At 48.7% G+C, this 55381-nt stretch overlaps 2 protein-coding genes and 1 non-coding gene across 3 annotated transcripts in view; all 3 read left to right on the top strand.

Moving 5' to 3' along the window:
- The first annotated feature begins 9122 nt into the window (after positions 1-9122).
- On the top strand, positions 9123-31256 carry CIAO3 (cytosolic iron-sulfur assembly component 3). The gene is given in 12 exon segments (XM_038763659.1): positions 9123-9201; positions 14013-14108; positions 19272-19415; positions 21994-22126; positions 23679-23813; positions 24620-24738; positions 25055-25184; positions 26765-26837; positions 27848-27899; positions 27901-27986; positions 28296-28453; positions 30934-31256. Coding segments are annotated over 12 exon segments (1431 nt in total). The 5' UTR covers positions 9123-9135; the 3' UTR covers positions 31173-31256.
- A 7238-nt stretch (positions 31257-38494) lies between these two features.
- Positions 38495-38658, top strand: LOC119942963. Its single transcript, XR_005455454.1, has one exon. It is a non-coding gene; the product is annotated as a U1 spliceosomal RNA (small nuclear RNA).
- Positions 38659-52528: 13870 nt separating this feature from the next.
- The window catches only part of CCDC78 (coiled-coil domain containing 78), a 16938-nt gene continuing 14085 nt past the window's right edge, over positions 52529-55381 (top strand). The window contains exons 1-3 of the mRNA XM_038763889.1: positions 52529-52738; positions 52819-52905; positions 52993-53109. Coding sequence (XP_038619817.1) covers positions 52580-52738; positions 52819-52905; positions 52993-53109 — 363 coding nt within the window. The 5' untranslated portion in view covers positions 52529-52579. The remainder of the gene's footprint in view (positions 52739-52818; positions 52906-52992; positions 53110-55381) is intronic.

The raw sequence follows: 55381 nt of genomic DNA, 5'->3' as shown, positions 1-55381 counted from the left end.
AGCCCGCTGTTGGGTAGGGACCGTCTCTAGATGTTGCCAACTTGGACTTCCCAAGCGCTTAGTACAGTGCTCTGCACACAGTAAGCGCTCAATAAATACGACTGAATGAATGAATGGTTTTTATTGAGTGCAAACTGTGCGCAGAGTACCATACTAAGCGCTGGGGAGAGTACAGTACCACAGAGTTTATAGGTCCGTCCCTTGCCTATAGGAGCTTACAGTCTAGAAGGGGAGGCCGACATTAATATAAATAAATGGTACAGAGATCATCATCATCAATCATATTTATTGAGCGCTTACTCTGTGCAGAGCACTGTACTAGGCGCTTGGGAAGTCCAAATTGGCAACATATAGAGACAGTCCCTACCCAACAGTGGGCTCACAGTCTAAAAGAGATGTGCATAAGTGCCGCGGCACTGATAATGGGTTGAATGTCCAGTACCCAAAGTGTGCGGAAAATAATAATAATTGTGGCATGCACTATGTGCCAAGCACGGTCCCTGTCACGGCTGCTCACAGTCTCAAACTGTGAGCCCGCTGTTGGGTAGGGACCGTCTCTAGATGTTGCCAACTTGTACTTCCCAAGCGCTTAGTACAGTGCTCTGCACACAGTAAGCGCTCAATAAATACGACTGAATGAATGAATGGTTTTTGTTGAGTGCAAACTGTGCACAGAGTACTTGTACATATCTTTCCTATTTATTTTATTTTGTTAGTATGTTTGGTTTTGTTCTCTGTTTCCCCCTTTAGACTGTGAGCCCACTGATGGGTAGGGACTGTCTCTAGATGTTGCCAATTTGGACTTCCCAAGCGCTTAGTACAGTGCTCTGCACATAGTAAGCGCTCAATAAATACGATTGATGATGATGATACTAAGCGCTGGGGAGAGTACAGTACCACAGAGTTTATAGGCCCGTCCCTTGCCTATAGGAGCTTACAGTCTAGAAGGGGAGGCCGACGTTAATATAAATAAATGTTACGGAGATGTGCATAAGTGCCGCGGCACTGATAATGGGTTGGATGTCAGGTACCCAAAGTGTGCAGAAAATAATAATAATTGTGGCATGCACTATGTGCCAAGCATAGTCCCTGTCACGGCTGCTCACAGTCGTAGACTGTGAGCCCGCTGTTGGGTAGGGACCGTCTCTATATGTTGCCAACTTGGACTTCCCAAGCGCTTAGTCCAGTGCCCTGCACCCAGTAAGCGCTCAATAAATACGATCGATTGATCGATCGATGATGCTCTCCCGCCACTGTCCGCACCCCGGCCCTCCCCGGCCACGAAATGGGCAGCCCCGTTCAACCCCTACCTGGATCGACGGGGTTACAAGTGGTTTGAACGGGAAGAATGACGTAGCGCGGAGGACTAACTACCTCCCGGGACAAAATTACGATCGGATTACAGTCAGGCGGGAATGACATCCACTTTCTGGGAGTGACCCGTCCGGTCATCGAGCCACAGCGTTCCCATGTTCCCTGATTGGGAGATTACAGTCAACAGGCCTCCAGGGCCCGAAACCCTCCAATTTTCTCTCTCAAAGAGCCAAAGTCCTCCCATTTTCCTCAGCGGATTTCCTCCAGAGGGTGAATCGATCGATCATTCATTCGTTTAATCATTTATTTAGTGCTTAATAAATAATAATAATGATGGCATTTATTAAGCGATTACTATGTGGAAAGCACTGCTCTAAGCCCTGGAGGGGATACAAGGTGATGAGGTTGTCATCATCGTCATCATCAATCGTATTTATTGAGCGCTTACCGTGTGCAGAGCACTGTACTAAGCGCTTGGGAAGTCCAAGTTGGCAACACGTAGAGACAGTCCCGACCCAACAGTGGGCTCACAGTCTAAAAGGGTTGTCCCACGTGGGGCTCCCGGTCTTCATCCCCATTTTACAGATGAGGGAACTGAGGCCCGGAGAAGTCGGGAGGGTACAATACGCCAATAAGCAGAGAAGCAGGGTGGCTCAGTGAAAAGAGCCCGGGCTTTGGAGTCAGTGGTCATGGGTTCAAATCCCAATCAATCAATCAGTTAGTTGCACATTCATTCAGTCGTATTTATTGAGGTAACTGAGGCCCGGGGAAGTTAAGTGACACGCCCCAAGTCACCCAGCTGACAACCGGCGGAGCCGCAATTCGAACCCGCGACCTCTGACTCCAAAGCCCGGGCTCTTTCCACTGAGAACTCGGGTCCTTCGGCCTCCCGGGCCTGCGGTCTAACCACTGAGCCGTGCTGCTTTAGATGCCAAAAGAACCAAGAGACCTGGTGGGAGTTGATTTTCCCGGTTCTCCCGGTTCCTTCCGCTGCCCTGATTCCCCCAGCTCCTTTGGATCCCCCCAGTTCTCCCGGAGCCCTCATCTCCCTCAGTTTCCCCAACTCTTCCCCCGACCCCCACCCCCTCACCCAGTTCCCTCAGCTCCCCTGCTCCTCAGTTTCCCCCCCTCTCCCAGCCCCAACCTCCTGATCCTGGGTCTGCTCCCGGCCCACTTGGGAAAACCGCCAGGAGGGAAGTGGGGGGACTTGCTGGGTGGGAAAATCCTGAAATTCCGCCTGTCCGTCAGGGTGACGGGTTGGTGGCCCGGGGCCCAGGAGCCACATTTATTCTATTTATTTTCTTTTGTTAGTATGTTTGGTTTTGTTCTCTGTCTCCCCCTTTTAGACTGGGAGCCCACTGTTGGGTAGGGACTGGCTCTATATGTTGCCAATTTGGACTTCCCAAGCGCTTAGTACAGTGCTCTGCACACAGTAAGCGCTCAATAAATACGATTGATTGATTGATTACTCTATTTATTTTACTTGTACATATCTATTCTATTTATTTGATTTTGTTAGTATGTTTGGTTTTGTTCTCTGTCTCCCCCTTTTAGACTGGGAGCCCACTGTTGGGTAGGGACTGTCTCTATATGTTGCCAACTTGTACTTCCCAAGCGCTTAGTACAGTGCTCTGCACACAGTAAGCGCTCAATAAATACGATTAATGATGATGATGATGATGATGATTGTGCCCGTATTCCCATCACAGCCTGGCCGGGGGGGGGGGGGGTCCGGCACCGGCCTCTCCCTGAGAAGCAGCGTGGCTCAGTGGAAAGAGCCCGGGCTTGGGAGTCAGAGGTCATGGGTTCGAGTCCCGGCTCCGCCACACGTCTGCTGTGTGACCGTGGGCAAGTCACTTAACTTCTCTGAGCCTCAGTTCCCTCATCTGTAAAATGGGGATTGACTGTGAGCCCCCCGTGGGACAACCTGATCATCTTGTATCCCCTCCAGCGCTTAGAACGGTGCTTTGCACAGAGTAAGCGCTTAACAAATGCCATCATTATTATTATTATTATCAACTTGTTTCCCCCCAGCACTTAGAACAGTGCTTTGCACATAGTAAGATTAACAATTAACAATTAATTGTTAGAGACGGTATAGAGTGTGTGCAGAGCACTGGACTAAGCGCTCGGGAAGTACAAGTTGGCAACATATAGAGACAGTCCCTACCCAACAGTGGGCTCACAGTCTTGAAGGGGGAGACAGAGAACGAAACAAAACATATTAACAAAATAAAATAAATAGAATAGATATGTACAAGTAGAATAAATAAATAGAGTAATAAATACGAACAAACATATATACAGGTGATCGACAAGTGATCGAGCTGGGATTAAAACCGAGGGCCTCTGATTTATCCATGAGGTCATATCGCTTTTTACGGCTAGAAAGTATCCAGATTGCATAACATCCGGTATTCCAGAGATTATTCCCAAGGACCATTCATTCATTCATTCATTCATTCAATCGTATTTATTGAGCGCTTACTGTGTGCAAAGCACTGTGCTAAGTGCTTGGGAAGTCCAAGTTGGCAACATATAGAGACGGCCCCTACCCAACAGCGGGCTCACAGTCTAGACAGAGGACCAAACAAAATATAGTAACAAAATAAAATAAATAGAATAAATATGCACAAGTTAGTGTAATAAATCCGCACAAACATATTCATCCATTCAATCGTATTTATTAAGCGCTTACTGTGTGCAGAGCACTGTACTAAGCGCTCGGGAAGTACAAGTTGGCAACACAGAGAGACGGTCCCTGCGACCACATTGTTTCAGCGTGCCCCAGGACTACGGGGTGTAATGGACCCCTAACAATAATAATAATGATAATGTTTAGTATTCACTAAGCGCTTACTATGTGCCGTGCACTGTACTAAGCGCCGGGGTAGTTGCAAAGTCATCAGGTCCATATGGGGCTGAAAGTTTAAGTAGGAGGGAGCACAATTTTGAATAATAATAATAATAATGGCATTTGTTAATCAATCAATCAATCAATCGTATTTATTGAGTGCTCACTGTGTGCAGAGCACTGTACTAAGCGCTTGGGAAGTCCAAGTTGGCAACATACAGAGACGGTCCCTACCCAACAGTGGGCTCACAGTCGAAGCGCTTACTACGTGCAAAGCACTGTTCTAAGCGCTGGGGAGGTGCTCAAGACAAGGGAACCGAGGCCCAGAGAAGTGAAGTGACTTGCCCAAGCTCACACAGCAGGCAAGTGGCCGGGCCGGGATTAAAATTAAAATTGTCTTAGTGGCAAGAACCCACGTTTGGGAGGCAGAGGTCGTGGGTTCTAATCCCGGCCCCGCCACTTGCCAGCTGGGTGACCTCGGGCAAGTCACCTCACTTCTCTGGGCCTCAGTTTCCTCATCTGTAAAACGGGGATGAAGACCGTGAGCCCCCCGTGGGCCAACCTGATCACCTCGTATCAACCCCAGCGCTTTGAACGTTGCTTGGCACATAGTAAGCGCTTAAACAATTACCATTATGACGATGATTAGACTTTGGGTAGGGACCGTCTCTAGATGTTGCCAATTTGGACTTCCCAAGCGCTTAGTCCAGTGCCCTGCACACGGTAAGCGCTCAATAAATACGATCGATGATGATGATGACGATGATTAATCCGGGGTCTCGGACTCCCAGGCAGCGCTAGGCCCCGGCTGCTTCCACTGGAAATCCAATTTTCCCAGAGAAGTCGAGCGCTCCGCGCGCAGTAAGCGCTCAATAAATGCGATCGAATGAGTGAATAAATTCATTATTACCGTGCCCCTGTTATTCCGGGAAACCTCATTGTTCCCCGGAAGACTATCGTGCTATTGACGGAAAGATCCTATCCGCGCAGGCAGTGTGCGAAGTAACTGATGCGTGACTTGACGCTCCCTCCCGGATTGTTTGCCCTTAAAAATGGGTTCAAACAGCCTTTCCCTCCTTCCTCCTTTCGGTCATTTATTTTGAGCGCCCGTCTCCCCTGCCAGCCTGAAAGCTGCTTGTTTTTATTAATGGCATCCGTGCCAATCACCGCCCTGAGAGCCGGGAGAGATAAAAGTTGGGTGGACACGGTTCCCGCCCCGCGGACCGCTGAAAGTCGAAATCAGAGGGAGGAGGACTTAATCCCCATTTTCCAGATGAGGCAACTGAGGAACAGAGGAGTTCAGTGACTTTATTTATTTTTTAATAGTACTTGTCAACCGCTTACTCCGTGCCAGAACCTTCTCTTCGGCTCCCATTCCCTTCTGCGTCATCCCGACGCGTTCCCTTCGCTTTTTTCCCGTCTCCCGGCCCCACGGCACTTGTGTCTATATCTGTAATTTGATTTATTTATATTGCTGCCTATTTGGACGGACGTCCGTCTCCCCTCCTCTAGATCGCGAGCCGGTCGTGGGCCGGGAATGTCTCTTTTTATCGCCGTCTTGGACTTTCCGAGTGCTTAGTACAGTGCTCTGTGCAGAGCCGGCGCTCAATAAGTGCGCTCAATTTAGAACAGTGCTTGGCACGTAGTGTGCACCTAGAAAATACCATAATAATCTTATTATTGTTATTATTATTAGAGAAGCAGCGTGGCTCAGTGGAAAGAGCCCGGGCTTTGGAGTCAGAGGTCATGGGTTCGAATGCCGGCTCCGCCACACGTCCGCTGGGGGACCTTGGGGAAGTCACTTCATCATCATCATCAGTCGTATTTATTGGGCGCTTACTGTGTGCAGAGCACTGGACTAAGCGCTTGGGAAGTACAAGTTGGTAACATATAGGGACAGTTCCTACCCAACAGTGGGCTCACAGTTTAAAAGGGGGAGACAAAACCAAGCATACTAACAAAATAAAATAAATAGAATAGATATATACAGGTAAAATAAATAAATAAATAATCATATTATTATTGTTATATTATTATTATTATGTTATTAGAGAAGCAGCGTGGCTCAGCGGAAAGAGCCCGGGCTTTGGAGTCAGAGGTCATGGGTTCGAATGCCGGCTCCGCCGCATGTCCGCCGGGTGACCTTGGGGAAGTCACTTCACTTCTCCGAGCCTCAGTTCCCTCATCTGGAAAATGGGGATGAAGGCTGTGAGCCCCACGGGGGACACCCTGATCACTTTGTAGCCGCGCCCCAGGGCTTAGAACAGTGCTTCGCACATAGTAAGCGCTTAACAAATGCCAACATTATTATTATTATTATTATCATTATTATTATTATTATCATTATTATTATTATTGTTGTTGTTGTTGTTGTTATTATTATTATTATTAAGAGCGCAACTAAATCCCAGATTTCCAGTTGTCTTGTATTGAACTCTTCCAAGCGTTCACTGAATGAATGAACAAATGAACATCGGCCAAGCTAGCTCTCTTCCTCCCCGGGCTTGAGAGTCAGAGGACTTGGGTTCTAATCCTGCCTCCGCCACTTTGCTGTGTGGCCTTAGGCAGGTCACTTAACCTCTCTTTGCCTCAGTTTCCTCTCCTGTAAAATGTGGTTTAAGATTGTGAGCCCCAGGTGGGACGGGGACTGTGTCCAACCTGATTACCTTGTATTTACCCTAGTGCTTAGAACAGTGCTTGGCACGTAGTATGCACCTAAAAAATACCGTAATAATCCTATTATGATTATTATTAAGAGCGCAACTAAATCCCAGATTTCCAGTTGTCTTGAACTCTTCCAAATCTTCTGGAGAAGCAGCTTGGCTCAGTGGAAAGAGCCCGGGCTTTGATGATGATGATGATGGCATTTGTTAAGCGCTTACTATGTGCAAAGCACTGTTCTAAGCGCTGGGGGGGATGCAAAGGTGATTAAGTTGTCCCCCGTGGGGCTCACAGTCTTCATCCCCATTTTACAGATGAGGGAACTGAGGCTCCGAGAAGTTAAGTGACTTGCCCAAGGTCACACAGCAGACATGTGGTGGAGCCGGAATTCGAACTCATGACCTCGGACTCTTTCAGGTCATGGGCCCTCTCCATCCCCCCCGCCTTACCTCCTTCCCTTCCCCACAGCACCTGTATATATGGATATATGTTTGTACGGATTTATTACTCTATTTATTGATTTATTTTACTTGTACGTATTTATTCTACCTATTTTATTTTGTTAATTTATTTTGTTCTCCGTCTCCCCCTTCTAGACTGTGAGCCCGCTGTTGGGTCCGGTCCGTCTCTGGATGTTGCCAACTTGGACTTCCCAAGCGCTTAGTCCAGTGCTCTGCACACAGTAAGCGCCCAATAAATACGATTGAATGAATGAATGAATGAATCCCAGCTCGGCCCATTGTCAGCTGTGTGACTTTGGGCAAGTCGCTTCACCTCTGTGCCTCAGTTCCCTCGTCTGTAAAATGGGGATTAAGACTGTGAGCCCTTCATGGGACAACCTGATCACCTTGTAACCTCCCCAGCGCTTAGAACAGTGCTTTGCACATAGTAAGCGCTTAACAAATACCCACATTATTATGACGATGATGATTATTCTATTTATTTTATTTTGTTAGTATGTTTGGTTTTGTTCTCTGTCTCCCCCTTTTAGACTGTGAGCCCACTGTTGGGTAGGGACCGTCTCTAGATGTTGCCAACTTGGACTTCCCAAGCGCTTAGTCCAGTGCTCTGCGCACAGTAAGTGCTCAAAAAATGCGATTGATTGATTGATTGATTGACTGTGAGCCCCTCGTGGGCCAACCTGATGACCTTGTATCTCCCCCAGCGCTTAGAACAGTGCTTGGCACATAGTAAGCGCTTAACAAATACCCACATTATTATTATTATTATTAATAAATGCGATTGATTGATTGATTGACTGTGAGCCCCTCGTGGGCCAACCTGATGACCTTGTATCTCCCCCAGCGCTTAGAACAGTGCTTGGCACATAGTGAGCGCTTAACAAATACCCACATTATTATTATTACTATTATTAATAAATGCAATTGATTGATTGACTGTGAGCCCTTCGTGGGCCAACCTGATGACCTTGTATCTCCCCCAGCGCTTAGAACAGTGTTTGGCACATAGTAAGCGCTTAATACCCACATTATTATTATTATTATTATTAATAAATGCAATTGATTGATTGACTGTGAGCCCTTCATGGGCCAACCTGATGACCTTGTATCTCCCCCGGCGCTTAGAACAGTGCTTGGCACATAGTAAGCGCTTAAGAAATACCCACATTATGATGATGATTATTATTATTCTATTTTATTTTATTGTGTGAGTATGCTTGGTTTTGTCCTCTGTCTCCCCCTTTTAGACTGTAAGCCCACTGTTGGGTAGGGACTGTCTCTAGATGTTGCCAACTTGGACTTCCCAAGCGCTTAGTACAGTGCTCTGCACACAGTAAGCGCCCAATAAAGTACAGCGCTCTGCACATAGTAAGCGCCCAATAAAGTACAGTGCTCTGCACATAGTAAGCGCTCAATAAACAGAAATGAATGAATGACTGAATAAATACGACTGAATGATTGCAAGCGAACGAACGATGAATGAATGAATGAGCCAGCCCCCGCGCGTGCGCTCCTTAGGCGGTGGAGGCCCCGCCCACCCGGGCCGCGCATGCGCTCCTAAGGCGGTGGAGGCCCCGCCCACCTGGGCCGCGCATGCGCGCTGGCCGAGGTTGGGGGGCTGGGCAGCGCGCATGCGCGCCGCGCGCCTTGACGGCAGTGTGGCGGACGCGGAGGGCGCCCTTTTACGACGTTTACGACAGCGCGTGCGCCGGCCGAGGCGGGGGGGCTGGGCAGCGCGCACGCGCGCCGCCCGTCTTGACGGCAGTGTGGCGGGCTCGAGGGGCGCCCTTTTACGACTTTTACGACAGCGCGCGCGCGCCCGCGCCGGACGGCAGTGTGGCCGCCATGGCGTCGCCCTTCAGCGGGGTCCTGCAGCTGACGGACTTGGACGACTTCATCGGCCCGTCGCAGGTGGGCCGGGCCTCCTCATCCTCCTTTTGGCCAAAGACGGCACAGAGAAGGCAGGCGACTGGCCCCAGGTCACACAGCAGACGAGTGGCATAGTTGGCATTCATTCATTCATTCAATTCTATTGAGCGCTTACCTGTTTTGCACCCTGCTTGTCCATAACAGCATTCATTCATTCATTCAGTTGTATTTATTGAGCGCTTACTGTGTGCAGAGCACTGTACTAAGCGCTTGACAATACCACTAATAATAACGGCACTTTATTAAGCGCCTACTAGGTGCCAAGCGCTGAGGAGATTTCAAGATCAGCTTGTCCCACGGGGGGCTCACAGTTTTAATCCCCATTTTGCTGCTGATTAAAAACCTCATATGGGGATAATACCTCAGCCCCATTTTGCAGATCAATCAATCAGTCGTATTTATTGAGCGCTTCCTGTGGGCAGAGCACTGGACTAAGCGCTTGGGAAGTACAAGTTGGCAACATCTAGAGACAATCAATCGTGTTTATTGAGCGCTTACTGTGTGCAGAACACTGGACTAAGCGCTTGGGAAGGACAAGTTGGCAACATCTAGAGACAGTCATCAATCAGTCGTAGTTATTGAGCGCTTACTGTGTGCAGAGCACTGGACTAAGCGCTTGGGAAGGACAAGTTGGCAACATAGAGAGACAGTCAATCGATCAATCAATCGTATTTATTGAGCGCTTACTGTGTGCAGAGCACTGGACTAAGCGCTTGGGAAGGACAAGTTGGCAATATATAGAGACAGTCAATCAATCAATTAATCAGTTGTATGTATTGAGCGCTTACTGTGTGCAGAACACTGTACTAAGTGCTTGGGAAGGACAAATTGGCAACATATAGAGACAGTCAATCAATCAATCAATCGTATTTATTGAGCGCTTACTGTGTGCAGAGCACTGGACTAAGCTCTTGGGAAGGACAAGGTGGCAACATATAGAGACAATCAATCAATCAGTTGCATGTATTGAGCGCTTACTGTGTGCAGAACACTGGACTAAGCGCTTGGGAAGGACAAGTTGGCAACATATAGAGACAGTCATCAATCAATCGTAGTTATTGAGCGCTTACTGTGTGCAGAGCACTGGACTAAGCGCTTGGGAAGGACAAGTTGGCAACATATAGAGACGGTCAATCGATCAATCGTATTTATTGAGCGCTTACTGTGTGCAGAGCACTGGACTAAGCGCTTGGGAAGGACAAGTTGGCAATATATAGAGACAGTCAATCAATCAATTGATCAGTTGTATGTATTGAGCGCTTACTGTGTGCAGAACACTGTACTAAGTGCTTGGGAAGGACAAATTGGCAACATATAGAGACAGTCAATCAATCAATCAATCGTATTTATTGAGCGCTTACTGTGGGCAGAGCACTGGACTAAGCGCTTGGGAAGTCCAAGTTGGCAACATATAGACAGAGTCAATCAATCAATCTATCGTATTTATTGAGCGCTTACTGTGTGCAGAGCGCTGGACTAAGCGCTTGGGAAGGACAAGTTGGCAACATATAGAGACAGTCAATCAATCGTATTTATTGAGCACTTACTGTGTGCAGAGCACTGGACTAAGCGCTTGGGAAGTCCAAGTTGGCAACAAAGAGAGATGGTCCCTACCCAACAGTGGGCTCACAGTCTAAAAATGCGGATGAGGTAACTGAGGCCCAGAGAAGTGAAGTGACTTGACCAAAGTCACACAGCTGACAACTAACTGGGATTAGAACCCAGGTCCTCTGATTGCCAGTCCTGGGCTCTTTAATAATTATAATAACGGTATTTGTTAAGCTCTTACTATGTGCGAAGCACTGTTCTAAGCGCCAGGTAGATACAAGGTAATCAAGTTGGCCCACGTGGGGCTCACAGTCTTTATCCCCATTTTACAGATGAGGTCACTGAGGCCCAGTGAATTCACTTGCCCAAAGTCACACAGCTGACAACTAACTGGGATTAGAACCCAGGTCCTCTGATTGCCAGTCCTGGGCTCTTTAATAATAATAATAATAATAATAACAACAGTATTTGTTAAGCTCTTACTATGTGCGAATCACTGTTCTAAGCGCCGGGTAACAAGTTGTTCCCCGTGGGGCTCACAGTCTGAATCCCCATTTTACAGATGAGGTCACTGAGGCCCAGTGAAGTGACTTGCCCGAGGTCACACAGCAGACGAGTGGCAGCATTGGCATTAATAATAATAATAATAATAATAATGATGGCATTTATTAAGCGCTTACTAGGTGCCAAGCACTGTTCTAAGCGCTGAGGAGATTACAATATCAGGTTGTCCCATGGGGGGCTTACAGTTTTAATCCCCATTTTGCAGATGAGGGAACTGAGGCCCAGAGAAGTGAAGTGACTTGCCCAAAGTCACACAGCTGACAACTAGTCTAACTGGGATTAGAACCCAGGTCCTCTGATTGCCAGTCCTGTTCTCTTTAATAATAATAACGGTATTTGTTAAGCTCTTACTATGTGCGAAGCACTGTTCTAAGCGCCGGGTAGATACAAGGTAAGCAAGTTGTCCCACGTGGGGCTCACAGTCTTTATCCCCATTTTACAGAAGAGGTCACTGAGGCCCAGTGAAGTGACTTGCCCGAGGTCACACAGCAGACGAGTGGCAGCATTGGCATTAATAATAATAATAATAATGGCATTCAATAAGCGCTTACTAGGTGCCAAGCACTGTTCTAAGCGCTGAGGAGATTACAAGATCAGGTAATAACAATAATAATAACGGTATTTGTTAAGCTCTTACTATGTGCGAAGCACTGTTCTAAGCGCCGGGTAGATGCAAGGTAAGCAAGTTGTCCTATGTGGGGCTCACAGTCTTTATCCCCATTTTACAGACGAGGTCACTGAGACCCAGTGAAGTGACTTGCCCGAGGTCACACAGCAGACGAGTGGCCGGGCTGGGATTAGAACCCAGGTCCTCTGATTGCCAGTCTTGGGCTCTTTAATAATAATAATAATAATAATAACGTATTTGTTAAGCTCTTACTAAGTGCCGAGCACTGTTCTAAGCGCCAGGTAGATACAAGGTAAGCAAGTTATCCTATGTGGGTCTCACAGTCTTTATCCCCATTTTACAGGTGAGGTCACTGAGGCCCAGTGAAGTGACTTGCCCGAGGTCACACAGCAGACGAGTGGCAGCATTGGCATTAATAATAATAATAATAATAATAATAATGGCATTTATTAAGCGCTTACTAGGTGCCTTAGGACTGCCCAAGGTCGCACAGTGGACGGGTGGCAGAGCTGGGACAGGAACCTTCTGTTCCCGCAACTCCCAAGTCTGGGCCCTTTTTCATTCATTCATTCATTCATTCATTCATTCATTCACTCAATTGCCTTGATTGAGCGCTTACTGTGTGCAAAGCACTGTATTAAACGCTTGGAAAGTACAATTCGGAAACAGAGACAATCCATACCCAACAACGGGCTCACGGTCTAGAAGGGGGAGACAACAAAACAAGTAGCGGCGTGGCTCAGTGGAAAGAGCCCGGGCTTTGGAGTCAGGGGTCAGGGGTGCGAATCCCGGCTCCGCCAACTGTCAGCTGTGTGACTTTGGGCAAGTCACTTCACTTCTCTGGGCCTCAGTGCCCTCATCTGTAAAATGGGGATGACAGTGCTTGGCACATAGTAAGCGCTTACTAAATGCCATCATTATTATTATTATTATTATTATTAAGTAGACAGGCGTCAATAGCATCAAAATAGAGAAATAGAATTATAAATAGGTAAATTCATCAGTTTAAACTCATTTTTATATTTAATATATTTAAACTCATATTTATTTATTTATTTATTTTATTTGTACATATCCATTCTATTTCTTTTATTTTGTTAGTAGGTTTGGTTTGGTTCTCCGTCTCCCCCTTCTAGACTGTGAGCCCACTGTTGGGTCTGGACTGTCTCTATATGTTGCCAATTTGTACTTCCCAAGCGCTTAGTACAGTGCTCCGCACATAGTAAGCGCTCAATAAATACGATTGATGGTGATGATGATGATGATTTTCCACTAGGCCTTTCTCCCGGTGCCACTCCTTCGATAGGTAGGGAAGAGTTGTAGAGATGGGGGCTCACTTCTAAACGTTGACTTCTACCGCAGAGGGGAAATAATAACCATCACGGTAAATAATAACGATAACATTTGTTTATTCGTTCAATCGTATTTATTGAGCGCTAACCGTGTGCAGAGCACTGTACTGAGCGCTTGGGAAGTGCAAGTCGGCAACATACAGAGACGGTCCCTGCCTCCCTGTTTACCCCGAAGCTCCTTGTGGGCAGGGAACCTGTCTCCCAACTCCGTACTCTCCCAAGCACTCAGTACAGTGCTCTGCACGCTGTAGGCGTTCAATAGATACCACCAATCGATTGTAAAATGGGAATTCAGTACCCGTTCTTTGTCCTTCTTGGACCGTAAGCCCCAAGCGGGAGAGGGCCCGTTTCCGCCCTGGTTTTCTACCTCAACGCTTAGTACAGAGTCAGCGCGTGATGGTGCGGTTATTGTCGCTGCTCCCAGTCCTAAAATAATCAATCAATCAATCAATCAATCGTATTTATTGAGCGCTTACTATGTGCAGAGCACTGTACTAAGCGCTTGGGAAGTACAAATTGGCATCACATAGAGACAGTCCCCACCCAACAGTGGGCTCACAGTCTAAAAGGGGGAGACAGAGAACAGAACCAAACATACCAACAAAATAAAATAAATAGGATAGAAATGTACAAGTAAAATAAATAAATGAATAAATAGAGTGATAAGCCATTTTGGGCCGGGGGGGCGTCTTCCGTTTCAGGATTGCATAAAACCCCTGACGGTGGAGAAGAAGCCCGGCAGAGGGGCAGCAAAGATCCGAATCGAGGAAGATGGGAATTACTTCCAAGTTAACCAGGTAATCCCGCCCCGCCCCGGGAATTAAAGTTCCGATCCGCCTCCCACGTGAGAGTAGAAGCTCCCCGCGGGCCAGGAACGGGCCTTGTGCTTGCAGTGTCCTTTCCTGAGCGTTTAGTACAGTGCTCGATAAATGCCCTTGTTAAATCTATTACTACCAATACTACTACCTTAGTCCATTGCGTTCAGTAGGCCTTCAACAATTACCATTTAATGACTGTGCTATTTCTTAAATGCTTATTTTTTTTGGCATTTATTAAGCGCCTACTTAAGTGCTTTTTGTTTGTTTGTTTTGGCATTTATTAAGCGCTTACTATGTGCAAAGCACTGTTCTGAGCGCCGGGGAGGTTACGAGGTGATCAGGTTGTCCCACAAGGGGCTCACAGTCTTAACCCCCGTTTTACAGATGAGACACCTGAGGCCCAGAGAAGTGAAGTGACTCGCCCAGAGTCACCCAGCTGACAAGTGGCAGAGCCGGGATTTGAACCCATGACCTCCGACTCCAAAGTCCGGGCTCTTTCCACTGAGCCACGCTGCTTCTCTATGTCCCAGGTGGAGCTTACGGTGTAAGGGAGAGGGAGAACTGGTATTTTATCATCATTTGACAGAGGAGGAAATTGAGGGTCAGATTAAGTGAAATGACTTGCCCAAGGTCACCCAGCAGGCAAGTGGCAGAGTGAGACTAGATCCCAGCTCTTCTAGCTACCAGGTCTGCGCTCTTTCATTCATTCAATCGTATTTATTGTATTAATCGTATTAATATTACTACTAGTAGCAGTTGTATTAATAACAATCAATCGTATTTATTGAGTGCTTACCGTGTGCAGAGCACTGGACTAAGCGCTTGGGAAGTCCAAGTTGGCAACATCTAGAGACAGTCCCTACCCAACAGCGGGCTCACAGTCTAGAAGGGGGAGACAGAGAACAAAACCAAACATAGTAACAGAATAAAATAAATAGAATAAATATGTACAAGTCAAATAACCAACATTACTGTAGTACAATGTGTTGCTCTCAGAAGGCGCTTAATGAACGTCATCGCTGTTATGACTTAATACTACATTAGATCGGGGCTCTACACTCAGAGCCATTGCTGTTATATATGTATATATGTTTGTACATATTTATTACTCTATTTTACTTGTACATATCTATTCTATTTATTTTATTTTGTTGATATGTTGGTTTTGTTCTCTGTCTCCCCTTTCTAGACTGTGAGCCCACTGTTGGGTAGGGCCCATCCCTATATGTTGCCAACTTGTACTTCCCAAGCGCTTAGTCCAGTGCTCTGCACACACTAAGCGCTCAATAAATACGATTGAGTGATTGATTGATTGTTATTAATACTACTGCTACTAGTAGTAATATTAATACTGCTGCTCAGTCAGTCATTGTCGTATTTATTTTATTTTGTTAGTATATTTGGTTTTCTTCTCTGTCTCCCCCTTTTAGACTGTGAGCCCACTGCTGGGTAGGGACTGTCTATATGTTACCAACTTGTACTTCCCAAGCGCTTAGTCCAGTGCTCTGCACACGGTAAGCGCTCAGTAAGTACGATTGATTTATTGAGCGCTTACGAAGCGCTTGGAAAGTAGAGTACAGCTATAAAGAGAGACATTCCCTGCTCACAAAAGGCTCACAGTCAAGAGTGGAGGAGACAGACATAAATGCAAGTTAACAGGCATCAATATGGGGGAAGAGCAAAGGGAGAAAATCATGATGACGCGGAAGGGAGTGGGAGCCGAGGAAAAGTAGGGCTTAGTCTGGGAAGGCCTCTTGGAGGAAGTGTGCCTCAAGTAGGGCTTTGAAAGGGGAAGAGTGGATTGTCCGGCGGATTTGAGGAGGGAAGGCATTCCAGGCCAAGGTTTGGCAGCGAGAGACAGGCGAGATCAAGGCACAGTGAGAAGGTTAGCACCAGAGGAGCAGGGTGTATGGACTGGGACGTAGGAGAGAAGGGAGGTGAGAGAGGAGGGGGCAAGGAGATGGAAAGCTTTGAAGCCAATAGTGCGGAGTTTTTGTTTATTATTATTATTATTATTATGATGTAGCCCTGCCTAGTCCCTCCCGTTGAAGTTTCCAGTAGCCACTTTACTGATTAGCCGGTCCATTCCTCACCACTCCCTCCTGCATCGGGTTGCCGGTGTGGCTTGCTCCCCATCTGCCCTCTGGATGGGCTGCCAGAGTCAGGGACCGGCTATCTTCTCTCCCAGGCACTGTACTACGAGCTAATATAGATACAAAGTAGATATAGATACAAGGTAGCAAGGCTGGTCACAGTTCATGTATTTATTCTGATGGTATTGACGCCTGTGTGCTTGTTTTGTTGTCTGTCTAGGCTGTAAGCCCGTTGTTGGGAAGGGATTGTCTCTATCTGTGGCCTAATTGTACTTTCCAAGCGCTTAGTACAGAGCCCTGTACACAGTAAGCGCTCAATAAATACGATTGAGTGAATGAATGAATGATACGGAGGTGGATAGGCAACCACTGGAGATTTTTTTGAGGGGGTGACGTGCCCTGAACGTTTCCGTAGAAAGATAATCCGGGCAGCGGAGTGAAATATGGACTGGAGTGGGGAGAGGCAGGAGGCTGAGGGGTCAGAAATGAGGCCGGTGCGGTAATCTAGGCGGGGTAGGATTCATTCATTCATTCTGTGTGCAGAGCACTGTACTAAGCGCTAACGTGGTAGCAGTTCTGATGGAGAGGGAAGGGCGGATTTTAGCAGTGCTTTGAAGGTGAGACCGAAAGGATTTGTTGATTGAATGAGAGAGAGGAGTCAAGGATAACGCCAAGATTACGGGCTTGAGAGACGGGAAGGATGGTGGTGCCGTCTACAGTGACGGGAAAGTCTAGGAGAGGATGGGGTTTGGGCGGGAAGATGAGGAGCTCTGTTTTGGACATGTTAAGTTTGAAGAGACGGGGGGACATCCAAGTAGATATGCCTCGATGGCAGGAGGAGATGCGAGCGTGGTGACATGGAGAGAGATCCGGGGAGGAGATGTAGATTTGGTTTTCATCTGCGTAGAGGTGGTAGTTGAAGCCGTGGGAGTGAGTGAGTTCTCCAAGGGAATGAGTGTAGATGGAGAATAGAAGGGGACCGAGAACTGAACTTTGAGGGACGCCCTACGGTGAGGGGATGGAAGGGGGAAGAGGAGCCTGCGAAGGAGACTGGGAATGAATGGCCAGAGAGATGAGGAGAACCAGGAGAATACGGAAGCGGTGAAGCCAAGGTTAGATAATGTATCGAGGAGAAGGGTATGGTCCGCAGTGTCGAAGGCAGCCGAAAGGTCGAGGAGGATCAGGATGGATTAGGAGCCGTTGGATTTGGCAAGAAGGAGATCATCGGGGACCTTTGAGAGGGCAGTTTCAGTGTAGTGAGGGGGTCCAGGAGAGGAATTCGAGGCAGCGAGTTTAGACGACTCACTCTTTCCCTCTAGACTGTAAGCCTGATGTGGGCGGCGAATGTCTGTTTATTTTTGTATCATACTCTCCCACGCGCTAAGTACGGCACTCTGCCCACAGAAAGCGCTCAGTCCGTTCTACCTAATGTAGGCTGCTTCTCCAGAAGCACCTAGTAAGCGCTTAGCAAATACGATCAATACAGTTGGGTAACCTTGGGCGTGGCTCAGCGGAAAGAGCCCGGGCTTTGGAGTCCGAGGCCGTGGGTTCAAATCCCGGCTCCGCCAATTGTCGGCTGGGTGACTTTGGGCAAGTCACTTCACTTCTGTGTGCCTCAGTTATCTCATCTGTAAAATGGGGGTGAAGACTGCGAGCCCCCCGTGGGACAACCTGATCACCTGGAAACCTCCCCAGCCCTTAGAACTGTGCTTTGCACAGAGTAAGCGCTTAACAAATGCCGTTATTATTATTTGAGAGAAGCAGCGTGGCTCAGCGGAAAGAGCCCGGGCCTTGGAATCAGAGGTCACGGGTTCAAACCCCGGCTCTGCCAATTGTCAGCTGGGTGACTTTGGGCAAGTCACTTCACTTCTCTGGGCCTCAGTTACCTCATCTGTGAAATGGGGGTGAAGACTGCGAGCCCCCCGTGGGACAACCTGATCACCTGGAAACCTCCCCAGCGCTTAGAACAGTGCTTTGCACAGAGTAAGCGCTTAACAAATACCTGGAATAAGCCCAGTCCTGCGAGTCGGAGGACCTGGGGTCTAATCTTGTCTCCGCCACTTTCATTCATTCAGTCAGTCATTTATTGAGCGCTTACTGTGTGCAGAGCACTGTACTAAGCGCTTGGGAAGTACAAGTTAACATACAGAGACGGTCCCTACCCAACAGCAGGCTGTCATTTTACTTGTCTGCTGGATGACCTCGGGCAACTCACTTCACTCCTCCGGGTCTCCGTTGTTTCCTCATTTGTCGAAGCGGATCAAATCCTCCTCCCTCCTACTTAGACCGCGCGCCCCAAATGTATCCAACCTGATAAATTAATTTGTATCTAACCCAGCACTTAATACAGTGCCCGGCACAGAGTAAGTGCTTAATAAGCACCGTAAAAAATGAGGCTGTAACAAGAAGGGGTGGAGATAGATCAGGATGAAATGGCAGGCAAGCAACAGAGTGTTGAAATGCAGATCTAGGTAAAAGTCTGCGTGAGTTTGGAGGCACAGGGGCAACAGGGATTTTAATCCATCCATCGGTGGTTTTTATTTAGCACCTGCCGAGTTCAGAGGAGTGTACTAAGCGCTTGGGAGAGCAACGGAGGAAGCAGAGGTCATGGATTCAAATCCCGGCTCTGCCAGTTGTCGGCTGTGTGACTTTGGGCAAGCCACTTCACTTCTCTGGGCCTCAGTGACCTCATCTGTAAAAGGGGGATGAAGACGGTGAGCCCCCCCGTGGGACAACCTGGTCACCTTGTAACCTCCGCAGTGCTTATAAATGCTTCATAAATGCCATCCTAAATAAATGAAATAGATGTGATCACTGCCCACGAGGAGCTGACGGATTAGAGGGGGAGATGGAGATGAGGGTGAGGGGAAATAGTAGAATTTAAAGCCAGGAAGCCACCATTTGAGGCCCCTTCAGCCCGGATGGGGGGACTCCTGGGTTCCCTCAGGTGAGTCGAGGGGCGTCAGGCCCCGAGTGAGTCAAGCCCCATCTTGGGTGCCCGGCCCCGGTCCCTGGCAACTCGTGCCCTCCGTGCTCCCCTTCCCCGCAGGACGGACAGGCCCAGAAGCTGGAGAAGGCGAAAATCACGCTGAACGACTGCCTGGCCTGCAGCGGCTGTGTGACGTCGGCGGAGAGCGTGCTGATCGCCGAGCAGAGCCACGAGGAGCTGACTAGAGCCCTGGCTGCCAACAAAGTACGCCTCGAGGGCCCCCTCCCCACCCCGGGGGTCCCCTCCCCACCCTGAGGGTCCTTCCACCCCGTCAAGGGGGCTGGTGGCCAAGCAGAGCCACCAGGAGCCGGTCAGGGCCCTGGCCACCGAAAAAGTACTCCCTCCCAAGGATCCTGCCCCAGTGATCGTGGAGTGATGGCATGTGTTAATCAGTGGGAATTATTGGCGCTCACGGTGTGCCGAGCACTGTACCGAGCTCTTGGGAGAAGACAATGCAGTCAGAATTGGTCGATGTGTTCCCTGCCCACAAGGAGCTTACAGTCTAGAGGGGGAGGCAGACATCGACAGAAATTATAGATGTGGATCAAAGTGTGGTGATGTGAGGCTGGGGTGACTATCAAGTGCTTAAAGGTCACAGGAGGGAGAGGGGGTCAGGGAAAGAGGGCTTCATTGGGGAAGCCTCTTGGAGGAGGTGGCTTTGAAAGCAATCAATCGTATTTATCGAGCGCTTGCTGTGTGCAGAGCACTGTCCTAAGCGCCTGGGAAGTACAAGTTGGCAACATATAGAGACGGTCCCAGGGGGTGACAGTCTAGAAGATCGTGAAAGTGGGGAGAGAGGTGGTCTGGCGTATAAGGAAGGGGAAACTTGGGAAAGGCGTTGGTGGCGAAGTAGATGAGAATGAGGTACAGCGAGCAAGCTGGCAGTGGAGCAGAGTGTGCCAACTGGGCTGTAATAGATCAGCGAGGGGCGGGAGGAGGGGGAAAACCGATCGAATCCTTTAAAGTCAGCGGTAAAGAGTTTCTGTTCGACGCGGAGGTGGATCGGCGTTCGCGGGAGGTTCTGAAGTAGGGAGATGTGGACTGAATGTTTTTTTTTAGGAAATCGGTCCTGGAAGCAGAGTGAAGTATGGCTGGGGTGAAGAGAGACAGGAGGCAGGGAGGTCATTCATTCATTCAGTCGTATTTGAGTGCTTACTGTGTGCAGAGCACTGTACTAAGTGCTTAGGTCAGCGAGGGGCCTGATGGAGTAATCAAAGTGAGATTAGATAAGTGCTTGGATCAGCGCTGTAGCAGTTCGGATCGAGAGGAAAGGGTGGATTTTAGTGTTATTGCGTGGGTTGAACTGCCAGGATTTGGTGACAAGTTGAATATGTGAGGTCAGTTAGAGAGAGAAGTCGAAGATAATGCCAAGATTACGGGCTTCTGAAACACGGAGGATCTAGCCTTGGGAAAGGCAAGGGTAAGACAGGCTTTGGGGGTGAAAATGAGAAGGTTTGTTTTGGACATGTTTAGTTTGACGTGTTGGTGGACCATTTGAGCTGAGATGTCCCGAAGGCAGGAGGAAATGCGGAACTGCGGAGAAGGAGAGAGGTCCGGGCTGGAGATGAAGATTTGAGAATCATCCGCATAGAGGTGGTAGTTGAAGCCAGGGGAGTGAGTGAGTTGTCCAAGGGAGTGGGTTTAGGTGAAGACTAGAAGAGGATCCAGAGCTGAGCCTTGAGGGACTCCCACGGTTACGGGGTGGGCGGCAGAGGAAAATCCCACAAAAGGTACTGGGAACCTCTGCATACGGTAAGCGCTTAATAAATATTATTGAATGAATGAGAATGAGCAGCTGGAGATATAGGAGAACCTGGAGAGGACAGTGTCAGTGAAGCCAAGGTTGGATAATGTTTTTGGGAGAAGGGGATGGTCGACGGCGTTGAAGGCAGCTGAGAGGTCCGGGAGGATGAGGATGGATCTGGCAAGGAGATCGTTGATGACCTTTTTGAGAGGGGGCGGAAGCCAGATTGAAGGGAGTCGAGGAGAGGAAGCGGAGGCAGCGGGTGTAGACGACTCGCTCAAGTTGAGAGAGAAATGATAGGAGAGTGATGAGGGGAGCCATGGGGGTCACGGCTGGGCTTTTTAGGGTAGGGGAGGTGTGGCCGTGTTTGAAAGCAGTGGGGAAGAAGCCGTTGGAGAGTGAACATTAGAAGATAGCAATCAGGGTGGGAAGAAGGGAGGAGGCGAGTGCTTTGATAAGGAGCGAAGGGATAGGGTCAGAGGCACAGGGTGACGGGGGGCAGGATTTTGAGAGAAAGCCGGAGATAGCCAATGGGGAAATTGGGAGAATGAAAGAAGAGAAAGGAAGCGGGAGGGACTGGAGAGGAGCGAGGGAGATGGTAGGGAAATTTTAGGGTTCCCGCCTGCCCCCCTTGCTGTGGTGTGGTACGGAGGCAAGGCCTTAAGGAGGTCAGATTGAGCCAGGGGGTAACAGAGCGCATAGAGCATCCATGGGATTTTTAAACGGTCGGCGAGGCAGGGAATCGGAGGGCCGGGCCCGTCGGTAGCCGTGGCGGAGGCGCCTCGCCTCTCCTTGCTGGGAGCCCGGCAGCCGGCGGAGCCGGTGAGACGCGACGCGGCCGCCCCAACCCGGAGCCCCCCGTCTTGGCCGGGGGTGCGGCGTGACCCCGAGAACGACCCCTCCTCTGAGCCCCAGCCCCACGGCGGCCTCGGACGCTGAAGTGTCGTTGGCAGACGGAGGGACGGAGACAAAGATTCGAACGTCCACGAGCGCGGCGGCCGTGTCCCCGGCCCGACCGTTCCCGCCCCCCGTTTTCAGGTGGCGGAGCCTGGCCAAGAGAAGCTGGTGGTGGTGTCCATCTCGCCGCAGTCCCGGGCGTCGTTGGGAGCGAGGTTCGAGCTGAGCCCCCTGGACACGGCCGGGAAACTGACAGCCTTCTTTCAGAGCCTGGGTGAGCCCCCCTCGCCGGCGGGAGACTGGGTTGTCTCGCATCCGCGCCCGCCAAAGCTCTTGTGATGGAAAACCTTAAGCAGCCCAGCAGGACCTTCCCCTTCATCCCGTGGTTGGGGGTCTCCTGGCCCGCACAGAAATCCAGCGTTTGTCGGGAACCACCCGCCCCCTGCAAGGTTTGGGTGCCGGCACTGAGGAACTCAGCCTTCCTGTTTGTTTCAACGGACTTTGGGCGAGTCACTTCACTTCTCTGGGCCTCAGTGACCCCATCTGGAAAAATGGGCATGAAAACCGTGAGCCCCCCGTGGGACAACCTGATCACTTCCTCGGCGCTTAGAACGGTGCTCTGCACGTAGTAAGCGCTTAACAAATGCCATCATTATTATTATGACTATTCATTCATTCAGTCAGTCGTATTTATGGAGCGCTTACGATGATGGCTTAGTACGGAGCATGGCACACGCTAAGTGCTTTACAAATATTCATTCAATCGTATTTATTGAGCGCTTACTATGTGCAGAGCACTGGACTAAGCGCTTGGGAAGTACAAGTCGGCAACATCTAGAGACGGTCCCTACCCAACAGCGGGCTCACAGTCTAAAAGGGGGAGACAGAGAACAAAACAGAAGATATTAACAAAATTAAACAATTAATTTAATTAATTAATTAATTAATTAATTAAACGAAATTAAATAAATTCTATTTATTCTAAATAAGTAGAATAAATATGTACAAATAAAATAAATAGATAGAGTAATAAATACATACAAACGTATATACAGGTGCTGTGGGGAGGGGAAGGAGGTAAGGCGGGAATTATTTCTAGTTTCTCGCCCCGGCTCTGGCACTACTACTACTACTACTAATAACAATAATTAGGGTATTTGTAAAGCACTTACTGTGTGCCAAGCTCAAAGGGCCCTTTTCACTACTTCTACTACCGCTACTAATACTACTACTAGTAATAATTGGGGTATTATATGTATATATGTTTGTATGTATTTTTTTACTCTATTTTATTTGCACATATTTATTCTATTATTATTATTACTATTCCACCCGACCTCCTACAGCACCTGTATATATGTTTGTACGTATTTATTACTCTAGTTCTTTATTTTGCTTGTACATATCTATTCTATTTATTTTATTTTGTTAGTATGTTTGCTTTTGTTCTCCGTCTCCCCCTTTTAGACCGCGAGCCCACTGTTGGGTAGGGACTGTCTCTGTATGTTGCCAATTTGGACTTCCCAAGCGCTTAGTACAGTGCTCTGCACATAATAAGCGCTCAATAAATACGATTGATGATGATCTGGAAAGTGGGAATTAAGACTGTGAGCCCCACGCGGTGCGACCTGAGCGCCTTGTGTCCCCCCCAGTGCTTAGAACAGTGCTTGGCACATAGTAAGCGCTTACCAAATGCCATTATTATTATTATTGTTTATTATTATTATTATTATTATTATTATTATTATTATTTTGACCAGCCCGGGCGGGGGTGGCGGGGAAGCATCCCGCGGCCCGCCGGCCCTGAGACGGAGGCTCGGTTTCAGGGGCGCACCACGTGTTCGACACCACCTTCTCCAGGAATTTCAGCCTCCTGGAAAGCCAGCGGGAATTCGTGGCCCGGTTCCGGAGACACTCCGCCTCGGAGCCCGCCCTGCCCATGCTGGCCTCCGCCTGCCCAGGTGGGGACGCGGGGGCATCGCCTCTGTAAAGTGCAACGCTCATCAGGCGCTTAGCACAGTGCTCTGCGCATAGTAAGCGCTCAATAAATGCGATGGATGATGATAAAAATGGGGACGAAGACTGAGCTCCGCACGGGACGCGGGCTGGGGCCAACCTGGGAAGCCCGTATCTATCCCGGCAACTAGTATGATGGTGATGATGATGGCATTTGTTAAGCGCTTACTATGTGCAAAGCACTGTTGAAAGCGCTGCCTGGGTAGGGACCGTCTCTATATGTTGCCGATTTGTACTTCCCAAGCGCTCAGTCCAGTGCTCTGCACATAGTAAGCGCTCAATAAATGATTGATGATGACGATGTACATATTTATTACTCTATTGTACTTGTCCATACCTATTCTATTTATTTTATTTTGTTAGTATGTTTGGTTTTGTTCTCTGTCTCCCCCTTTTAGACTGGGAGCCCGCTGTTGGGTAGGGACCGTCTCTGTATGTTGCCGATTTGTACCTCCCAAGCGCTTAGTCCAGTGCTCTGCACATAGGAAGCGCTCAATAAATACGATTGATTGATTGATTCTGATAAAAATGGGGACGAAGACTGAGCTCCGCACGGGACGCGGGCTGGGGCCAACCTGGGAAGCCCGTATCTATCCCGGCAATCAGTATGGTGATGGCATTTGTTAAGCGCTTACTATGTGCAAAGCACTGTTCTAAGCGCTGCCTGGCGCATAGGAATCGCTCAACAGATCCCATTTTATTAAAAAGGGGGGGCAACCGTGGCCACCCCTCCGCCCCTCCCCGCCCGCAGGTTGGATTTGTTACGCCGAGAAGACCCACGGCAGCTTCATCCTGCCGTACATCAGCACCGCCAAGTCTCCGCAGCAGGTTATGGGCTCCCTGGTCAAGGATCACTTTGCCCGGCAGCAGGTACCGGGCCCCCCCGAAGCCCAGCTTGGGCGTCCAGTCTCCATCCGTTGCCGACTTGTACTTCCCAAGCGCTTAGCACAGTGCCCTGCACGCAGTGAGCGCTCAATAAATACGACTGACGATGGGAGTGCCGCGCTGGGCGCTCGGGAGCGGCACGGGGCGGGCGGCACGAGCGACGGAGGGGTTCGGAAGCATCCCGGGGGACGGGGGGCGACAGTTTGGACTTCCCAAGCGCTTGGTCCAGTGCTCTGCACATAGTAAGCGCTCGATAAATGCGATTGACGATGATGATGATGACAAGCGGCGTCTCCCTCAGCACCTCCCCCCGGCCCGCGTCTACCACGTCACCGTGATGCCCTGCTACGACAAGAAGCTGGAGGCGTCCCGGCCGGACTTCTTCAACCAAGAGGGCCAGACGAGGGACGTGGACTGCGTCATCACGACGGGTACGTTCCCGCCCACGAGCTCCCGTCTTGCGGCCACCCTCTGGGAAAGGGGAGGAGGAAGTGGGAGAAGGGGAGGAGAAGGGAAGGGAAGGGTGGGAATGCTGGATACAGGACCCCTCCAACCGGACTTAGCACATCCCTTTTGGGAGGATGCCACCCCAAATCAGGGTCATTCTTCGCCCCCTCGCCCCCCGTTAAGTGCTTACTATGTGCAAAGCACTGGGGGGGGATACAAGGTGATCAGGTTGTCCCCCGTGGGGCTCCCGGTCTCAATCCCCATTTTACACATCAATCAATCAGTCGTATTTATTGAGCGCTTACTGTGTGCAGAGCGCTGGACTAAGCGCTTGGGAAGTCCAAGTTGGCAATGTATAGAGACAGCCCCTACCCACCAGTGGGCTCACAGTCTAGAAGGGGAAGACAGAGAACAAAACCAAACATGCGAACAAAATAAAATAAATGGGATATGTCCAAGTAAAATAGAGTAATAAATATGTACAAACATATATACATATATACAGGTGTATATATGTTCCTGCCACGGCGGGCAATCGATCGGTCGACTGATCGTCCCTCAGGGAAGCTCCTGGGGGAAGCAGCGTGGCTCAGTGGAAAGAGCCCGGGCTTTGGAGTCCGAGGTCCTGGGTTCAAATCCCGGCCCTGCCACTGGTCAGCTGGGTGACTTCGGGCAAGTCACGTCGCTTCTCTGGGCCTCAGCTCCCTCATCTGGAAAATGGGGGGGAAGACTGGGAGCCCCCCGCGGGGCGACCTCATCACCTTGTCGCCTCCCTGGCGCTTAGAACGATGCTCTGCACATCGTAAGCGCTTAATAAGTGCCATCATTATTATTATTATTATTATGTAATATTGTAATATAATATGTAATATTATAATATGTAATATAATATGTAATTATGTAATTGTTGCCAATTTGTACTTCCCAAGCACTTAGTACAGTGCTCTGCACATAGTAAGCGCTCAATAAATACGATTGATGATGATGATGTAGCAGCAGGCGTGGCAGTGGGGTCGAGCATGGGGGGCTACTGTTCAAGAAGCCGGCCGGGGCCACAGTCAAGGTGGTCACTAATCAATCAACAATCGGTGGTGTTTATCATTATTCACAACGGTATCCATTCATTCATTCAGTCGTATTTATTGAGCGCTTACTGTGTGCAGAGCACTGGACTGAGCGCTTGGGAAGTCCGAGTCGGCGACACACAGAGACGGTCCCTACCCATTTTGGGTACGTGCCAAGTACCGTTCTAAGCGCTGGGGGAGAGTCAAGGAAATCGGGTGGCCCCCGTGGAGCTCGCAGTCTTAATCCCCATTTTACAGATGAGGGAACCGAGGCACAGAGAAGTGAAGTGACCCGCCCGAGGTCACATCATCATCATAATTTATTAAGCGCTTACTATGTGCAAAGCGTAGCAGACAGGTGCGAAGTCGGGATTTGAGCCGGAGGCCTCCGACCCTGAAGCCCGGGCTCTTCCCACCGCCGCCCGGGGTGGACGCTTCCCCTCCCAAATCCGGGAGACGTTCCCGGCACGGTGCCTTCAGGCTGTGGCTTTTCCCTCCAGGAGAAGTGGTGAAGCTGCTGGAGCAGGAAGGGGTGTCCCTGCCGGATTTGGTGCCCGCCCCCCTGGACCCAACGTAAGCAGGCGGTTCGGGTTCGCCCCTCGGCCGCGTCCCCCCCACCGCAACCGCGTGTGCACGCGTGTAGTTTGGCTTGGAGGTCCGCGGAAACGCGCGGAGGAAAAAGGAGGCTGACCTCCCGAGATGGGGTGGAGGGGGAGAACGCCCAAAAGGCGGACCGCCCGAGGCTGGGGGGAACAAGGAGGCCGACCCTCCAAGGCCTGGGCTCTTTCCACTGAGCCACGCTGCTATTCATATATATGTATATGTGTGTATGTGTACGTATATGTATATTTGTATATGCGTGTACATGTGTGTGTATATATGTATGTGGATATATATATCATCATCATCATTATCAATCGTATTTATTGAGCGCTTACTGTGCGCAGAGCACTGGACTAAGTGCTTGGGAAGTTCAAGTTGGCAACATCTAGAGACGGTCCCTACCCACCAGTGGGCTCACAGTCTAGAAGGGGGAGACAAAACCAAACATACTAACAAAATAAAATAAATAGAATAGATATGTACAAGCAAAATAAATAGAGTAATAACTATGTACAAACATATATGCATCATCATCATCAATTGTATTTATTGAGCGCTTACCGTGTGCAGAGCACTGTACTAAGCGCTTGGGAAGTCCAAGTTGGCAACATCTAGACACAGTCCCTACCCAACAGTGGGCTCACAGTCTAAAAGGGGGAGACGGAGAACAAAACCAAACGTACCAACAAAATAAAATGAATAGAATAGATATGTGCAAGTAAAATAAATAGAGTAATAAATGGGTACAAGCATCTATACAGGTGCTGTGGGGAAGGGAAGGAGGTAAGATGGGGGGATGGAGAGGGGGAGAGGAAGGAAGGGGCTCAGTAAATACCATCTGCGGATTGATCGATGGACTGTGCCAGCTTGTAGTTTCCAGGTGCTCAGTACAGTGCTCAATCGGTGACCGGGTGCCAGGGGAAGACCCGTCTCCCGCGTCGGGCTCCTCCACCCTCCCCGACGGCCGTCTTCCCTCCCAGGTTCGGCGGCGGCCCGGCCGCGGAGCTGATGGGCCACCGAGGGGGCGGGGCGGGGGGGCTACCTGGAGCACGTGTTCCGCCACGCGGCCCGAGAGCTGTTCGGCGTCTCCGCGGCCGAGCTCACCTACAAGCCCCTGAAGTGAGTCTGGGCCCTGCCGGGCCGGAGGGTGAGTCGGGGCGGGTGGATCCCGGGGAACCACCACCGGGCATCGGACGGGCACTGGATATTCGCCCCCCGACCCGAGAAATGGGCTGGATCCCTCCCCTCTACCCTCGGGCCTCACCTTCCCCGGGGTCAGAGTTCACGCCCCGGCCCCGCTGGGCAGTTGGGGCGGACGGACGCCGCCCCACTTGCGGGGGGGGGTCTCCGTTCGGGGGCGTCACCGCAGGCCGGGTCCCAGCCCCCCTCAAGTCGGGACCCGGCCCCCCTCCGTCCGCGCGGGCCCAGGAACAGGGACTTCCAGGAGGTGACCCTGGAGCGGGACGGCTCCGTCCTGCTGCACTGCGCGCTGGCCTACGGCTTCCGGAACATCCAGAACGTCGTCCAGAAGCTCAAGCGGGGGAAGTCGCCCTACCATTACGTGGAGGTCATGGCGTGTCCGGCCGGTAGGTAGGGGGCCCGCCCGGCCCGCGCTGCCGAGCTCGGAATGGGGATCGTACCCATCCGGGGGGGGCTTAGCCAGCACCCACGGGGGCCTGGACACCGTACTGACCACCTGGGAAAAGCCCCCGTTTCGACCGGAGAGGTCGACCCGAAATATCGTCGGCTAGAGTGCTGGGGAAAAATAGCCGTCTAGCAGACAGGACAGAGTTCTGGAGGTCGGGGGGGTCCCTGGCCACCATCGTACCAATCACGGGGGGGGGCTTAGCCAGCGCCCACCGCGGCCTGGACACCGTACTGACCCCCTGGGAAAAACCCCCGTTTCGACCGGAGAGGTCGACCCGAAATATCATCGGCTAGAGTGCCGGGGAAACATAGCCGACTAGCAGAACAGAGTTCTGGAGGTCGGGGGTTCCCTGCCGCTTCACCTCTCTGGGGCTCAGTTGTTTCATCTGTAAAATGGGGATAGGATCCCTTCTTCCGGGTGGGACGGGACCGCGGTCGGCGGGACCTGCCCCACCACCTAGGGCGATGCTTTGGCACCGGGTAAGCGCCTAACGGACTCAGTTCTGTACAGTGGCAGAGGAAAGCAAGGAAGGCGCCTACATCCCTGCCTGCCTTCAATCGATCAATCAATCATATTTATTGAGCGCTTACTATGTGCAGAGCACTGGACTAAGCGCTTGGGAAGTACAAATTGGCAACATATAGAGACAGTCCTTACCAACATTGGGCTCACAGTCTAAAAGGGGGAGACAGAGAACAAAACCAAACATACTAACAAAATAAAATAAATAGAATAGATATGTACAAGTAAAATTCACGCACATCCCCAACCCCGGGACAATGTAGAGCAACTTTGGAGCGATGGGGAGTGCCGAAATACCGTCCTAATGCTAGAGGCAGGCCCCTGATTAATCTCCGGCACCCCAAATCATCCTCATCGATCGTATTTAGCGAGCGCCTACTGTGTGCAGAGCACCGGACTAAGCGCTTGGGAAGTACAAATCCCGGAGCAGCCCACAGCACGGAGGAACGTGTGGGGGTGGGCGGGTTCGTGTACACGTCGGTTCCGTCGTTTATTCTGAGCCTTCTCGTTCATGTGTCATAGATTCATAATAATAATGGCATTTAATTAAGGTCTTACTATGTGCAAGGCACTGTTCTAAGCGCTGGGGAGGATACGAGGTGATCAGGTTGGCCCTGGTGGGGCTCACGGTCTTAATTTTACAGATTACAGATGAGATAACTGAGGCACAGAGAAGTTGCCCAAAGCCACCCAGCTGGCAGTTGGCAGGGCCGGGATTTGAACCCATCATCGATCATCATCATCATCAGTCGTATTTATTGAGCGCTTACTGTGTGCAGAGCACTGGACTGAGCGCTTGGGAAGTACAAATTGGCAACATATACAGTCCCTACCCAACAGTGGGCTCACAGACTAAAAGGGGGAGACAAAGCCAAGCATACTAACAAAATAAAATAAATAGAATAGATATGTACAAGTAAAATAAATAAATAAATAGAGTAATTTACTCTATTTACTCCAGGACCTGGTGCCCCACAGCACCTGTATATATGTATATATGTTTGTACATATTTATTACCCTATTTATTTTACTTGTACATATCTATTCTGTTTATTTTATTTTGTTAGTCTGTTTGGTTTTGTTCTCTGTCTCCCCCCTTTTAGACTGTGAGCCCACTGTTGGGTAGGGACTGTCTCTATATGTTGCCAGTTTGTACTTCCCAAGCGCTCAGTCCAGTGCTCTGCACATAGTAAGCGCTCAATAAATACGATTGATGATGATGATGATGACCTCCGACTCCAAAGCACGGGCTCTTTCCACTGAGCCACGCTGCTTCTCATCCTCCCCCATGAGAGCAGAAGCCCCTTGGAGGCAGAGAGCAGGCGTTGTGCTCCTGTTGTCCCTTACTCGGTGCCTAACCCCGTGGGCATCCAGGATGTAATAATAATGGCATTTATTCAGCGCTTACTATGTGCTAAGCGCTGGGGAGGTGACAGGGTGATGAGGTTGTCCCACGGGGGGCTCCCAGTCTTCATCCCCATTTTCCAGACGAGGGAACTGAGGCCCAGAGAAGTGAAGTGACTTGCCCCAAGTCAATCAATCGTATTTATTGAGCGCTTACTGTGTGCAGAGCACTGTACTAAGCGCTTGGGAAGTACAAATTGGCAACATATAGAGACAGTCCCTAAGTCCCAAGTCCCACAGCTGACAACTGGCAGAGCCGGGGTGTGAACCCGTGCCCTCCGACTCCGAAGCCCGGGCTCTTTCCCCGGAGCCGCGCTGCTTCCCGGCGGGATATGGCGTGGCCGCCGCCATCTGGGTGGCGAGCCCACTGTTGGGTAGGGACCGTCTCTAGATGTTGCCAGTTTGTACTTCCCAAGCGCTTAGTCCGGTGCCCTGCACACAGCGAGCGCTCAATAAATACGATTGATGATGATGCTGAGCGGTCTCCGCAGGGTGCCTGAACGGCGGCGGCCAGATCAGAGAGGACGGGGCGTCGGGCCGGGACCTGCTGCAGCGCACGGAGCGGCAGTACGCGGCGGCCCGGAGCGAGCCCCCCGAAGCCCACCCCGGCGTGCGGGAGCTGTACGCCCAATGGCTGGGCGGGGAGGGCTCGGAGCAGGCCGGCCGGCTCCTGCACACCCGCTACCACGCCCTCGAGAAAGCCGGCCCCAGCTTCAGCATCAAGTGGTGAGGCCGCGGGGGGCCCGGGGGTCTCCGCCGACCTCGGACGGACCCTCCGACCCTGCCCGGGAAACCCACGGATCCGTCGCCGTGCCCCCGGGGGACGCGGGCCGGTTGGAGCGTGCTGGACTGCGGCCACGCCGGGGCCGGAGTCGGAGAGAGGAAGGATGCTTTCCCGGTTGTCAAGGCCACCGGGAACGCGCCGGGTGGAATGGTCCGCTCGCCTGGAATACCGGTCGGCGTGGCTGTGGATAAGCCACCGGTGTAGGCCCGACCCTGGGGTAGCGAATGTGTCGGCACGAATCCGGTGATGCGGGCCAACCGTGGTCGCCCGGTGATACAGGCCGGCCCCCGAGATACGGGGTTCGTCATCATCATCATCATCAATCGTATCTATTGAGCGCTTACTATGTGCAGAGCACTGTACTAAGCGCTTGGGAAGTACAGATTAGGGGTATCTTGGTCCCCCTGCTCTAAGCAGGGTTTCCCGGGCAACGGACTCCCGCCTGGATTCAAGCACCCGCTGCCGGGGTTTCCCACGGGCCCCGACGTCGGTCTCCGAACGGACCGGCTCCCACGGGCCGCGGCCCGTTGGGAATCAGCGAGAAAAGGAAGGGGGATCCTGCGATGGGACGGTGCCCCCGGCCGCCGCAGCTTGATGGAGTGCCCGACCCGTGGTGCCAACACCGGAAAAGGACGGCGGCGGTGGCCCGCTGGGTCGGAAAAGGGACCGATTTCCGAGTGAGATCCTACGCTGAAAATAAATCGGGCGAGAATGAGAGGGGCTGAATTTCTAGTCGATCGATCGGCGGTATTTTTTAAAATTATTATTATTATGTAAGCGTGCTACGTTCGTTCACTCCTTCGGTCGTATTTATTGAGCGCTTACTGCGTGCAGAGCGCTGGACCAAGCGCTTGGGAAGTCCAAGTTGGCAACATGCAGAGACGGCCCCTACGCGACGGCGGGCTCGCAGTCTAGAATAATAAGCGTATGTCCCCCTTTTAGACTGTGAGCCCACTGTTGGGTAGGGACTGTCCCTAGATGTTGCCAATTTGTACTTCCCAAGCGCTTAGTACAGTTCTCTGCACATAGTAAGCGCTCAGTAAATACGATTGATGATGATGATGATGTAAGTGGGGTAGGTGCAAGATAATCACGTTAGTCTCACAAGTGGCTAACGGCGCAGGCCCATCCTCTTTTCAGAGGGCCATACTACTACTAATAATAATAATAATAATGATGATGGCATTTATTAAGCGCTTACTATGTGCAAAGCACTGTTCTAAGCGCTGGGGAGGTGACAAGGTGATCAGGTTGTCCCCCGGGGGGCTCACAGTTTTAATCCCCATTTTACAGATGAGGGAACTGAGGCCCAGAGAAGTGAAGTGACTTGCCCAAAGTCACACAGCTGACGGTTGGCGGAGCCGGGATTTGAACCCATGACCCCTGACTCCAGAGCCCAGGCTCTTTCCACTGAGCTCATACTACTTCTCACTGATGGACCCCTCCAGAGCGCTGGGCACTTGGCTGATTAAATTCGGGCTCGAGGGGCACGCGTGCTAATGGAGCCTGGGTTAGGAGTTTCCCCTCATAATAATAATGATGGCATTTATTAAGCGATTACTATGTGCAAAGCACTGTTCTAAGCGCTGGGGAGGTTACAAGGTGATCAGGTTGTCCCACGGGGGGCTCGCAGTCTTAATCCCCATTTTCCAGATGAGATCACTGAGGCTCAGAGAAGTGAAGTGACTTGCCCAAAGTCACCCAGCTGGTAATTGGCAGAGCCGGGACTTGAACCCATGACCTCTGACTCCAAAGCCCGGGCTCTTTCCACCGAGCCACGCTGCTTCTCTCCTCAAAGCACCCACTGGAGACTCCTTTTAGACGGTGAGCCCACTGTTGGGTAGGGACCGTCTCTATATGTTGCCAACTTGGACTTCCCAAGCGCTCAGTACAGTGCCCTGCACACAGTAAGCGCTCAATAAATAACGATTGATTGATTTTCCTTCACACTTTCATTCCGTCCTGTCGGGTTTTGGGGGGTGGGAGGGTGGGCACGACCTCATCGCCCCCAAACAAGCGGAGACAGGGCCGCCTTCCCGCGGGGGCTTCAAGCGCCTTGAAGTGTGACAGGCCGCGGACCCTGCGTGACACAGCTGTTGCTTCCCAATCAATCAATCGTATTTATTGAGCACTTACTGTGTGCAGAGCACTGTACTAAGCGCTTGGGAAGTACAAGTCGGCAGTCCCACCCTGCCTCCCTACCCCTCCGGGAGATGCGGAAGAGTCAGGCTTTCAGCGACATTTATCGGTCACCTATCGTGTGAGCATGCGCCTCAAGGAGCCACAGGCGAAGGTTGGGAAAAGCCGAAGGCCCCGGGCTTGTACTTCCCAAGCGCTTAGTACAGTGCTCTGCACCCAGTAGGCGCTCAATAAATACGATTGAATGAGTGAATGGAAGAAAGGCAGTGCGCATGCGCCCAAAAGAGCCACAGGCGAAGGTTGGGAAAAGCCGAAGGCCCTGGCTTATACTTTCCAAGAGCTTAGTACAGTGTTCTACGCCCAGTAGGCGTTCAATAAATACGATTGAATGAATGCTCTGCATCCAGTAAGCGCTCAATGAATACGATTGAATGAATGAAAGGTAGTGCGCATGCACCCAAAAGAGCCACAGGCGAAGGTTGGGAAAAGCCGAATGGGTTTGTACTTCCCAAGCGCTTAGTGCAGTGCTCTGCACCCAGTAGGCGCTCAATAAATACGATTGAATGAGTGAATGCTCTGCACCCAGTAAGCGTTCAATAAATACGATTGAGTGAATGAATGAAAGGTAGTGCACATGCGCCCAAAAGAGCCACAGGTGAAGGTTGGAAAAAGCCGAAGGCCCTGGACTTGTACTTTCCAAGCGCTTAGTACAGTGCTCTGCACCCAGTAGGCGCTCAATAAATACGATTGAATGAGTGAATGGAAGAAAGGCAGTGCGCATGCGCCCAAAAGAGCCACAGGCGAAGGTTGGGAAAAGCCGAAGGCCCTGGCTTGTACTTTCCAAGCGCTTAGTACAGTGTTCTACGCCCAGTAGGCGCTCAATAAATACGATTGAATGAATGAAAGGCAGTGCGCATGTGCCCAAAAGAGCCACAGGCGAAGGTTGGGAAAAGCCTAATGGACTTGTACTTCCCAAGCGCTTAGTACAGTGCTCTGCACCCAGTAGACGCTCAATAAATACGATTGAATGAATGAATGAATGAAAGGCAGTGCGCATGCGCCCAAAAGAGCCACAGGCGAAGGTTGGGAAAAGCCAAATGGACTTGTACTTCCCAAGCGCTTAGTACAGTGCTCTGCACACAGTAGGTGCTCAATAAATGATTGAATGAGTGAAAGGTAGTGCGCATGCGTTCCAAAGAGCCACAGGCGAAGGTTGGGAAAAGCCGAAGGCAGTGGACTTGTACTACCCAAGCGCTTAGTACAGTGCTCTGCACCCAGTAGGTGCTTAATAAAAACGATTGAATCAATGAATGAATGAAAGGTACGGCGCATGCGCCCAAAAGAGCCACAGGCGAAGGTTGGGAAAAGCCAGATGGACTTGTACTTCCCAAGCGCTTAGTACAGTGCCCTGCACCCAGTAGACGCTCAATAAATACGATTGAATGAATGAATGAATGAAAGGCAGTGCGCATGCGCCCAAAAGAGCCACAGGCGAAGGTTGGGAAAAGCCAAATGGACTTGTACTTCCCAAGCGCTTAGTACAGTGCTCTGCACACAGTAGGTGCTCAATAAATGATTGAATGAGTGAAAGGTAGTGCGCATGCGTTCCAAAGAGCCACAGGCGAAGGTTGGGAAAAGCCGAAGGCAGTGGACTTGTACTACCCAAGCGCTTAGTACAGTGCTCCGCACCCAGTAGGGGCTTAATAAAAACGATTGAATCAATGAATGAATGAAAGGTACTGCGCATGCGCCCAAAAGAGCCACAGGCGAAGGTTGGGAAAAGCCAGATGGACTTGTACTTCCCAAGCGCTTAGTACAGTGCCCTGCACCCAGTAGGCGCTCAATAAATACGATTGAATGAGTGAAAGGTAGTGCGCATGCGCCCCAAAGAGCCACAGGCGAAGGTTGGGAAAAGCCGAAGGCCCTGGGCTTGTACTTCCCAAGCGCTTAGTACAGTGCTCTGCACCCAGTAGGTGCTTAATAAATACGATTGAATCAATGAGTGAATGAATGAATGAAAGGTACTGCGCATGCGCCCAAAAGAGCCACAGGCGAAGGTTGGGAAAAGCCAAATGGACTTGTACTTCCCAAGCGCTTAGTACAGTGCTCTGCACCCAGTAGGCGCTCAATAAATACGATTGAATGAGTGAAAGGTAGTGCGCATGCGCCCCAAAGAGCCACAGGCGAAGTTTGGGAAAAGTTGAAGGCCCTGGACTTGTACTTTCCAAGCGCTTAGTACAGTGCTCTGCACCCAGTAGGTGCTTAATAAATACGATTGAATCAATGAGTGAATGAATGAATGAAAGGTACTGCGCATGCGCCCAAAAGAGCCACAGGCGAAGGTTGGGAAAAGCCAGATGGACTTGTACTTCCCAAGCGCTTAGTACAGTGCCCTGCACCCAGTAGGCGCTCAATAAATACGATTGAATGAGTGAAAGGTAGTGCGCATGCGCCCCAAAGAGCCACAGGCGAAGGTTGGGAAAAGCCGAAGGCCCTGGGCTTGTACTTCCCAAGCGCTTAGTACAGTGCTCTGCACCCAGTAGACGCTCAATAAATACGATTGAATGAATGAATGAATGAAAGGCAGTGCGCATGCGCCCAAAAGAGCCACAGGCGAAGGTTGGGAAAAGCCAAATGGACTTGTACTTCCCAAGCGCTTAGTACAGTGCTCTGCACCCAGTAGGCGCTCAATAAATACGATTGAATGAGTGAAAGGTAGTGCGCATGCGCCCCAAAGAGCCACAGGCGAAGTTTGGGAAAAGTTGAAGGCCCTGGACTTGTACTTTCCAAGCGCTTAGTACAGTGCTCTGCACCCAGTAGGGGCTCAATAAATACGATTGAATGAATGAAAGGTAGTGCGCATGCGCCCAAAAGAGCCACAGGCGAAGGTTGGGAAAAGCCAAATGGACTTGTACTTTCCAAGCGCTTAGTACAGTCCCTCCACCCAGTTGGCGCTCAATAAATACGATTGAATCAATGAATGCTCTGCACCCAATAAGCACTCAATAAATACGATTGAATGAGTGAAAGGTAGTGCGCATGCGCCCCAAAGAGCCGCAGGCGAAGGTTGGGAAAAGCCGGATGGACTTGTACTTCCCAAGCGTTTAGTACAGTGCTCTGCACCCAGTAGGGGCTCAATAAATACGATTGAATGAATGAATGAATGAAAGGTAGTGCGCATGCGCCCAAAAGAGCCACAGGCGAAGGTTGGGAAAAGCAGAATGGACTTGTACTTCCCAAGCGCTTAGTACAGTGCTCTGCACACAGTAGGTGCTCAATAAATGATTGAATGAGTGAAAGGTAGTGCGCATGCGCTCCAAAGAGCCACAGGCGAAGGTTGGGAAAAGCCGAAAGCAGTGGACTGGTACTACCCAAGCGCTTAGTACAGTGCTCTGCACCCAGTAGGTGCTTAATAAATACGATTGAATCAATGAATGAATGAATGAATGAAAGGTAGTGCGCATGCGCCCAAAAGAGCCACAGGCGAAGGTTGGGAAAAGCAGAATGGACTTGTACTTCCCAAGCGCTTAGTACAGTGCTCTGCACCCAGTAGGTGCTCAATAAATGATTGAATGAGTGAAAGGTAGTGCGCATGCGCTCCAAAGAGCCACAGGCGAAGGTTGGGAAAAGCCGGAGGCCCTGGACTTGTACTTTCCAAGCGCTTAGTCCAGTGCTCTGCACACAGTAGACGCTCAGTAAATAGGATTGAATGAGTGAATGAATGACAGGTAGTGCGCCTGCGCCCTGAAGAGCCACAGGCGAAGGTTGGGAAAAGCCCAATGGACTTGTACTTCCCAAGCGCTTAGTACAGTGCCCTGCACCCAGTAGGTGCTCAATAAATATGATTGAATGAATGAAAGGTAGTGCGTATGCGCCCCAAAGAGCCACAGGCGAAGTTTGGGAAAAGTTGAAGGCCCTGGACTTGTACTTTCCAAGCGCTTAGTACAGTGCTCCGCGCCCAGTAGGCGCTCAATAAATACGATTGAATGAGTGAATGAATGAAAGGTAGTGCGCATGCGCCCTAAAGGCCACAGGCGAAGGGTGGGAAAAGCCGAAGGCCCTGGACTTGTAGTTTCCAAGCGCTTAGTACAGTCCCTCCACCCAGTAGGCGCTCAATAAATAGGATTGAATGAATGAATGCTCTGCACCCAATAAGCACTCAGTAAATACGATTGAATGAATGAAAGCTAGTGCGCATGCGCCCAAAAGAGCCACAGGCGCAGGTTGGGAAAAGCCGAAGGCCCTGGAATTGTACTTTCCAAGCGTTTACTACAGTGCTCTGCGCCCAGTAGGCGCTCAATAAGTACATTGAATGAATGAATGAAAGGGAGTGCGCATGCGCCCAAAAGAGCCACAAGGGAAGGTTGGGAAAAGCCGAAGGCCCTGGACTTGTACTTCCCAAGCGCTTAGTACAGTGCTCTGCACACAGTAGGCGCTCAATAAATACGATTGAATGACTGTTCTGCACCCAATAAGCGCTCAATAAGTACAATCGAATGAATGAATGAAAGGTGTGCGCAGGCGCCCCAAAGAGCCACAGGCGAAGGCCGGGAAAAGCCGAAGGCCCTGGACTTGTACTTTCCAAGCGCTTAGTACAGTGCTCTGCACACAGTAGGCGCTCAATAAATACGATTGAATGAATGAACGAAAGGTAGTGCGCATGCGCCCAAAAGGTCCACAGGCGAAGGTTGGGAAAAGCCGAAGGCCCTGGACTTGTACTTTCCAAGCGCTTAGTACAGTGCTCTGCACCCAGCAGACGCTCAGTAAATACGATCGAATGAGTGAATGAATGCTCTGCACCCGGTAAGCGCTCGATTGAATGAATGAAAGGTGTGCGCATGCGCCCGAAAGAGCCACGGGCGAAGGTTGGGAATAGCTGGTGGGTGACGTCACGTCACGGGCGGGGGTATGCAGATGAGCGAGCGCTGTGCATTCTGGGGAGTGACCGATAATCTTCTTATTAATGCGATTGACGGGCTTTTCTGGGGAGAGCAGCCCTTTTCCCTTGGGCAGAGTGTTAGCACAGTCCTAGAACAAATGATCGAACAGTTGGGCCGCTGTGTCGTAGTAGACGTATCTGTACAGTGTCTTGCCTGTCATGGCCTCTTACCCTGAGTAATGAAGATTTCATACTTACCTGGCAGGGGAGACACCATGATCACGTAGGTGGTTTTCCCAGGGTGAGGCTCCGCCATTGCACTCTGGCTGTGCTGACCCCTGCGATTTCCCCAAATGCGGGAAACTCGACTGCATAATTTGTGGTAGTGGGGGACTGCGTTCGCGCTCTCCCCTGTTAATTCGTAACCAAGAACAGTTCGTTTGAAACGTTTGTAGTGATTTTCTAGGCTTAACTACGTGTGAACGGATTTTTATCTTTGCATTTGGTATTAGTTTGGTTGTTTTTCTCAAGTTATTGTCGCATTTGCTGTTAGTTTGGAAGTGTGTTTCAAGATGTTCTCGCGATGTGGGTTCTTATTACCGTATTTGCTGTTAGTTTGGAAGTGTCTTTTAAGATGTTCTCGCGACGTGGGTTCTTATTACCGTATTTGCTGTTAGTTTGGAAGTGTCTTTTAAGGTGTTCTCGCGACGTGGGTTCTCATTACCGTATTTGCTGTTAGTTTGGAAGTGTCTTTTAAGGTGTTCTCGCGATGTGGGTTCTCATTACCGTATTTGCTGTTAGTGTGGAAGTGTCTTTTAAGGTGTTCTCGCGATGTGGGTTCTTATTACCGTATTTGCTGTTAGTGTGGAAGTGTCTTTTAAGATGTTCTCGCGATGTGGGTTCTCATTACCGTATTTGCTGTTAGTGTGGAAGTGTCTTTTAAGATGTTCTCGCGATGTGGGTTCTCATTACCGTATTTGCTGTTAGTGTGGAAGTGTCTTTTAAGATGTTCTCGCGATGTGGGTTCTGATTACCGTATTTGCTGTTAGTGTGGAAGTGTCTTTTAAGATGTTCTCGCGATGTGGGTTCTCATTACCGTATTTGCTGTTAGTTTGGAAGTGTCTTTTAAGGTGTTCTCGCGATGTGGGTTCTTATCACTGTATTTGCTGTTTGGAAGTGTCTTTTAAGGTGTTCTCGCGATGTGGGTTCTTATTACCGTATTTGCTGTTAGTGTGGAAGTGTCTTTCAAGGTGTTCTCGCGACGTGGGTTCTGATTACCGTATTTGCTGTTAGTTTGGAAGTGTCTTTAAAGATGTTCTCGCGATGTGGGTTCTTATTACCGTATTTGCTGTTAGTTTGGAAGTGTCTCTTAAGGTGTTCTCGCGATGTGGGTTCTTATTACCGTATTTGCTGTTAGTTTGGAAGTGTCTTTTAAGGTGTTCTCGCGACGTGGGTTCTCATTACCGTATTTGCTGTTAGTTTGGAAGTGTCTTTTAAGGTGTTCTCGCGATGTGGGTTCTTATTACCGTATTTGCTGTTAGTTTGGAAGTGTCTTTTAAGGTGTTCTCGCGACGTGGGTTCTTATTACCGTATTTGCTGTTAGTGTGGAAGTGTCTTTTAAGATGTTCTCGCGACGTGGGTTCTTAGTACCGTATTTGCTGTTAGTGTGGAAGTGTCTTTTAAGATGTTCTCGCGATGTGGGTTCTTATTACCGTATTTGCTGTTAGTTTGGAAGTGTCTTTTAAGGTGTTCTCGCGATGTGGGTTCTCATTACCGTATTTGCTGTTAGTTTGGAAGTGTCTTTTAAGATGTTCTCGCGATGTGGGTTCTCATTACCGTATTTGCTGTTAGTGTGGATGTGTCTTTTAAGATGTTCTCGCGACGTGGGTTCTTATTACCGTATTTGCTGTTAGTTTGGAAGTGTCTTTCAAGGTGTTCTCGCGATGTGGGTTCTGATTACCGTATTTGCTGTTAGTGTGGAAGTGTCTTTTAAGGTGTTCTCGCGACGTGGGTTCTGATTACCGTATTTGCTGTTAGTGTGGAAGTGTCTTTTAAGGTGTTCTCGCGACGTGGGTTCTGATTACCGTATTTGCTGTTAGTGTGGAAGTGTCTTTTAAGATGTTCTCGCGACGTGGGTTCTTAGTACCGTATTTGCTGTTAGTTTGGAAGTGTCTTTTAAGATGTTCTCGCGATGTGGGTTCTTATTACCGTATTTGCTGTTAGTTTGGAAGTGTCTTTTAAGGTGTTCTCGCGATGTGGGTTCTTATTACCGTATTTGCTGTTAGTTTGGAAGTGTCTTTTAAGGTGTTCTCGCGATGTAGGTTCTTATTACCGTATTTGCTGTTAGTTTGGAAGTGTCTTTTAAGGTGTTCTCGCGATGTGGGTTCTTATTACCGTATTTGCTGCTGGTTTGGAAGTGTCTTTTAAGATGTTCTCGCGACGTGGGTTCTTATTACCGTATTTGCTGTTAGTTTGGAAGTGTCTTTTAAGGTGTTCTCGCGATGTGGGTTCTTATTACCGTATTTGCTGTTAGTTTGGAAGTGTCTTTTAAGGTGTTCTCGCGATGTGGGTTCTTATTACCGTATTTGCTGTTAGTTTGGAAGTGTCTTTTAAGGTGTTCTCGCGACGTGGGTTCTTATTACCGTATTTGCTGTTAGTTTGGAAGTGTCTTTTAAGGTGTTCTCGCGATGTGGGTTCTCATTACCGTATTTGCTGTTAGTTTGGAAGTGTCTTTTAAGGTGTTCTCGCGATGTGGGTTCTCATTACCGTATTTGCTGTTAGTGTGGAAGTGTCTTTTAAGATGTTCTCGCGATGTGGGTTCTTATTACCGTATTTGCTGTTAGTTTGGAAGTGTCTTTTAAGGTGTTCTCGCGACGTGGGTTCTTATTACCGTATTTGCTGTTAGTTTGGAAGTGTCTTTTAAGGTGTTCTCGCGATGTGGGTTCTTATTACCGTATTTGCTGTTAGTGTGGAAGTGTCTTTTAAGGTGTTCTCGCGACGTGGGTTCTGATTACCGTATTTGCTGTTAGTGTGGAAGTGTCTTTTAAGGTGTTCTCGCGACGTGGGTTCTGATTACCGTATTTGCTGTTAGTGTGGAAGTGTCTTTTAAGATGTTCTCGCGACGTGGGTTCTTAGTACCGTATTTGCTGTTAGTTTGGAAGTGTCTTTTAAGATGTTCTCGCGATGTGGGTTCTTATTACCGTATTTGCTGTTAGTTTGGAAGTGTCTTTTAAGGTGTTCTCGCGATGTGGGTTCTTATTACCGTATTTGCTGTTAGTTTGGAAGTGTCTTTTAAGGTGTTCTCGCGATGTAGGTTCTTATTACCGTATTTGCTGTTAGTTTGGAAGTGTCTTTTAAGGTGTTCTCGCGATGTGGGTTCTTATTACCGTATTTGCTGCTGGTTTGGAAGTGTCTTTTAAGATGTTCTCGCGACGTGGGTTCTTATTACCGTATTTGCTGTTAGTTTGGAAGTGTCTTTTAAGGTGTTCTCGCGATGTGGGTTCTTATTACCGTATTTGCTGTTAGTTTGGAAGTGTCTTTTAAGGTGTTCTCGCGATGTGGGTTCTTATTACCGTATTTGCTGTTAGTTTGGAAGTGTCTTTTAAGGTGTTCTCGCGACGTGGGTTCTTATTACCGTATTTGCTGTTAGTTTGGAAGTGTCTTTTAAGGTGTTCTCGCGATGTGGGTTCTCATTACCGTATTTGCTGTTAGTTTGGAAGTGTCTTTTAAGGTGTTCTCGCGATGTGGGTTCTCATTACCGTATTTGCTGTTAGTGTGGAAGTGTCTTTTAAGATGTTCTCGCGATGTGGGTTCTTATTACCGTATTTGCTGTTAGTTTGGAAGTGTCTTTTAAGGTGTTCTCGCGACGTGGGTTCTTATTACCGTATTTGCTGTTAGTTTGGAAGTGTCTTTTAAGGTGTTCTCGCGATGTGGGTTCTTATTACCGTATTTGCTGTTAGTGTGGAAGTGTCTTTTAAGGTGTTCTCGCGACGTGGGTTCTGATTACCGTATTTGCTGTTAGTGTGGAAGTGTCTTTTAAGGTGTTCTCGCGACGTGGGTTCTGATTACCGTATTTGCTGTTAGTGTGGAAGTGTCTTTTAAGATGTTCTCGCGACGTGGGTTCTTAGTACCGTATTTGCTGTTAGTTTGGAAGTGTCTTTTAAGATGTTCTCGCGATGTGGGTTCTTATTACCGTATTTGCTGTTAGTTTGGAAGTGTCTTTTAAGGTGTTCTCGCGATGTGGGTTCTCATTACCGTATTTGCTGTTAGTTTGGAAGTGTCTTTTAAGATGTTCTCGCGATGTGGGTTCTCATTACCGTATTTGCTGTTAGTGTGGATGTGTCTTTTAAGATGTTCTCGCGACGTGGGTTCTTATTACCGTATTTGCTGTTAGTTTGGAAGTGTCTTTCAAGGTGTTCTCGCGATGTGGGTTCTGATTACCGTATTTGCTGTTAGTGTGGAAGTGTCTTTTAAGATGTTCTCGCGATGTGGGTTCTTATTACCGTATTTGCTGTTAGTGTGGATGTGTCTTTTAAGATGTTCTCGCGACGTGGGTTCTTATTACCGTATTTGCTGTTAGTTTGGAAGTGTCTTTCAAGGTGTTCTCGCGATGTGGGTTCTGATTACCGTATTTGCTGTTAGTTTGGAAGTGTCTTTTAAGGTGTTCTCGCGACGTGGGTTCTTATTACCGTATTTGCTGTTAGTTTGGAAGTGTCTTTTAAGGTGTTCTCGCGATGTGGGTTCTTATTACCGTATTTGCTGTTAGTTTGGAAGTGTCTTTTAAGGTGTTCTCGCGATGTGGGTTCTCATTACCGTATTTGCTGTTAGTTTGGAAGTGTCTTTTAAGATGTTCTCGCGATGTGGGTTCTCATTACCGTATTTGCTGTTAGTGTGGATGTGTCTTTTAAGATGTTCTCGCGACGTGGGTTCTTATTACCGTATTTGCTGTTAGTTTGGAAGTGTCTTTCAAGGTGTTCTCGCGATGTGGGTTCTGATTACCGTATTTGCTGTTAGTGTGGAAGTGTCTTTTAAGATGTTCTCGCGATGTGGGTTCTTATTACCGTATTTGCTGTTAGTGTGGATGTGTCTTTTAAGATGTTCTCGCGACGTGGGTTCTTATTACCGTATTTGCTGTTAGTTTGGAAGTGTCTTTCAAGGTGTTCTCGCGATGTGGGTTCTGATTACCGTATTTGCTGTTAGTGTGGAAGTGTCTTTTAAGATGTTCTCGCGATGTGGGTTCTTATTACCGTATTTGCTGTTAGTTTGGAAGTGTCTTTTAAGGTGTTCTCGCGACGTGGGTTCTTATTACCGTATTTGCTGTTAGTTTGGAAGTGTCTTTTAAGGTGTTCTCGCGATGTGGGTTCTTATTACCGTATTTGCTGTTAGTTTGGAAGTGTCTTTTAAGGTGTTCTCGCGATGTGGGTTCTTATTACCGTATTTGCTGTTAGTTTGGAAGTGTCTTTTAAGGTGTTCTCGCGACGTGGGTTCTCATTACCGTATTTGCTGTTAGTTTGGAAGTGTGTTTCAAGATGTTCTCGCGATGTGGGTTCTTATTACCGTATTTGCTGTTAGTTTGGAAGTGTCTTTTAAGATGTTCTCGCGATGTGGGTTCTTATTACCGTATTTGCTGTTAGTTTGGAAGTGTCTTTTAAGGTGTTCTCGCGATGTGGGTTCTTATTACCGTATTTGCTGTTAGTTTGGAAGTGTCTTTTAAGGTGTTCTCGCGATGTGGGTTCTGATTACCGTATTTGCTGTTAGTGTGGAAGTGTCTTTTAAGATGTTCTCGCGATGTGGGTTCTGATTACCGTATTTGCTGTTAGTGTGGAAGTGTCTTTTAAGGTGTTCTCGCGATGTGGGTTCTTATCACTGTATTTGCTGTTTGGAAGTGTCTTTTAAGGTGTTCTCGCGATGTGGGTTCTCATTACCGTATTTGCTGTTAGTTTGGAAGTGTCTTTTAAGGTGTTCTCGCGATGTGGGTTCTTATTACCGTATTTGCTGTTAGTTTGGAAGTGTCTTTTAAGGTGTTCTCGCGATGTGGGTTCTCATTACCGTATTTGCTGTTAGTGTGGAAGTGTCTTTTAAGATGTTCTCGCGATGTGGGTTCTGATTACCGTATTTGCTGTTAGAGTGGAAGTGTCTTTTAAGGTGTTCTCGCGACGTGGGTTCTTATTACCGTATTTGCTGTTGGTTTGGAAGTGTCTTTTAAGATGTTCTCGCGACGTGGGTTCTTATTACCGTATTTGCTGTTAGTTTGGAAGTGTCTTTTAAGGTGTTCTCGCGATGTGGGTTCTTATTACCGTATTTGCTGTTAGTGTGGAAGTGTCTTTTAAGGTGTTCTCGCGACGTGGGTTCTTATTACCGTATTTGCTGTTAGCTTGGAAGTGTCTTTTAAGATGTTCTCGCGACATGGGTTCTTATTACCGTATTTGCTGTTAGTTTGGAAGTGTCTTTCAAGGTGTTCTCGCGATGTGGGTTCTGATTACCGTATTTGCTGTTGGTTTGGAAGTGTCTTTTAAGATGTTCTCGCGATGTGGGTTCTTATTACCGTATTTGCTGTTAGTTTGGAAGTGTCTTTTAAGATGTTCTCGCGACGTGGGTTCTTATTACCGTACTTGCTGTTGGTCTGGTGGAGTTTTTCGGTGGTTTCGGAAGTGTTTTCTTAGTCCTTTTTACCACCGTTTTTGGTGTCGGTCTGGTGGATTTTGAGTGGTTTGGAAGTGTTTCCTTAGTCCTTTTCGCCATGTGGGTTTTTATCACCGTTTTTAGTGGAGTCTGAGTGGTTTGGAAGTGTTTTCTTAGTCCTTTTCGCCACGTGGGTTTTTATCACCGTTTTTGCTGTCGGTCTGGTGGATTTTGCGTGGTTTCGGAAGTGTTTTCTTAGTCCTTTTCGCCATGTGGGTTTTTATCACCGTTCTTACTGTCGGTCTGGTGGAGTCTGAGTGGTTTGGAAGTGTTTTCTTAGTCCTTTTCGCCACGTGGGTTTTTTATCACCGTTTTTGCTGTCGGTCTGGTGGATTTTGCGTGGTTTCGGAAGTGTTTTCTTAGTCCTTTTCGCCATGTGGGTTTTTTATCACCGTTCTTACTGTCGGTCTGGTGGAGTCTGAGTGGTTTGGAAGTGTTTTCTTAGTCCTTTTCGCCACGTGGGTTTTTTATCACCGTTTTTGCTGTCGTTCTGGTGGATTTTGCGTGGTTTCGGAAGTGTTTTCTTAGTCCTTTTCGCCATGTGGGTTTTTATCACCGTTCTTACTGTCGGTCTGGTGGAGTCTGAGTGGTTTGGAAGTGTTTTCTTAGTCCTTTTCGCCACGTGGGTTTTTTATCACCGTTTTTGCTGTCGGTCTGGTGGATTTTGCGTGGTTTCGGAAGTGTTTTCTTAGTCCTTTTCATGATATGGGTTTTCATCCCCGTTTTTACTGTCGGTCTGGTGGAGTTTGAGTGGTTTGGAAGGGTTTTCTCAGTCCTTTTCGCCACGTGGGTTTTTATCACCGTTTTTGCTGTCGGTCTGGTGGAATTTGCGTGGTTTCGGAAGTGTTTTCTTAGTCCTTTTCTTGATGTGGATTTTCAGCACCGTTTTTGCTGTCGGTCTGGTGGAGTTTGAGTGCTTTCTTAGTCCTTACTTTCTTACTTTCTTAGTGCTTTTTTAGTCCATAGTGTTTTCTTAGTCCTTTCCATGATGTGGGTTTTTATCACCGTTTTTGGTGTCGGTCTGGTGGAATTTGCGTGGTTTCGGAAGTGTTTTCTTAGTCCCTTTCATGATGTGGGTTTTTATCACCGTTTTTGCTGTCGGTCTGGTGGAGTTTGAGTGGTTTGGAAGTGTTTCCTTAGTCCTTTTCGCCACGTGGGTTTTTATCACCGTTTTTGCTGTCGGTTTTGAGTGGTTTGGAAGTGTTTCCTTAGTCCTTTTCGCCACGTGGGTTTTTATCACCGTTTTTGCTGTCGGTCTGGTGGAGTCTGAGTGGTTTGGAAGTGTTTTCTTAGTCCTTTTCGTGATGTGGGTTTTAATCACCGTTTTTGGTGTCGGTCTGGTGGAGTTTGCATGGTTTCGGAAGTGTTTTCTTAGTCCTTTTCATGATATGGGTTTTCATCACCGTTTTTACTGTCGGTCTGGTGGAGTTTGAGTGGTTTGGAAGGGTTTTCTCAGTCCTTTTCGCCACGTGGGTTTTTATCACCGTTTTTGCTGTCGGTCTGGTGGAATTTGCGTGGTTTCGGAAGTGTTTTCTTAGTCCTTTTCTTGATGTGGATTTTCAGCACCGTTTTTGCTGTCGGTCTGGTGGAGTTTGAGTGCTTTCTTAGTCCTTACTTTCTTACTTTCTTAGTGCTTTTTTAGTCCATAGTGTTTTCTTAGTCCTTTCCATAATGTGGGTTTTCATCACCGTTTTTGCTGTCGGTCTGGTGGAGTTTGCGTGGTTTCGGAAGTGTTTTCTTAGTCCTTTTCGTGATGTGGGTTTTTATCACCGTTTTTGCTGTCGGTCTGGTGGAATTTGAGTGGTTCCGGAAGTGTTTTCTTAGTCCTTTTCATGATGTGGGTTTTCATCACCGTTTTTGCTGTCGGTCTGGTGGAGTTTGAGTGGTTTGGAAGTGTTTTCTCAGTCCTTTTCGTGATTTGGACTTTTAACATCGTTTTTGCTGTCTGCACGGTGGAGTTTGAGTGCTTTCTTGTCCTTTCTTTCTTAGTGCTTTCTTAGTCCTTAGTGTTTTCTTAGTCCTTTTCGTGATGTGGGTTTTCCTCACCATCATCATCATCAATCGTATTTATTGAGCGCCTACTGTGTGCAGAGCACTGTACTAAGCACTTGGGAAGTCCAAGTTGGCAACATATAGAGACGGTCCCTACCCAACAGTGGGCTCACAGTCTAGAAGGGGGAGACAGAGAACAAAACAAAACATATTAACAAAATAAAATAAATAGAATAGATATGTACAAGTAAAATTAATAGTAAAATAAAAAAATAAATAAATTTCGCGATGTGGGTTTTCATCACCGTTTTTGCTGTCGGTCTGGTGGAGTTTGAGTGGTTTGGAAGTGTTTTCTTAGTCCTTTTCGCGATGGATTCTTCGTTTATTCTAACTTGGGCAAGTCACTTCACTTCTTTGGGCCTCAGTTACCTCCTCTGTAAAATGGGGATGAAGACTGTGAGTCCCACGTGGGACAACCTGATCGCTTTGTCACCTCCCTAGCGCTTAGAACAGTGCTTTGCACATAGTGAGTGCTTAACAAATCCTATCATTATTATTATTATGTGGGTTTTCATCACCGTTTTTGCTGTCGGTATGGTGGAGTTTGAGTGGTTTCGGAAGTGTTTTCTTAGTCCTTTTCATTCATTCATTCAATCGTATTTATTGAGCGCTTACTGTGTGCAGAGCACTGTACTAAGCACTTGGGAAGTACAAGTTGGCAACATACTTTATCCCCATTTCGTGATGGGTTCTTCATTTATTCTAACTAGGGCAAGTCTCTTCTCTGTGCCTCAGTTACCTTCTCTGTAAAATGGGGATGAAGACTGTGAGCCCCCCGTGGGACAACCTGATCGCCTCGTAACCTCCCCAGCGCTTAGAACAGTGCTTTGCACATAGTAAACACTTAATAAATGCCATCATCATCATTATTATTATTATAGGGAGATGGGGGAGGTTCAGTTGTTGTCCGGTGTTCTCCCACTTTCTAGTTCAGTCGTTTATATGTTGTTGTGTGTATGTTGTGAGCGCTTAGTGAATGCGGTTAATTAACTGCATTGTCCACCTTTACCAAAGTGAAAACTTGCTCTGTAGCGAATAATTACGGTCACACAGCAGACAAGTGGCAGACGGAAGCAGTATTTGTTAAGCGCTTACTATGTGCCAAGCACTGGGGGAGATACAGGGTAATCCGGTTGTCCCACGTGGGGCTCACAGTTTTAATCCCCAGTTTCCAGATGAGGCCCAGAGAAATGAAGCGACATAATAATGATAATAATAATAATAATAATAATAATGGCATTTATTAAGTGCTTACTGTTCTAAGCACTGGGGAGGTTACAAGGTGATCAGATTGTCCCACTTGGGGCTCACAGTTTTAATCGCCATTTTCCAGATGAGGCCTAGAGAAATGAAGCGACATAATAATAATAATAATAATAATGATAGCATTTATTAAGCACTTACTTACTGTTCTAAGCGCTGGGGAGGTTACAAGGTGATCAGATTGTCCCACGCGGGGCTCCCAGTCTTCATCCCCATTTTCCAGATGAGGGAACTGAGGCCCAGAGAAGTTGAAGTGACTTGCCCAGGCTCACACAGCTGACGAGTGGCAGAGCTGGGATTTGAACCCATGACCTCCGACTCCAAAGCCCATGCTCTTTTCCACCGAGCCACGCTGCCACTTGTCAGCTGTGTGACTTTGGGCAAGTCACTTCTCTGGGCCTCATCTGGAAAATGGGGATGAAGACTGTGAGCCTCATAATAATAACAATAATAATAATAGCATTTATTAAGCGCTTACTAGGTGCAAAGCACTGTTCTAAGTGCTGGGGAGGTTACAAGGTGATCAGGTTGTCCCACGGGGGGCTCACAGTCTTCATCCCCATTTTCCAGATGAGGGAACTGAGGCCCAGAGAAGCGAAGTGACTTGCCCAGGGTCACACAGCTGACGAGTGGCGGAGCCGGGATTAGAACCCACGTCCTCCGACTCCAAAGCCCGGGCTCTTTTCCACCGAGCCACGCTGCCACTTGTCAGCTGTGTGACTTTCGGCAAGTCACTTCTCTGGGCCTCATCTGGAAAATGGGGATGAAGACTGTGAGCCTCATAATAATAATAATAATAACAATTATTAAGCGCTTACTAAGTGCAAAGCACTGTTCTAAGCGCTGGGGAGGTTACAAGGTGATCAGGTGGTCCCACGGGGGGCTCCCAGTCTTTATCCCCATTTCACAGTTGAGGGAACTGAGGCCCAGAGAAGTGAAGTGACTTGCCCACCTGATCACCTTGTCACCTCCCCAGCGCTTAGAACAGCGCTTTGCACAGAGTAAGGGCTTAATAAATGCCAGGCTGCTGCTTCTTGCGTGCACAGTCCGGGACAATCAATCAATCAGTCGTATTTATTGAGCGCTTACTGTGCGCAGAGCGGTGGACCAAGCGCTTGACACCAGGCACGTGTGTGCCCATCCGCTCCGCAGAGCACACGCCCTTCACACATGGGCACGCGTGGCCTCACACACGCAACCAGACACTCCCCGGTGCCCCCAGGAGCTGTGTCCCCGCCCCTGGGCAACCCAAGTTGGTAGCAACGGCATCAGGGGTGAGGCCTCCTTCCCCGCAGATGGAGGCCCTGGGCCAGAGCGAGCCCCTTGGGCGACCCCGGCCCGGGGACCCGGGCCGCAGGCGCGTGAGTATGGGCCAGAGCCGCTTCTAGGCCTGGTGACCTTTCATAATAATCATAATAATAATCATAATAATAATAATGTTGGTATTTGTTAAGCGCTTACTATGTGCCAAGCACCGTTCTAAGCGCTGGGGAGGTGACAAGGCGATCAGGTTGTCCCCCGGGGGGCCCACAGTCTTCATCCCCATTTTCCAGATGAGGCAACTGTTAAGTGACTTGCCCAAAGTCACCCAGCTGACAAGCGGCGGAGCCGGGACTTGAACCCAGGACCTCGGACTCCAAGGCCCGGGCTCTGTCCACTGAGCCACGCTGCTTTTCGCGCCTCAGTTTCCTCACTTGCAAAATAGAGGCGTGTGTGTGTGTTGGGCGAGGGTGCTTATTACACCTGTGATCACAGCTGGATCAGTCAATCAATCAATCGTATTTATGGAGCGCTTACTGTGGGCAGAGCACCGGACTAATCAATCAATCAATCAATCAATCAATCAATCGTATTTATTGAGCACTTACTATGTGCAGAGCACCGGACTAAGCGCTTGGGAAGCCCAAGTTGGCAATATAGAGAGACGGTCCCTACCCAACAGCGGGCTCACAGTCTAAAAGGGGGAGACAGAGAACAAAACCAAACATACTAACAAAATAAAATAAATAGAATAGATAGGTACAAGGAAAATAAATCATCATCAGTCGTATTTATTGAGCGCTTACTGTGCGCAGAGCACTGGACTAAGCGCTGGGGAAGTACAAGTTGGCAACCTATAGAGACAGTCCCTACCCAGCAGCGGGCTCACAGTCTAAAAGGGGGAGACAGAGAACAAAACCAAACCTACTAACAAAATAAAATAAATAGAATAGATAATGTACAAGTAAAATAAATATATAAATAAATAGAGTAATAAATATGTACAAATATATATACAGGTGCAGTGGGGAAGGGAAGGAGGTAAGATGGGGAGGATAGAGAGGGGGAGAGGAAGGAAGGGGCTCAGTGTGGGAAGGCCTCCCGGAGGAGGTGAGCTCTCAGTAGGGCCTTGAAGGGAGGAGGTGAGCTCTGGGGAGGTTACAAGGTGATCAGGTTGTCCCCCGGGGGGCTCCCAGTCTTCATCCCCATTTTCCAGATGAGGGAACTGAGGCCCAGAGAAGTGAAGTGACTTGCCCAAAGTCACCCAGCTGACAAGTGGCGGAGCTGGGACTTGGACCCAGGACCTCGGACTCCAAAGCCCGAGCTCTTTCCACTGAGCCACGCTGCTTTTCGTGCCTCAGTTTCCTCACTTGCAAAATAGAGGTGTGTGTGTGTTTTGTTGGGAGGGGGGTGCTTATTACACCTGTGATCACACCTGGATCAGTCGTATGTACCGAGCGCTTACTATGTGCAGAGAACTGAACTACGCGCCGGGGAGAGGACAGTAGAAGAGAAGCAGCGTGGCTCAGTGGAAAGAGCCCGGGCTTTGGAATCGGAGGTCATGGGTTCAAATTCTGGCTCTGCCAATTAATAATAATACTAATAATGTTAATTAATCAAATAAGATTAAATTAATTAATTCTTAATTCATAAGTTATTAATTCATCATTAATTTATAAACTATTGATTTATTATTTTATAAATTTATTATCGATTATTTAATTAATAAGTTGATTAAATAAAATAATAATAATAATGGCATTAAGTGCTTACTATGTGCAAAGCACTGTTCTAAGCGCTGGGGAGGTTACAAGGTGATCAGGTTGTCCCCCGGGGGGCTCACAGTCTTCATCCCCATTTTCCAGATGAGGGAACTGAAGCCCAGAGAAGTGAAGTGACTTGCCCAAAGTCCCACAGCTGACAAGTGGCAGAGCTGGGATTTGAACCCATGACCTCTGACTCCAAAGCCCGGGCTCTTTTCCACGGAGCCACGTTGCCAATTGTCAGCTGTGTGACTTTGGGCAAGTCACTTCATCATCATCATCAATCGTATTTATTGAGCGCTTACTGTGTGCAGAGCACTGTACTAAGCGCTTGGGAAGTACAAATTGGCATCACATAGAGACAGTCCCTACCCAACAGTGGGCTCACGGTCTAAACTTCACGTCTCTGGGCCCCAGTTCCCTCATCTGTAAAATGGGGATGAAGACTGTGAGCCCCCCGTGGGACAACCTGATCACCTTGTCACCTCCCTAGCGCTTAGAACAGTGCTTTGCCTATAGTAAGCGCTTAATAAATGCCATCATTATTATTATTATTATTAATATAACAGAGGTGGCAGATACGTTCCCTTGCCCACAACTAGCTGAGACGGGGGAAGCTTAGTTGCCCGAGAGCTCCCCGGAGCCGCGGCCCGGCTCCGTCACAGTAATAAACAGCCGCATTGGCTAAGCGCCTACTGTGTGCCGAGCACTGTACTAAGCGCTGATTACTAGTCCAGTGCTCTGCACGCAGTAAGCGCTCAATAAACACGATTGATTGATTGATTGATGACTAAGATCGCGCTCAATAAATACGACTGATTGATGACTAAGATAAATCAGGCCGGACACGGTCCCCCTTCCACAGCCTAAAGGGGAGGAAGAACTGGCAGCGGATCCCCGCTTTACAAGTGAGGAAACTGAGGCCCAGAGCGATGAATAATAATAATAATAATAATAATGATGGCATTTGTTAAGCGCTTACTATGTGCAGAGCACTATTCTAAGTGCTGGGGGGGGATACAAGGTGATCAAGTTGTCCCACGTGGGGCTCACAGTCTTAATCCCCATTTACAGATGAGGGAACTGAGGCTCAGAGAAGTTGTGTGACTTGCCCAAGGTCACACAGCAGACAGGTGGCGGAGCCGGGATTCGAACCCATGACCTCCGACTCCAAAGCCCGGGCTCTTTCCATTGAGCCACGCTGACTTATCCAAGGCTGCCGTGATTAGAACCCAGGTCCTGCAGCATCCCAGACCACGCTGCTTCGGGGGGTCGGAGAGGAGGTTTCAGTTCACGCCCCATGCACGTGTGGTCCCATGTGGTCCCATGTGGTCCCATGTGGGGAGGAGGTGGGGATCAGACGTGGCCGACCTGGGGGCCGCCCCCAGGCCCGGCCGGCGGACCCCGGCCCGGGACGGGCCTTGGAGACGGGACCAGCAGGCCCGCGGGGGCCCGACGAGGAGCGGCAGCTGAAGGTGAGGGGCGTCCCCCCCATTGCCCCGGGGTCCCCACGGAGGGGGTGTCCCACACAGAGCCCGGGACCCTTCACCCCCAGGTGTCCAGAGACCTGATCAACCTCCAGCTGGAGACCAACCGCGTGAGGGAACGACACGAGGCCGAGACCTTTGAGCTCAAGTGCCAGGTGGGTGTGGGCCCCAAGGTTGTCACCCTGGGGTGACCCGAAGCAGAGAAAGACGGGAGACCGTCCTCACCGACTCTCCCCGGGCAGATCCTGGCACTGGAGACGCGGGAGCGGGCCGCCCGGCAGCGGCTCCGGGCTGCGGAGCCGACCCGTCCGCACGGCCGCCCGGAGGAGGAACACCACCGGGCCCCGGAGCCCGAGCAGGTGAGGGCGGCCCCGCTCAGCCTGCCGCCAACCCGCACCCTGCTTCCACCAGAAATAATAATAATAATACTGGCATTTATTAAGCGCTTACTATGTGTAAAGCACCCTTCTGGAAAGGTTGCAAGGTGATCAGGTTGTCCCACAGGGGGTTCATTCATTCATTCAGTCGTATTTATTGAGCGCTTACTGCGTGCAGAGCACTGGACTAAGCGCTTGGGAAGTCCAAGTTGGCGACATAGGCGGTCCCTACCCAACAGCGGGCTCACAGTCTAGGAGGGGGTTCACAGTCTTCATCCCCATTTTCCAGCTGAGGCGCAGAGAAGTGAAGTGACTTGCCCAAAGTCACACAGCTGACAATTCCCCCTTCTAGACTGTGAGCCCGCTGTCGGGTAGGGACCGTCTCTCTACCTTGTCAACTTGGACCTCCCAAGCGCTTAGTCCAGTGCTCGGCACACAGTAAGTGCTCAATGAATATGATTGAATGAATGAATAAATTGGTGGAGCCGGGATTTGAACCCCTGACCTCTGACTCCAATTCCGCTGCTTCCGAAGAAATCCACGCTTGGTAGGCCCTATCAATTCGTTCAATCATATTTATTGAGCGCTTACTGTGTGCAGAGCACTGGACTAAGCGCTTGGGAAGTACAAGTCGGCAACATAGAGAGACGGTCCCTACCCGACAGCGGGCTCACAGTCTAGAAGGGGGAGACAGAGAACAAAACAAAACATATTAACAAGTTAACATAATAAAATAAATACAATAAATATGTACAAATAAAATAGAGTAATAATGTATAATTCATTCAATCGTATTTATTGAGTGCTTACTGTATGCCGAGCACTGTACTAAGCGCTTGGGAAGTCCAAGTTGGCAACATCTAGAGACGGTCCTTACCCAACAGTGGGCTCACAGTCTAAAAGGGGGAGACAGAGAATGAAACAAAACATATTAACAAATTACCAAAATAAAATAAATAGAATAAATATGTACAAATCAAATAAATAAATAGAGTAATAATGTATAATTCATTCAATCGTATTTATTGAGCGCTTACTGTGTGCAAAGCACTGTACTAAATACTTGGGAAGTCCAAGTTGGCAACATAGAGAGACAGTCCCTACCCAACAGTGGGCTCACAGTCTAGAAGGGGGAGACAGACAACAAAACAAATTAACAAATTACCAAAATAAAATTAATAGAATAAATATGTACTAATAAAATAAATAAATAGAGTAATAATGTATAATTCATTCAATCGTATTTATTGAACGCTTACTGTGTGCCGAGCACTCTACTAAGGTACAAGTTGGCAACATAGACGGTCCCTACCCAACAGCAGGCTCACAGTCTAGAAGGGGGAGACAGAGAACAAAACCAAACATATTAAAAAATTAATAAAATAAATAGAATGAATATATACAAATAAAATAAATAAATAGAGTAATAATGTATAATTCATTCAATCATATTTATTGAGCGCTTACCGTGTGCTGAGCACTGTACTAAGCGCTTGGGAAGTCCAAGTTGGCAACAAAGAGAGACGGTCCCTACCCAACAGCGGGCTCAGAGTCTAGAAGGGGGAGACAGAGAACGAAACAAAACGTATTAACAAATTAACAAAATAAAATAAAGAGAGTAAATATGTACAAATCAAATAAATAGAGTAATAATGTATAATTCATTCAGTCGTATTTATCGAGCGCTTACTGTGTGCTGAGCACTGTACTAAGTGCTTGGGAAGTCCAAGTTGGCAACCTAGCGAGACGGTCCCTACCCAACAGCGGGCTCACAGTCTAGAAGGGGGAGACAGACAACAAAACAAAACGTATTAACAAATGAACAAAATAAAATAAATAGAATAAATATGTACAAATCAAATAAATAGAGAAATAAACGGTCCCTACCCAACAGCGGGCTCACAGTCTAGAAGGGGGAGACGGAGAATGAAACAAAACGTATTAACAAAATAAAATAAATAGAATAAATATGTACAAGTAAAATAGAGTAATAATGTACAATTATATATATGTATATAATAATAATCAGGGTGAGGTGGGGGCTTAGCTTTGCCAGGCCGCCCGGTTCACCCGGTTTCTTCCCTCCTCTCCTCTCCTCTCGCAACCAGCCAGGAGAAGCACAGAAGCCAGAACAAAACAAAACGCATTAACAAATTAACAAAATAAAATAAATAGAATAAATATGTACAAATAAAATCGAGTAATAATGTACAATTATATATATGTACATAATAATAATAAGGGTGAGGTGGGG

The sequence above is a fragment of the Tachyglossus aculeatus genome, chromosome 21 (genome assembly GCF_015852505.1).
Source record: "Tachyglossus aculeatus isolate mTacAcu1 chromosome 21, mTacAcu1.pri, whole genome shotgun sequence".
Classification (NCBI taxonomy): Eukaryota; Metazoa; Chordata; class Mammalia; order Monotremata; family Tachyglossidae; genus Tachyglossus; species Tachyglossus aculeatus.
Note: the sequence above shows the minus strand (reverse complement) of the source record. Positions and strands in the feature narration are given on the sequence as shown.